The sequence below is a fragment of the Amblyomma americanum genome, chromosome 7 (assembly GCF_052857255.1).
Source record: "Amblyomma americanum isolate KBUSLIRL-KWMA chromosome 7, ASM5285725v1, whole genome shotgun sequence".
NCBI lineage: Eukaryota > Metazoa > Arthropoda > Arachnida > Ixodida > Ixodidae > Amblyomma > Amblyomma americanum.
Window position 1 is genome coordinate 72,153,352 of NC_135503.1, and position 72,089 is coordinate 72,225,440.

At 46.5% G+C, this 72,089-nt stretch overlaps 1 protein-coding gene across 1 annotated transcript; it reads left to right on the top strand.

Annotated features, from left to right (window-relative positions):
* The first annotated feature begins 34,124 nt into the window (after positions 1 to 34,124).
* On the top strand, positions 34,125 to 36,487 carry LOC144097220 (uncharacterized). Its single transcript, XM_077629969.1, has 2 exons — positions 34,125 to 34,687; positions 36,187 to 36,487. The coding sequence occupies exons 1-2, from the start codon at positions 34,224 to 34,226 to the stop codon at positions 36,446 to 36,448; spliced, it is 726 nt and encodes a 241-aa protein (XP_077486095.1). The 5' UTR covers positions 34,125 to 34,223; the 3' UTR covers positions 36,449 to 36,487.
* Positions 36,488 to 72,089: the final 35,602 nt, after the last annotated feature.

Consider the following 72,089-nt stretch of genomic DNA (forward strand, 5'->3'; position numbering starts at 1 on the left):
TGTCTTTGAAAAAAAATTTCAAAATGCCTATTATGAAGCCTTTCCTCTAGTCCGCCGCTCTAGGTACAAAAAGTCTAAGAAACCGTGGGTGACGAAAGAGCTGTACAAAAGAATAAGGCAAAAACACAATCTCTTTGCAGATTTTTTAAAGCACAAGGACATCAATATACTAAACTTGCATAAAGCTGTAAGGAATAAACTCAACACTGATCTAAAAACCGCAAAACAGGAATATTACGCAAAAGCGTTCGCTAATAAACTTGCCCCTAATCAGATATGGAGGTCATACAACAATTTAGTATCAAAACGAACCGAGCCAACTCCAGTAGAGATTGTGGTAGATGGCGTTCCACTCAGAGGTCGTCCCTTATCAGACATGTTTAACGAACACTTCCTGACGGTTGGTGACAATCAGTCTGCGCAAACAACATGCACTGATCCAATGTCATATCTTAAAGGCATACCAAAGCCTTCGATATTTCTTTCCCCAACAACTACAGCCGAAATCTCTTCGTATATAATACGTCTAAAAAATAACTGCTCCGTTGGAGCTGATAACATCAAGGGTGAGGCAGTAAAAGCCGTATCTGATATTATCGCACCTTTGTTGTCCCATATATGCAACCAAATGCTCAAAGAAGGCAGGTTTCCAGATAAATTAAAGATAGCAAGAGTTTGTGTGGTACATAAGACAGGAAGCTATAATGATCCTAATAATTATCGCCCAATATCCGTTTTACCGGTCTTCTCAAAAATTGCTGAACAAGTCATCAATACCCGCCTTACTTCGTACTTCATTAAGATCGGAGCTATTGCGAAAGAACAATATGGCTTTCAGAAAGGGAAATCTACGGAAAAAGCTTTACTTCACATAAAGGATAAAATAATTAACAATATAGAAAACAGAATTTTTACACTTGGACTATTCTTAGACTTTAGAAAAGCCTTCGACTCGGTCTGTCACAAAATTTTACTGCGCAAATTACAATTCTATGGGATACGAGGTTCCGCACTTAATCTTATTCAGAGCTACTTATCATCCAGAGTACAATTCACAATGATTAACGACATACCTTCAAGCCACGGCCTTATACGCACTGGTGTGCCACAGGGCTCAATACTGGGTCCTATTCTATTCCTAGTTCACATAAATGACATTGTTAATATTCTTCCTCCCTCCGAAACAGTTTTATACGCTGACGACACAAATATTTTCTTTCATGACGCGAGTTTACAAGCAACAGAATGTAGAGCTAATCTCTGGCTAGAAAACCTTACACTATGGTTGAGGGCCAACAGGTTAGAACTAAACATCACGAAGACGAAGTATGTAATATTCAGAGCTAAAAATAAAGTCATAGATAATGAGCCAATCATATTATACAATTCGAATATTTTACAACGAGTACAGTCAATAAAATTCCTTGGAGTTATATTTAATGAACACCTGTTGTGGACTGACCATATTAATCAAGTAAGAAAAAAAATTTCGCGATCAGTGGGCCTTCTAAATAAATTTAGACTTCTATTGCCAGTATGGCTCAAAAAGCAACTTTATTTCAGTTTAATTCATTCACATCTTCACTATTGTTTACTGATATGGGGAGACTCAACACAGGCTAATTTAAATGCTTTGTTTTTACTACAGAAAAAGGCCATACGAGCAATTGCTAATCTAGGCTACTTGGATAGCACTAACTCGTGGTGGAACAGCTTGGGGTTACTGACAATTTTTCAATTAAAAACTCTTCGGCTAGCACTTGAAACATATAACAGATTTCATCTTGAAACTAATTTTTGTGCAACACCAGAACTACCGCAAAACCCATATCCCCTTCGACACATGACAATAAGAGCACCAAAATCAAGAACAAATTACGGATTCCAAACGATTAGATATCAGATGACTACCTTTTTGAATGAAAACAGAAATTTTCATGACCTCCTCCATCAATGCAGAACTCAAAAAATATACAAGAGAAAAGTGATTGCACTGTTGACTTCATGACTAACCGGTACATCCTGTGACATATTATAAATTGATAACAGTCAACATGATTGTATATATATATTTTTTTCCTTTTTATAATTCCCTGTAACCCAACAGCACGCATCTTAACAACTTCGAAGATACCTTAACATTGTTGTACAGTTTTTCCTTTGTTTTTCTTTTAACATGCAGGCAAGTGTAATGGCGACCGCTACATTTATTGTATTTGTTTATTTTGTGTGTGTATGTGCCGAGTGCAGTTTGCTTACCCCCCGGGAGGAAGGCCCTCGTCAGGCACCACGCCTTTTGGCCTCCTTCCTGAAGTGTATGAAACACACTTCAAATAAATACTTTTCAAACTTTTCAAACCGTTAGATGACGCTCCACGTCACACCCGCGGTAATACAGGACGTGCTACGTACGCTGCTATGGACGACGGTGGCGCTGGAGAACTCTCTCAAGGTTCTCTTACACAAAATAAACATAAATACCCAGGGGAGCAGCGGATGGGACCGCCGCCGCCGTAGCTCATTTGGTAGAGCACCGAACGCGATATTCGGAGGTCGTGAGTTCGGATCCCACTGGCGGCATGGTTGTTTTTTCTGCTGCTTTATAAGTAATTTTCTTTAAACCGATTGATTGGCACTACAAATTAAAAAAAATCTCCTACGACCTTGGTTTCGGTGACTGTTGGCTTCCTTAATATGTTTGTCAAACGAGCCCCTCATTTCCTTTACCTTGTCTGCTACTAGCTTAACGGGGGCCTCGGTACTGGCAGTCTTGTTGCCATAGGTAGCATAAGAGGGCTCTCGCACAGTTTCTGCCCACGCCGTTAGATGACGTTCTACGTCACACTCGCGGTATTACAGGACGTGCTACGTCTACCACTATGGTCGAGGATGGCGCTGGTGAACACTCTCAAGGTTCGCTTATACCTAGTAAACATAAATACTCACGAAAGCAGCAGATTGGAGAGCCGTCGTCATAGCTCAGCTGGTAAGATCACCGGACGCGATATTCGGAGGTCGTGGGTTCGGATCCCACTGGCGGCATGGTTGTTTTCTCTGCTGCTTTATAAGAAATTTTCTTTAAACCGCTTGATTGGCACTACAAATTAAAAAAAAATCCACTACGCACCTTGGATTCGGTGACTGTTGGCTTCCTTAATATGTTCGTCAAACGAGCCCCTCATTTCCTTTACCTTGTCTGCTACTAGCTTAACGGGGGTCTCGGTTCTGGCAGTCTTGTTGCCATAGGTAGCATAAGAGGGCTCTCGCACAGTTTCCGCCCACGCCGTTAGATGACGTTCTACGTCACACTCGCGGTATTACAGGTCGTGCTACGTCCACTCTATGGTCGAGGGTGGCGCTGGTGAACACTCTCAAGGTTCGCTTATACCTAGTAAACATAAATACCCACGAAAGCAGCAGATTGGACAGCCGTCGTCGTTGCTCAGTTGGTAAGAGCACCGGACGCGATATTCGGAGGTCGTGGGTTCGGATCCCACCGGCGGCATGGTTGTTTTTTCAGCTGCTTTATAAGTAATTTTCTTCAAACCGATTGATTGGCACTACAAATTTAAAAAAATCCCCTACGCACCTTGGTTTCGGTGACTGTTGGCTTCCTTAATATGTTTGTCAAACGAGCCCCTCATTTCTTTTACCTTGTCTGCTACTAGCTTAACGGGGGTCTCGGTTCTGGCAGTCTTGTTGCCATAGGTAGCATAAGAGGGCTCTCGCACAGTTTCCGCCCACGCCGTTAGATGACGTTCTACGTCACACTCGCGGTATTACAGGACGTGCTACGTCCACCGCTATGGTCGAGGGTGGCGCTGGTGATCACTCTCAAGGTTCGCTTATACCTAGTAAACATAAATACCCACGAAAGCAGCAGATTGGACAGCCGTCGTCGTAGCTCAGTTGGTAAGAGCACCGGACGCGATATTTGGAGGTCGTGGGTTCGGATCCCACCGGCGGCATGGTTGTTTTTTCTGCTGCTTTATAAGTAATTTTCTTTAAACCACGAATGGAAAACACTGAAAGACACGTGCCGCCTAAACCACCTAAAGGGTGTCATGATCAATAACGGTGAAGGAACAACATTAAAAAAAACTACCAAAAAACTATGATACCAAAATGCAAAAGCAGGGTGAAGCTTTTCAGTGTTTTCCATTCGTGTTTTTTCAGGGTTTTTATCTAGAGTATCAGTGATTTTAGATGGCACATGTAGTAGGACGTTTTGACATCTTCTGAGTCACATGTTAAAAATTTTTGTATAAAAGTCGCTTATTTTTCCAATAAAGCTCAGTTGAAAGTCAGCGCTGTGTTTCGTTCCCTTTTCTGTCCGTCCGTGTTTCGTGTGCGCTGCAAACACCTACAGGATGAAAAACCAACCAGCCCAAGAAAAGACGATTCTGACCTATATTTCAAGTACATCGGGCTCTGTCTCTTCTCTTTCCCATCCTTCTGTCTTGGTTAGTCTCGCTGCCGTCGCCATCTGCAAATCACGATCTCTTTCGTTCTGCCTCAGGCACAAGTTCCTCCCGGATGACGTCAAGGCGATTCTAGGAGGGTTCGCCCCCTCGTCAAGCCATGGGATACGCCTCATGAAGATACTTCGCTCCGAGTGGCGAAGACAAGCAAGGATCTACAAAAATGACCTGTATGTGTTGCTACGCACCACCACACCAGAACGTCAAGCCGACAGGGATTTCCAGGCATACCTTCGCATCGCCTCACAAACGACAGAGTTCATGTGGCAGCAAGCGTTGCAGTATCTTCGGAACACAGCCCCGTAGAAGCCTCGCACGGTTCGAAGGGACGTCACTACTATTAGAGATGTCCATCTACCTGAGCACGTGAAGAATGTCCTGGCATTGGGCCCCAAGTTCACCGTAGAACCTCGGAAGACGGCACCGGAGTTGCTTGCCATGGTCCATCAGGTCGCGAGGAAGGCACCAGACAGTGAACGGAGCAGATGCGTTTCGGAAGGAGTGGACGTGCTTCTTCGTCGGGATTCGACAAGAAAACATCTACCTGTGCGGCAGGTGACATCCTTCTTATGTGAGAACCAGCTGCGTGTTCTTCCGGAGGATAAAGAAGGAGGCCTTGTTGTGTGCTCCAGGGAAATGTTCGGACTGAAAGCCCTTGACGCCATCAGAGGAGTGTTCCGTGAAGATTCTAAGGTACGCTTACCAAAATTGAAACAAACAGCCAAAACATTGTGTGAGAGGCTGAACCTGACCCGTTTAGGCCGAAGTATTGACAGCTCCGAAATCAACAGCCTTCATTTCATGTTTTCCGCTAAGACGCACAAGCTCGGTTGCCCTTTCCGAGTAATCGTGTCAGAAACAGGTTCATGGCAGAAAGCAATTTCCCAATTCCTGCAAGACAAGCTGAAGACCATCCCTTTTGATGATCCTTTCCAGATTAAGAGCTCGGTAGATGTCATAGGGTTTCTGGAAGGCCAGAATCACAAGAACTTGCAAGCATGTTCTATAGATATTAAGGACTTGTATTACTCTCTTCTGCAGAAGGAGTTACTTTCATACCTTGAAAATAGCATCGACAAATTTGGCTCTGTAGCTTTCCAGAATGCAGTTGGGATGAGTGTCAAGTCGTTTTTAGAAATGCTTACTTTCTACCTTGGATCCACTTACGTAACATGGAATAACGAAATATATTTGCAAAAACAAGGTGTATGCATAGGTTCTTGCTTGGCACCCATCCTCAGTGACATTTTTTTAGGCCATCTTGACAACATTTTGATGTGTCACCTGGCAGAGTTCAACGCCGTAAAAGTGTTTAGATATGTAGATGATTATTTATTTCTTTTTGATGATAGCAATGATTCTTTCCAGGCAGATGTAACGCAAGCATTGTTAGTCTTTCAGAGATTGTTCGAACCACTCGTGTTAACGCATGAGCTGCCGACTAACGACACCATCCGGTTCCTAGATTTAAGTATCACGTGTGCGAGAGATCATATCTGCTGGACATACGATCCACGAGGCAAAAAAAAAGGGTCCTACCGTTCAACTCGGCACATTCTAAACTGGTAAAACGTTCCATTATTAACCTGTGTTTGACAAATGCTTTGCAAAAATCCTGTCCACATACCATAGAGCGCAGTTTTTATCAACAGACTGCAAGGTTGAAAGAAAGTGGTTATCCGGAGCAGATCATCATCTTGGTGGCTGAAAGAATCTATAGGGAAGTGAAGAGTAAAAGCAAAGGAAGTATGAAAGCTTCGGCTGAGAGTCAACAAAAACGAAACCTGGTTGTAGTACCCTATTTGCACAGCATCTCCCACAATTTGAAACGAATAGGCAAAAGAGTGAAGTTGAGAGTATTGTTTTCAGCCCCGGAAAAGCTGTCAAAGCTTTGTAAGCTTACTCAGACGTGTGGTACACCACGTGTGCAGTGCTCCAAAAAACACCGGTCTCCATTTGTACCTTGTACCAAGGGTATGGTGTATCAGATTCCGTTAAGCTGCGGGAAAGTCTATATAGGACAATCGGGCCGATGCCTTAACGACCGACTCCGGGAACACAACAATAATTATGACAATCTGCGCAAGAGAAACATACGAGAAGGAAATCTCGCTGTACACTGCAGCGAATGCAATAAGTGCATACCACGGTTCCAGGACACTACGATTTTAGGTAGAAGCAGCGATCAGACCACGAGGGAGATTATCGAGGCAAAAGCCATCCAACAGAAAGGGGACATGTGCGTCAGCGCTGTGTCCTTAGTACTCTTGGATAAAGAACTTGGATTCTTGCAGGCCGCAGGCGCGCACCTGTAAATTTCAACTCTTTAAATAATGGGTCTTATGCTGTTCTAGTTAATGTGTTTTATACCGTTTCAGCCCTGTTTTTGTCAATGTATTTTCTTTTATCTTCTATTTTTTTGTGACAACGGGAGCTCATATACAGCTTCACCCTGCTTTTGCATTTTGGTATCATAGTTTTTTGGTAGTTTTTTCGAATGTTGTTCCTTCACCGTTATTGATCATGACACCCTTTAGGTGGTTTAGGCGGCACGTGTCTTTCAGTGTTTTCCATTCGTGTTTTTTCAGGGTTTTTATCTAGAGTATCAGTGATTTTAGATGGCACATGTAGTAGGAAGTTTTGACATCTTCTGAGTCACATGTTAAAAATTTTTGTATAAAAGTCGCTTATTTTTCCAATAAAGCTCAGGTGAAAGTCAGCGCTGTGTTTCGTTCCCTTTTCTGTCCGTCCGTGTTTCGTGTGCGCTGCAAACACCTACAGAGTGATGTGTGTGACGGATGCGGTGCAGTGGAAACACAAGAATACCTGCTCCTTCGCTGTGCCGCGTTCGCCGATGCTCGTCGCGATATGCTCGCGGCCTATAGGGCGCAAGGCATACTACCAGACTCCATCAAGACGCTATTGTGGCCGCAGGGTAGTACGCGCACTCGTGAGCGAACTTTGGTGAGCCTCTGAGCATTCCTCGAACACACTGGCTTGACGTCCCGTCTGTTCTCCGTCAGGTAGTTACACGCAGTGACCGAACGCTCCGCGAGTTCTACCTTGAACGATTAATAACTGGACGCCCCACTCCAGTTGTAACCATCACAGTGCTGTGCGCGTGTGTGATTTAATTCCTCTAAAATGAACTAATCCCGCGCACAACCTGGACACATTTCTTATTGTGTAAATAGTTTGTACATATTACTTCTCCCCCTATCCTCTCTTCCTGTCCCCTCAACTCTTTCATTTCATTTCTCCATTCTGCCTGTTATCCTTTATTTCCGCTGCACCAGCTCAGGTGCTTCAGTATCGATGGCAGATGCCGGGGCTAGCAAAAATCTTTTCCTTCCCTTTTACTATTACTTTTAATAAAACCACCACCACCACATAGCGCAGCTCACGGGCACCGTTTGAGTTTCCCCTCCGTCGAAATGTTGCCTCCACGTTCGGGTTCGGAATTCGGGTACCCCGGCGCGAGAGAGGTAGAGAAACCGGAGTGCATCGTAAGACAGCGAGGAGATAATAGTGAAGAGGACAGTAGAATTTCAATGCGCTCGCATTTGGAAAGTAATTATTAGCAATCCTGGCGTCATTCAATGTTTGAAGCCTGGCTCTAACACGCTGAACCGCTCAGAACCAACCAATAAGGTAAATATCGACAACTATTAGGCTTGAACTACTAGGATTAAAAACCATTCAAATAAATGCCTGCGCAAATTGAAAGTTCAGTAATCATAGTAGCATCGACAGTGTAACTAATCGACGATAACTAATCGCTTGAATTGGATGAGCCACAATAATAAAACCTGTGCATCAGCCTTTAAGAAACTAGGTTTTCTACATTTTAAATTAAGATCAGCCCCTTCCCATGTTAAGCTGCTTGCATTCAATACCCTAATCAGACCTCAGCTGGAGTATGCTTGTTTAGTATGGGACCCTTGCGTGAAGAAAAACGTAACCAAACTAGAAATGGTACAGAAAAAAGCCGTCCGTTTCATATTCAATTCATATGGCCGATTAGATTCACCATCGTCTCTGATGAGTGCTAACAACATTTTGAGGTTAGAAAGCTGACGAATGATTCCCAGGCTGCGGTTTCTGTATCTGCTCAACAATCACCAACTTGACATCGATCCACAATTGTTCATTCATCCTCGTGTGAGTCGTCAAACTCGGCACTCCCACCGTCACAACCTGGAACCACTCTTTGCACGTACTAACAGATTTAAAAATTCATTTTTTCCACGCACTGTCACCCAGTGGAATGCTCTTCCAAGAGATGCTTTTTCCGCTGATAATGTAACAGTTTTTGAAGCAAGTGTACGAAAAACCCTGTGCTGATTTACTTTTTTTTGCTTTAATGGTTGCGATTAATTTTCCTCTTTTCTACTTTATATCATGTGTTTGCACTGCACCCTGTTCGTCTTATATTTTGTAATTGCTTCCCAATGGTGGCGCTGAATTGCATTTTTTGTGACCTGTATTGCCCTTCCTGCTTGGTCTTCAATGACTGCAGTATGTTTTAAATAAAAACTAAAATAAGAATTAACTCAGTTCGTCACCAGAAATCGATGACCAGTTCGCAGTCATAATGCTAGCCCGTATTTCTTCGCACCCACTAGAGTGATCACTTGAGAGTTTATTGAAGCAACGAAATGACAAGTGCTTAAACGGGCTCCTATCCAAATCTTCACTTCTGGTACCTCGTGTACCCTGCCCAATATCCCTCCATCTGTAATTCCTTTGGAGATGGGCCCACACCACTTCTTTCTTTATATAATACATAACTGCTCCTCCGTTTGCATCAATAGTATTTTGCGCAGAGCTTATTTCATTGCGCTATATTTGCGACTGACATTAGACCGACTTCAAGCAGAAATAAGGCGTTGAAAGCATACCATGACCTGGTTTGTAATACGTGCAGAAGAAGAGCGCACAAGAAAGCCAATATATGAAGGTTCTGGACGCCCTTTTATACCCCTCGATGAGCGATAGCCACGCCCTTTGCGTCTCGCGCGCTCCTCCCCCACGTGTACACCCGAGAAACTCCAATCCAGTGCAGTCGCAGTCAGCAGAGCTTCGTTTCACTCATTTAGGGAGGGGTAAAGCGTAACTATGGTGGCGTCCCGTGTTAATCATTAATGCAAACTAAAGCTTTTTTGCAGGTTGCGTGGCCAGACAGCAGGGTACCATGTAGCGATCATTCATGTTGTATTTCGCAGCGTCTGCTTCCAAGAATGTTTTGATTCCCCAGTATTATTTCTAAACCTATACCTTGGGCAAATGCCGCAATTCTTAGCAACTCTCCTACTATCTGCACGTGGTAGCGATTGTGGTTCGGCTTGAGCCAGTGGGCAGCTCTGTGCACTTTCCTTTTCTTTCTTCCTGGCAACAACACACAGCCACACAGCAGTTCCATTGCGGCACCGGGAAGGCGTAGTAACTGTTTCCACTTCAAAATACAAACCGCACAGTGGTGAATGGGCGAACGAGGAAGTGGGGTGGGGAAAGGGAGAAGGCCCTTGTATTAAATAAAAAAAAATATTTGTTGAAGAAATGATTTGACGCAGTAACTCTCACTTCTCGGTGGACACATCAATCGCACAGTAAGGAAAGGGACGAAGGTGGTTGTGAAAGAAGAGAGAAAGCAGTGCCGTTGTGGAAGGCTGCAGAATATTTTAACTACGTGCGAATCTTGCAGCCAAAGCTAAACTAAGCTTGTCAGCAGCGTATTTCGGGTAAGCGTCGCTAGTCACTACTGCGCATGCCCGACTAGTTGCACCGAGCTATATAGTATCTAGATCACTAAAACCGCGCCACAGGTGTTCGCCGCTACGCCGCGCCTTTGCTCAAAATCCAATTTTCAATTTAGAATCACTCCCTCCTTTATCCCTTCCCTTACGGCGCGGTTCAGGTGTCCAACGATATATGAGACAGATACTGCGCCATTTTCCTTTCCCTCAAAACCAATTATTATTATCAATTTAGAATTTCGTTTTCTTTTTCAGAAAGACGAAGAGGGAAAGAGTAAACTGAAAATATAAAATTGGGTTTTGAGGAAAGGCGCGCCGTGGCGCAGCGTCGGAACCACTCTGGTTTGGTTAACTAGTGGCGCATGAGCAGTAGTGACTAGCGACGCTTATTCGAGACACGCTGCTGACTAGCTTAGTGTCAACTTTTAAATTCAGGTAGGTAGGTGAAAACTTTATTGATGAGCCTTATGGATGAGTTATTGCCTAGGGTCGGTCTGAAAGTTGAATTTTGGGGAAAGGAAATTGCGCAGAATCTGTCTCACATATCGACTGACACCTGAATCGCACCGTAAGGGAAGAGATAAAGGAGGGAGTGAAAGAAAAATGGAAGAAAGAGGTGCCGTAGTGTAGGTCGGCTTCAGAATAATTTAGACCTTCTGGGGTTCTTTAAAGTGCACTGACATCGGACAGCACATGGACGCCTTAGCGTTCCGTGTCCATCGAAACGCAGCCGCCGCGGTCGGGTTCGATCCCGGGAACTCGGGATCGGTAGCCGAGCTCCGACCCGCCGCGGTGGCTCAGCTCGGCTATTGATACGGTGCACCCGGGTTCGCACCCGGCCGCGGTGGCTGCGTTTCGATGGAGGCGAAAGGCAAAGGCGCCCTTGTGATAATAATAATAATTGGTTTTTTGGTGAAAGGAAATGGCGCAGTATCTGTCTCATATATCGATGGGCACTGAACCGCGTGTTAATGAAAGGAATAAAGGAAGGAGTGAAATAAGAAAAGAAGAGAGGAGTTGCCGTAGTGGAGGGCTCTGGAATAATTTCGACCACCTGGGGATCTTCAACGTGCATTGACATCGAACAGCACACGGGCGCCTTAGCGTCCGTGCACAGCGCCCGAGTGCTGTGCGATATCGGTGCACGTTAAAGGTCCCCGGTTGGTAAAAATTATTCCGGAGCCCTCCAATACGGTACCTCTTTCTTACTTTATTCTTTCACTCCCTCCTTTACCCCTTTTCTTACGGCGGGGTTCAGGTGTCCGCCAACATGTGACAGATACTGCGCCATTTCCTTTCCCCAAAAGCCATTATTCAATATAGCCGAGCGCCCTACCCACTGAGCGCCTGCGGCGGGTGGCTACTGTTCCTGAGTTCTGATCCTGTGTTCTAGGTGTCGAACCCGACTGCGGCGTCGGCGTTTCGATGAAGGCGAAACGCAAAAGGCGCCCGTGTGCTGTGTGATGTCTGAGCGCGCTAAATATCCCCAGTTGGTCGAAATTATTCCAGAGCCCTCCACGTCTGCACCTCTCTCTCTCTTCCTCTCTCTTTCTTCTTGCACTCCTACCTTCTTCTCTTGCCTTAATTATGGCGCGTTTCAAGTCTCCACCGAGATATGATACTTACATCATCACGTGCTTTCCTCAAAATACAATTTTCGTTTCCCTCAACGCGTGATCCAGGCGTCCCCACGAGTGCTAGACAGTTACGTATACTGTTATTGCCCTGCGCAGCCGCAGGCGGAATATGTGTTAGTGGCTATTGATTATTAAAATAAAAAATAACAATGTAAGGATAAGCTGTTTCTAGCCGTGCCATCAGCTGGCGAAACCTGAGGCACCTGAACTGCGCCTAGCGGGAGTGAGTGAGTGAAAAACTTTTATTGAACAATTGCGTAGTTCGGCGGCAGCAGGATCCGCGTCGTCTTCATATCAGGCGATCCCGGATCCCGTCTTCGCAAGGTCGGGCCCTCATTCCAGGGCTCCGCTGAGCCGCGCTGCCTCGTAAGCGTGCTGCACCAGGGTCCTTTGGACCGTGAGCTCGCTGCTGACGACCCGGCTCTCCCATTGCTCCGCACTTGTGTGTTTGTGTTGGTGGAATTTTGTTTCGCTCACACTCCCATGTGATGTGGTACAGCGTCGGTACCGCCCCGCACCACGGGCATGTGGCTCTGTATTGTGTCTGAAACATCTTGTTTAGTATGTGTAAATTTGGAAAAATACCCGTCTGCAGTCTGCGCCACCCGGTAGCCTCTTCCTTTGTTAGTGCCTTGTGTGGCGGAGGATATTTATACCTTAAGCCCCTGTATAGGGCCAGGTGCTCTGCATACCCCCCGTCGCAGGCTCCGGTGCAAAAGTCGTCCGGTAATCCCGCTCGGAAACTCATCGCTCGAGCATGGCCGTCCGCTCTTTCATTTCCCTTAATACCTGCATGTCCGGGTATCCAAACCAGGCTCTCTATGTGTTTTGTGTCTGAGACACGCGCTTTTCTGAGTATGTTCATGGCTGCGGCACCTATCCTTCCCCTAGTGTAGTTCCTACATGCCTCTTTCGAGTCTGTAAGTATGTTTAGAGATTTGTTTCCCTGGGAGCCGCAAGCGACCGCTAGAGCTATGGCAACCTCCTCGGCTTCTGTTGCGTCCGCAGCCTCTGCCGCTGCACAGGTGATCAGTTCTCCCTGGTGGTCGACTACTACAGCCGCGGCCGTGCGCTTCCTATCCATCAGGTACAGCGCCGCGTCCGTGAAGACCGTGTTTTCCAGATTGGCTAAGCCTCGCTCGATATACTCGGCTCTTGCTTTCCGTCTTCCTTCGTGCAGGTTCGGATCCATGTTCCTGGGCAGGGGTGCGACCCGAATGGCTTTTCTAATTCCATCCGGGACGTCCCTGTACCTGTCAAGGCGCTCTTGTGTTTCCACCCCTATTATTTTCAGCAGTTCCCGGCCTGTTGGCGTGCCTCGGAGTCTCGTATACTGTGCCCTGATTTGGGCCTCCCTCAGCTCTTGGAAGGTGTTACTAATCTCTAGCTGGAGTAGTTTCTCGTTCGGTGTGTTCCTAGGTAGATGCAGGGCGGTCTTATATGCCTTCCTTAATATTAAATCTATCTGTTCCATGTCGGCTTTGGTTGGTATCTGGTAGGGCAGTGAATAGGTGACTCGGCTGACTATCAGGCTGCTCACGAGTCTGAGCGTGTCTTCCTTTTTCATGCCGTACCACCTATGCGAGACTGCTGATCATTCTTCCTACCTGCTCTGCTGCTTTACTTATTAGGCTGATGGTGTGGCTGCATCTCCTGCTTCTTTGCAGCCACATACCTAGCACCCTTATCATGTCTTTCTCTGGGATCCTCTGCCCTTCCAGGTAGACTTCCAGCTCCGCATTAGTGGGATGTCTTCCGACTCTCAGCAGCTCCGATTTCTCGGTTGAGCATCTGAGGCCTCTTTTTCTGGTGTACTTCTCCACGCACGCGGCTGCTTCCTGTAGTCCGTCCTCCTTCTCCCCCAGAGAGCCCTGGGCGACCCATACCGTGACATCGTCGGCATACATCGCGTGTTTTATCCCTGGTATCCTCTCGAGTTGCCGCGCAAGCCCGATCATCGCAACGTTGAATAATATCGGTGAGATGACCGATCCCTGGGGAGTGCCCTTGCATGGTGTGCCGAAAGGGTCGCTTCTAAGGTCTCCAAGCCCGACTGTCGCAGTTCTATCGCTTAAGAAGGCCCTGACATAATTATGGACTCTTCTTCCGCAGTTGGTGTTATTGATTCCGTCCATGATGGCGTTTTGGCTGACGTTGCCGAAGGCCCCCTTTATATCGAGGGGCATGACCACGTTTTCCCCTGCTTTTGGCATCGTGGCTGGAACCTCCTCCTTAAGCTCTATTAGGATGTCTTGGGTGGACAGGTTTGCTCTAAAACCGTACATGCTATCCGGGTATAACCTTCCTCCTTCCAGATGTGTTTGAATCCTTTTGGTGATTATCCTGTCGTAGAGCTTACCTAGACATGATGTTAAGGAAATGGGTCTGAGGTTTTCGATCGATAGCTTTTTGCCTGGCTTTGGCATCATAACCACCATTGCGTGCTTCCACTCTGCCGGAACCGTGCCGGATTACCAAAGCTTATTGAGGTACACCACTAGCTGGTCGATGGCGTTGTCGCTGAGAATCCTGATTAATGAGTTGCTGATTTTGTCTGCTCCCGTTGCCGTGTTCTTTGTGGCCGCTCTTACCGCCTCGATTACCTCTTCCTTGGTGATAGGCCTGTCCATGTTTAGATTCTCTTCGCCTTTATACTCTTCCTTGTAGCTTCCTATCTGATCCTTCCCGTAGCATTTCATCCTAACTTCCTCTAGCAGCTGTTCCTCGGTTCCATCATATTGATGTACCAGTCTCTGTAGCGACTTGCTGCCTTCGGTTTTGCTTTAGGTTGGGTCCATGAGGGCTCGGAGAATCTGCCACGTTTTATCCGTGCCTAGCGTGTCATTCACCGAATTACTGAACTGCTGCCAGCCCTGCCTTGCCAGTTGTATTGCATATTGCTCTGCTTTTTCAGTTATCTCAGCGATTTTCCTTTTAAGCTTTCGGTTTAGCTTCTGCCTTTTCCAGCGCTTGGTAAGCACTCGTCTTGCCTCCCATAGCCCGATGAGCCTTTCATCTACTTCCGGTGTTTGCTCTGATCTATCCACAGCTTTCGTGTATCCCTCCTGGATTTGCCGAAGCTTTTGACTCCACTCCTCTACGGATTCGATTTCGCCCTCTATATGCGTCCATTGCACCCTGAAAGTGTCCCAATCCGTGATTCGTGCCATGCCAATCTTCCTTTTGACCCCCTCGGCCACCATGCAGATTCTGACTATATAGTGGTCGCTACCCAGGTTCTCGAGGTTTTCCCATTCTACCTGCTTGTCGCCTCTTACGAAGGTGAGGTCCGGGCTCGTATCTGGGCTCACGCTGTTGCCTTGTCTGGTTGGCTGGCTCTCGTCGGTTAGGAGGTCGCACCCTGTGCTCTCTGCCGCTAAGCAGATGCCACGCCCCTTCTTGTCATCTCTGGGGTAGCCCCATCTTGGGCTTTTGGCGTTGAAATCGCCTGCTATGAGAAGGGTGTTTTGCCCTGCTAGTCTCTTCGCCTCCGCAAAGAGCCTGAGGAAGTCGCCATTTGTTTGCCTCGGTGGACTATATAGGTTAACTATTAGGGTGCTTTTGGCTTTCGCTTTCTTCTTGGGAATTATCTCTGTGATTATGTGGTCTATGTTCGTGTCCTCTATCTGTTTGTGTTCTATGGCCACCACCTTGTTACTAATTAAGGTGGCAATGCGGCTGCCCTCTTGACATGTGTACCCTCTGAGTTTTGGTGTCGTGTTGTTTGTTTCCTGTAGTAAAATAATATCTGGTGTGGTTCCCCTGGAACATACAGTTTTGTGCGTTTTTATCGTGAACACTTTAAAAAATTTCCCCGCCTCAACCGCTAGCTCATTTGCCGTTAAACTGCACACAGAGCATGCGTATTATGGTAACTTTTGTATCGTAGCAAGTTTCACAACGGTGCTTACTTAGTTGAGCCGTGCATGATGCGAAAACGTAATCGTCTACGTAGAGATCGGCAACCAAAACCCGCAGACGACGCTTTTTCCCTGAAGGGTGGCAGTGGCGTATCTGTTTTGGGCAGTAGAAACCGTCACGACAAGGCCGCCGAGGCGAGCATTGCAAACAATATTCTTTAAAAGGTAAAGCCTCGTTAAATCATTTGTTCTGATATTTTTCCGCTCAATTAGTCGAAAATGTTGTAAGCGCTTCAGTAGAAGCAGAGGAGGAGGAGGAGGTTAACTTTATTAAAGAAAAGGTCTTTGGCGCGGGTTGGGGTGACGTTCCCCTCCCCGCGGTGAAACGACAGGAACGGCATACTCAAACGGCCCGCGCTCCTTGCAACGCTCTCCTCGACGGCCTTGTCGTGACGCTCTGCGCTACCGCAAACAGATGGCGCTACTGCCGCCCTTCAGCGAAAAAGCGTCGTTTGCGGGTTTTGGTTGCCGATCTCTACGTAGACGATTATGTTTTCGCATCATGCACGGCTCAACTAAGTATGTAGCGTTGTCAAACTTTCTACGATACAAAAGTTACCATAATACGCAAGCTCTGTGTGCAGCTTCATCGCAAATGAGACAGCGGTTGAGGCGGGGAAACTTTTGAAAATCTTCACGATAAAAACGCACAATACTGTATGTACTGCTGCAAGAGGCCTTGCTTGCGTGCGTAGCCTCTGCAGTTCCATTGCCATAGCTCTAATTGTTGATTTCGCTCAGCCATGTTTGGTTAGCGCTACTCGTGCTGGGGGTGTCAGTGCTGAACCTGCGCTCGTTAAAGAGCCTATCCCTCGCATCGTTGGTTGTTCTCTGCGTGGTTTGACTCTTAACGTAGTTCCTGAAGCTCTGCTCTTGCATAGCTACCTTCTGCTGTGTCTGCTGCATTTCGCTGCGCATTTCACTACGCATCCCCTGCATTTCGTAGCGTATCTCGTTGCGCATCTCCTGTATGAGTTTCATTATTGGGCTGTCCGGCCTTATATCCTGTTGTAATTCTTTCTCAATCTGTGTTGGTGGTGTTGGTGTCCTTATTGGTACAAAACCTGCCCTGATTTCTTGTTTCTCCCTAATTATCTCTCCTAGCTGTATTCTTAGTTGCCTCATCTCTTCGCGGCACTGTTACAATTCGCGCTTAAGACTGGCGTTTTCCTCTGATAGTTTTTGGATTTGTGTGTTTTGTGTTCCGTTTGTGTTAGAGTGCGGAGCATATAGCGATTTGGGAGGGCCGTCCCGCCAGCTCACCTGCGAGTTGCCGCCGTTCTTCTTCTTCTGCTGCTGCTGCTGCTGCTGTTGTTGCTGCTTGGGTTGTCTTTGTTGTTGCTGCTGCTTGCTTCCGTTGTCCAGTGGTGGAAAGGACTCGTCTTGTCCGCTCCCCTGATTTTGATTCCAGGGTCTGCCGCGGCTGCGACTCCGCGACTTGCTTCTGTCCGGGTCTCTGCTTTCATCCCCGAACCATCGCGGTTTCCCTCCTCTGCTGCGGCTTCTGCTGCGCCGACCTTGCTGCTGCTGAGGTCCCCAGCGTAGCTCGCTCGCTGGCTTAAGGCGCTGCTTGCAGTCCTTCGAGCCGGCGGCGTGCTCTCCGCCGCAAAGCATGCACTTGGGTGTACACTGGTGTGCCTCCGCCGGGTTCTGGCATCCGCACTGCCTACAGGTCTTGGTTTGTGGGCTTGGACAGACGTCCATCCAATGTCCTTGCTGACCGCAGTTGTAGCAGACTTGTCTCGTTGGTCTGTATGCGTAGCACCCCATCTCTCCTCCATGGTAGATCACTTGCTTGGGCAGAAAAGTGCCTTCGAAGGTGATGACGGCCATGCTCGAGCTTCCAAGCATCCTGGCCGCCAGGATCTTCACCCCCTGCCTGCGTAGTCTGAGGTTGTCCTTGAGCTCATCCGGTGTAGTTCCTGGGTCCACCCCGTGGATGACTCCCTTCACCGTGTCCTCCGGTGCCGCCACGTGGGCGTTGACTGCGTAGGTTTTATCGCCAAATTTTAGCTGCGTGATATTTCTGATCTTCCTGGCTACTATCTTGTCGCCAGTGCTGATGATTATTATGTTAGAACCATTTCGTAGTCTTACGATGAAGTCTCCTGTCTTGCATTCGTGCCCGGTAGCCTCCGCTGCTGCCTTTGCCACTTGGTGTGTTTGCAAATCCTTGACTGTGAGTCCTCTCGGTCGGAGAACTACTTTTAAGTCGTCCTTCGGGAGCGGCGGCAGTCTCCTCCTCTCGCCTCCTCCTTTCTCTGCTTCTTTCTGCGCAGCTGGTGCTCCCCTTGTAGTTTGCATTCCTTCCGAGAGAGGCTCCGGAGTCGTCTTCCCCGGGGTCCCTTGCATCTCCATTCTTTGTTGTTGCTTTCTCCGAACCTTCGGTCCTACGACTATCCAATCCAGTTCCATATCCTTGTTTTCGGAAACTTGCGTGTTTCTTCCTACTGGGTCGCTGCTGTTATGCGTCGGTCTCGTCGCTCTCACGGAGCCCCCCCGACTCGGCCGCCCGGGGTTCTCGTCGGTCGTGTCTTAGAAGTCTTCGTCCATATTTTCTGGCATTTCTGGTATAAAGCTATTCAAGCCTGTCATTGTGGGCTGTCTGTCGCTAGGGGTGTTCATCTGGGACTTCTCTCCGGTCTTCGCCCCCCTCTCTTTGAGGCCGAGGAGGCCGCGGAGCTCCGTACTCGTGTTAGGCCTAGCTAGGCTTACTCTCGCGCCGACCACGTGGAAAGTTCAAGGACCGATAAAAATCGAAATGTAGGACCCACCAGCTCATATCTTGGGTCCTCGTGGTCCTCTTCGTTATCGGCGTCAATTCCACTCCAAAAGAACGTAGTCCAAAGGGTTTAGGCGGGTCAAAATACCCGAAAAACACGGAGCTCATATGCCACGCGTCCGCACCTGTCGGTGTTCGCCGACCCAAAGAACACATGACAAATTTTGTGAACCCAGCACAACGCACAGCATTGCACTGGAACCTAAATTTAGATTTCGCTTATCTCATACCCTAGCGATGAGGCTGGATACTTATACCTACAGGGCCTAATGTAAGATGTGAAGACCCGTAGCAGTGAAGCGGTTATGACGAAAGGACATGGTTTTGATCGCCTGCTAAAAAACAAGCAATTTGTCACCAAGCGTGCTATGTTAAGAAACCCAGCAGCGCTGCGATGTTAGTACCGTGCAGTTAAGCGGTATATTAGTCAGGCACTGCAAAATATGGGAAAACATAGTTTTTGACTCTTGCTCAGGGCCCCTCTTCACACCTTGTTCCTTGTGCACAAAGTGCATGTATCAGCAAATACTCTTAATCATGGTGTATAGTACAGGTTGATCCGCACTGTTTTGTAACATCGTTCATCGCCATCTCTAGCACCAGGCTGTAAGAAGCAATTGCTCTTTGAGCAACAACAATAAAAAGAAAATCAAGCACGAGGGTCAGATATCTGTGCTTGCGTACAGCACTTCGAGTAGCCCGAGCAAGGGTGATACAAAAAAGGAAAAGCTGGCTTCTACGAACTGAGGCATGAGTCACAACGTGTACAAAAGCAGAATCTCGTTGTGAGACACTACACCTCCATCTTTGGGTCCCGTGCCAGTATTGCCCGTCTTTGCATCATAAACTCCTGCCGCGCGTATATATCCCCTTCAAATATTTCTTTATACAATCTAGAGACTTTCCATAGATTTCTGTCTATAATGTGTACAGACTCTGTACACAAACCCTAGAGAACAGTCTATAGGCCACACAAATCCTATAGAGAATCTATACACAATCTATAGATTTATGGCCATGCAATTTTAGCAGACTTTTATATATAGACAGTCTATAGACTACGAATATACAAAAGGAAATATCTTTAGGAAGGAAATAGAGTCTATAATATGTCTATACACTGTCTATAAACCAATTTTGTATGGTTTCATATTCCGTGGCTTCCTTTCCTGAGCGTCTGAAAAGTCTCTGCGCGTCCAGCTCGAGGGCGCCTTGGCCACCCCCGCCTGCTTCGCTACAGGAAACAGGAAACACCTCGACAGCGTCTAGTCTTCAGAGCGGCCTGAGCTGGATCATCTCCGCTCCCGCGAGCGCCGCTGGGTCGAAGTGCGGCAGGTCGGCGATCTGGACAGATCCTGCGCCGTCCATGAGGCTCACTCTCTCGCCCAGTCACACGGGTACGGGCAAGAGGCCGATGGCCGGCTCCTGAGCCGAGCCGCCCAGCATCAGACCTTCTTTCTGGCCCTGCTGTGTGCCGCCGTAGTTTTCGGGGCCATAGAAGAGGTTTGCCGGAAACGCTGCAACTGTGGAGTTGTTGCCGCTGTAGCTCTTCGCCAACGCTGCCAGTTTAGTCTGCAAAATAAAATAAGCAAAAGAAAAACTCTTCGGACGCAAAGAAAAATGTATGAATACTTTGAATAATGCTTTCTAAACGATTTACAGTGGTCGCCTGCCTAGTAGGTATGCTCTCATCCACTTACCAAGGCATCATCCTGCACTAGTTCGTCGCAAGACACACAAATCACGAAACATTTCAGCGACGTTCACTCCTGAAATCTGAGCTGCGATTTGCAGCTCCGACACTTTGGGAGTGTTGCGATCCGCGTATCAATACAAGTCTGACTTAGAGCAGTAGCTTGTAGCGCAAATTTGAATTCAGACATCCGGCTGCGTTTTTATGGAGGAAAAACGCTAAGGCTCCTGTGTGCTGTGCGATGTCAGTGCACGTTAAAGCTCCCCAGTTGGTCAAAATTATTGCGGAGACAAGATGCTCCTTTAGGAACCGATAACAAGGAAAAAGACAGCCAAAATGAAATTTAAATGCGCGTCCGGAGGCAAGGTACGCATTCGTAAACATAAAGCATCCGAAATAATAGTGCGCAGGAAAAAGACTTGGATACGATTAATGGTTCATTGATGTTTTCTCGATCATGATCATGTGTCCCAAGGACAATTGCAGAAAATATACAGTTAATGCTTTAAATCTTTAGTTTTCTTGTGGGAATTTTTTTCTGCATTGCATGCAAATTGTAGGCGTATTCGATCAAAAGAAGATGGCATTGCTTGTAGTCTTCATTCTTTCACAGTTAAGTTTGATGTTTTAACTTTTCCTAAAACATGGGTTACAGAAGACGACACTAAGCCCCACTTAGAGTGCTACCGATCTGAACATCACTGTCGTAAGCAAAAGAAGAGGGGAGCATTGGCTGCATACGGTAAGCGGTTCGTTGATTTCTCATCTAGGAACGCACATATTTAATATCTGTGCTTGAATATTGAGAAAATAGGAGTGATCACTCTCTGCCGTCCATCGAGAAGAGACAGAAAGGTCGCTTGCTAGAATTTCTAGACTTATCATTGGCATCCCGAACTTATCTAACACATCCACCGTTATAATACAGGATATCAATATTGACTTAAAGTCCGATGATCATTCCACCGAACATTTTGACACACTTTTGTCGACATACGGCTTCTCAATCTACATAAGGCGCAGCCAACTAGACTCACACAGCAGAATGCCAAATTTTTGGATGCTTGCATCACAAACGCGAATCCACATGAAATTAACACCCTTGTATTTTCGTATGATCTATGCGATCCTCTGCCAGATTTCTTGCTTTTTTATATTTGCAAAGCAACCCAAGCATAGCAATAAAAGAGAAGGTCGGCCAGCTAAAGAACCTTGAAACACAAAATTTTTTTTTTTTGCCAGCTCGAGCCGATTTACTGAGATATATAAAGAAGCCGACGCCAACACGCCTTATGAAATACTGTTTTCACTACGTGCCTCATATAATACTATTCTTAAAGTCCTCTTTGTAAAAGGAAACAGAGGAAATCATGCATTATTTCTCAGTTTTATCAGCGTATAAAAAAAAACGTCATGCCATGACTATTCGTTCACGAGACCATACAACATTTGTAGCAATTTGTTAGCACCGAAATGCTTTAAAAATCGAGTAAAGGAAAGCAAATCAGCATTACTATTAGAGGCTTTTTGAAAGCGTGTGCAATAACGGCGAAAAGGGGGGGGGGCTGTAAACTCGCTGGCTTCGAGAAAGGAAACCAGCGATAACATTACGCGCACGTAGTTGGTGAAACTCTCAGTAGTGAAAGGTTATCCGATGCAATGAACACACGCTTCGGGAATTCAAGTTCCTATATGAAAATAAATGTAAACATGGACGACTTTATATCAGTGGCCAAAATACTGAGACATTAACTGAAATTGCAAACACGGCCTGGATGCACAGGTAATGTAACCAGGTGGCTTTCAAGTGACAAAGCAAAAGATAACGAAACTAAATGAACAAGTTCAAGTCAACGCTAATAGGCAAGAAATCGCACATACTTCGGATAGTTTAGCTCGCAATTTTTACCCCGAAGTGGTGCCGCAGCGTGCAAAAAGCGACCCGCAAAAGCAGGCACGGGATCATGTTATGCGTCCGCATTCCTTAAAACATTCAGGAGACGCTACCATTCTCTGTAACCGTAGTGAAATCTCATTTCAGGTGTTCGCTCTTGCCCAAATACAACAAAAAATTTGCAAGAGTACATCGCCTTTTAGCCATAGCTGCAGTAACTGCATTTAAAACAGATCTGCCGACAAATCTCAGCTACATTTCAGAAATCGGTGCAGGCACAAAAGTTAGCCGCCTCGGATTCCATTCCTAAGCGGGAATGATTCGAATTTCTTACCTCAATTTGGCTGGGACTATTGCATAACCACGTCTGTCGCGACTTAACACTTAGCGCAAAACTGTGGCAAAAACGTGAACAACCATGAGGCTCAAAACACGACATGGGACAACTAAGAAAAAACGAAAAAAAAAGATTAAATATGCGCTGTCTTTTAAAGTTCTCACTGCTTGCTTATGGAGCACAGCACCGATCTTGCATGGGTGTGCAAACAGTGCAGGGAATAGAGTCTTGTCAGTGTTCTTTGGTATGCATACAAAATCACTCATAGCAACGTTATCAAGTCTTGAAAACTCTAACATGACAAATTTCCTGTATCAATTGAAAAACGCGCACTTATTTCTTTGGTTCATTTTAGAACCTTCCGGGCAGTGGAAAGCCTTTGCGAAAGCCGCAGGGTTGCGCACGATTTTGTTGCAGTCAGCTGCGAAGGGGTTCTTGACGCCTTTTTGGGTGCACGTCATGTGGCAGATGGTCATAAAAAATACCTTCTCTTCGGCGAGCTCAGCGCTTATCTGTGTTGTGTTCACGGCTTCACTAGCTGCGTCTAGGAAAGCAGCGTAGGCTATCTAACAAAACCAGTTGTTGGGCGAGTTGGTGCTGACGATGATCCATAACAGCGCGACAGACGGGACAAAGAAGAGACACAACACACAGCGCTGACTCACAACTGTCACAAGTTGTGAGTCAGCGCTGTGTGTTGTGTCTCCTCTTCTTTGTCCCGTCTGTCGCGCTGTTATGGATCATAGTTGTGAGCCAGCGCTGTGTGTTGTGTCTCCTCTTCTTTGTCCCGTCTGTCGCGCTGTTATGGATCATCGTAGGCTATCGCAGCGCGGGTAAACACGCTCTCGCCGGCGTTCAAGTCGCTCCTGTTGAAGCACACGTTTTTGGCGTTGAAGACAGCCTGCGACCTTGAGCTGAGGATCGAGTTGACTACCAATCCGCTGGGATGCCACTGCAGACCCTGGCTGTCGAGCGCCTTGACCAGTTCTAAGGCGAGGGAGAAGCCGAAACCGCCGTAGAACATGCCCAGAGTGCCTTCGCTATAGAATAGTGGGCGGTCCACTCCGGCGATGGCGACACCCACGGCGTTGTGCACGTAGTCGTACTCGAAATACGGCAGCGCATAGTTTTCCGGAATCTCCAGCACTGCCTCGTACTCTGGCGTTCTGCTAATCTTTCGTGCGCTCTCGCGCGTGTTGATAATGTATGCGCCAAAGGACTCCTCCTTTTCTGGAAACGCTCGAAATAACTCCTCGAGGTTTGTCTTGTTGAGGAATTCAGCCGGAGGCCACAGACGCAAGCTGGCGGAGTGAAGTTGTTCTGCGGCCACTGCTTTGCTCTCCGTGTCCAACCAGGTCGAATCGTTAACCAAACGCACAGCCGCCGACATGAGGTGGTCGAAACCGGCGTCAACGAGGTTCTTATCGCTCTGCGTAATCCGCGACGCAAAGCGCAGTGCCAGGAGGAGCACCCTGTAGGGCACTTCGATGTGGATTCCGCAGAAGGCTGGTCGAAAGCCCCTGGCTGTCCTGGAGTCACCGTAACGTGCCACCAGCAGGCCACTGCCAGACACGGGCGCGTATTGTTGGGCAAATTGCCACCCCAGGAAATGCAAGATGTGGTCGTTGGTGTACTTGGCGAACAGGTTACCCACTGCTTGGAGGAAATGCACATTGGTAGTAACAACAGCGTCCTGTCCGGTTAGCTCGGGTTTCAAGGCAGTAACGTTCTGCAGCTGCTGCAGCCATCGGGAGGAATTTATGCCAGTCGTGAACACTTCGAACTCTCCTATGGGGAACACGGAGGAGTCCTTTTTCGATGCCTCTAGCGCCTTGTTGAGCGTCTCTAAAATGTCTGATTCCATGTAGGCAATCCGGAGCGCGTGTTCCTTGCTGGCTATTGTGGTGTCGCCGAAGAGGGCTGTGTAGAAGTCCATCCAGTACTTGAAGTAGGCTTCCGGCCCGTTCTTTATCACAGCGCGGTGCTGGCGGAGGCAGTGTGGAAGCAGAGGAGCCGGCCTTAACGTGATCCTCCATCGGCCTCCGAACGCGCCTGTCCCCACAAAGAACACTCGGATCTCGAACCAAAAGGCGGCCTCCCAATGGTAAGCCAGATTGACGAGCACACGAAGCGCGTCCACGTCTCGCTTCGGTGCTTTCGGCCAGAGCAGGCTGCGATTGTCGAGAAATTGCCGGAAATTCTTCAAGTTTGATCCGTATGTTGAGGAGTCACTCATGCAGGACTCTAGCATAGCCAGTGCCTTCTTGGCTACGGGGAACACCGAAGATCCTTCCAGCAGCGTCGTGCTCATCCTCTGCAGCCACGAGAACACCATATCTAACATAGCGGACAAGTCGAAATCTCGGATTTCTTCCCTTTCTTTCGCCGGCGACCAGTTGAAGCAGACATGTTTGCTGAAGTCACTGCAGGGGTCGAACATTGTGCTTCGCGTCTTTTCGAGACGGCCTGCATGTGAAAGGCAATCGTCTGACACGCACCAGTTGTCCCTTGCTTTCGGTGGGGTCACTCTGAGTAGGAAGAAGAGGGCGAGGAGGACAAACGTCATGGTCACTATGAGCAAGAGGATCATGACAACCTCATTCTTCAGGAGCAAGGCTGCGCCGCTGCCGAGGGTCTCGCGAGGACTTCTCACCTGAAGGCGATTAGAAGCAACGTATTACTCAGGCGGGAATTGCAGGGTTATTGCATGAAAAGATGAAAGTATCTTTAGGCACCTTTCAACCGATTCGAACGTCCTGCTCGTGTTGAAAACCATTTCTTATTATTATTATTCAAATAACTCCATAAGCGGTTCCCAGCAGCAGGACATGCAATCTTGTGCTGGACCAAACTTTATTTGCATTTTTCTGCATCAGTTATCAATGATATTGCGATTTCTGCTGTGTTATACGTGATAAGAGATAACATCCACGTGTGACATTTTAGGTAGCACTTTCTGTCGTAAAGAGGCATATATGATACATTGCCTTTAAACGTTTTACTGCCGATAATAATTTTATGTTTGTATTTGATTTTTTCTTACCACAGTCAGAAACAAAGCTTACTTTAGATTTGTCCCCTTCTTGAAGCAACGCTAATATTTTCAGCTTATAACATTAGGTGCCCTACTCAGAAATGAAATAAAGCTGGCGTTAACGTGAGTTAGCGACGTGGTATTCTACTTCACGGCCGTTGCGTCATGACGCTGTAGGTAAAAGCGGACACAAAACTTGTCTACTCGACACCCGCTATGCTCAGACCATCTAGAAAAGACGTCGTCATGAAACGTTCAAATCGTCCACTCACCATGTCTGCCAAATCGAAATTTTTCAGGCCACGTATAGATCTTCCCTGGTTTATCCATGGAACCCCGGGTCCTAGAAGCCGGCTGCTCGGCAGGCGCGATATTCGTGTCAAAGCTGGCGGCCTTCTGTTCCCGTGAAGATACGGCTCCGCCCTTGTGGTGTGTCGCACTAGCTTCGGCCGCACCGCCTTTGGTAGACGGCTCGGCTGCAGCGCCAGGAGGCTGCGCGGTGGAAGCTGCGGTGGCGTTCACGTCATCCTGCTTTGCCACTTCATCCGAGGGAGCCCCAGCAACGCTGGAGGCCACTACGACTGCTTTGTGGCGCAATTTCTTCACAGCAGAGCCTTTCTCTCGAGCTTGTTGCGACGGTATATTCTCCTCGACGCACCCCGGTGACGGTTCTTTAGAGCCCCAAGAGTTCCCTGACTTTTCGGCCATTGAAGCAAGACCGTCTGAGGATGGCTGCGTTTTTTGCGGCATGATGGTTTCGCTCTTAAGGCGGCTAGAGGAGCTGCCGGCCAAGGTGTGTCGGCGGAGGTTGTCGGCAGAGCCCATTGACAAACTGGGAGGTCTCCTCAGAGACGATGCAGTTCTGACGCCCTCCTGGGCGCTCTGCGAAGGCTGGCATACCTCCTTGGGGTCCACGGTGACCGGTGCACTGGGCCCGCGTCTCTTCCGAGAGGATTGCTTGGACATATCTCCCTCTACCTTTGAAACGCGTCCGCCACTGCCTGCAGCGTCTTTTTGCTCGGAAGCCATCACTTGGAGAGGTCGGAGTATCTTCCAGCCTGAGCCTACAAGTAAACAAAAGGATACGGAACTGTGTTGACAAGTCACGTACCACTGGTGTGCACCTAGCCAATAAGGGCGCACGTCGATTAGCATTTGCAAAAATCGACTTATCAAGGCCACCCATTGTTTACCTCGGCATCGCAAACACGGAACACCCGGAAAAGGTGCTAGTTCTACGTTTGTCACTGGTTTTTCGTTTCTACATTTTCTGGACCTGTGACAGTGAGCACAGTTTTATTAGTTGGCTGTCAGCAATGGAGCACCTGCGATGAAATAGTTACATACGAAGTCTGTGGCAGTCGCCGCGTGCTTGCCATTCCTGAATGCATAGATGGTTACCTCCGCAGTTAAGGTGAGGCGAGAATACTGCGTAGGTAGAAATTATTTTATTTTTCTGTATGGGCAGCTTCAGGGTACCTGAATCATTCTAGATGTTTTGACTAGATGTTTGCTCCTAAAGAATGCACCGTTCTCAGAAGGGCTCCTTACCATGAAGAGATGCCCAGCGCACAATTTGAAATTTTGCCGGACGACCGAGTAATATATATTTTACCATATTCTAGACGCACCTGTATATTATTTGAGGCGCTTGCAGGCAAATTGTCACTTTTCTGACCCTCTAATATACGGCAACAATGGATATCAAGCTTTTGAAAAGCAAGGTCCCGTAGCCAGGCTCATACCCCCAGGCCTGTCGTACCTATTGTTCCTTTCGTACGGACCGTGTTCGGCCTCTCCATAAAGGGCACATAGAGGGCATTCGTTGACATAGCGGTGACCCACCTCGGCCCTATTGCTGGAGATATCACATTCTCAGATGCCGTCAACGTATTGGGCAGAGCACGTACGAGGAAAACGTTTACAGTCGAGGCCACTCATAACGAACATTGCGTTCACGGGGATATCGTTCGTTGCTTCCTAAGTTCGTAGCAAGTGCACATCTAATATTACTGTCATAAATACTGACTCGCAGAAAAGCTGCGTTTATGTTTTTTGATAAATTACTTTTGCACGATTGCTGCTTCAAATCGGACCCTATATAACTTAGCTTTACAAGCTATTACATGGTATTAACTCCAATGTATACGCTCTTCCTGAAAGCAGTGGTTACTCAGACGGTGGCGAGCCGATTTGGCTGGCGACGCATGCCACGTGACCGGCAAGGCCAGCTAGGCATGCCGCATGACTGACATGAGAACTCACTGAATTGCCATGGATGGTTAATCACCAAACCGAGCGCATTAGTTTCACTTTAAACGCTGTACCTGTCGCACGCCCACCACTCATCTTCCACTTCAGGCGCTATGCCCGACAGGTACACACGGACGCTCCGATTGTCCGTTGGCGGGCATCGACTGTTTAATGCAGCCTTTTATTGTATTTGTTTTTTGTGCGCACGATCTTTCCGGGATGCCGTCACGATGGCTCGGGAACGCGATTCGGTTTTACACTTGCAGGAAGCATTGACGTCGGGGGCGAACTGACGGTGCCTCCTAGTTCACTGTGTCCGGGTTTTTCCGACCACCTTTGTTCCTCGTATCTGAGGTGCAGTGCCAATTTCGTAATGATTATTTTGACGGTAGAATCACCCTTATTTGAGATGACCCAGCCGTAATAAAGGAACGAAGAGCGTGCTGCCAAGTTCACTTTTTGATTTCAACAATATCCCTGTCAAGAAAAACAAGAGAATCGTGCAGAAAACACGAAATAATGTTATTTGGTACCCGCCGCGATGGCTCAGTGGTTAGGGCGCTCGGCTACTGATCCGGAGTTCCTGGGTTCGAACATATGGCCACGACGGCTGCGTTTTTATGGAGGCAAAACGCTAAGGCGCCTGCCAGCTGTGCGATGTCAGTGCACGTTAAAGATCCCCAGGTGGTCGAGATTATTCCGAAGCCCTCCACTACGATACCTCTTTCTTCCTTTCTTCTTTCACTCCCTACTTAGTCATTTCCCTTACGGCGCGGTTCAGGTGTCCAACGATATACGATACATATAATGCGCCATTTCCTTTCCCCATAAGCCAATTAAATTAAAAAATTGTTTTTTGTTTTATCGTAACGACAGATTTTTCTGTATTGTTGCAGTAATTTTCGGTAGTACTGCAGTATTTGGCCGTGGTTATGTGGCAATTGCAATATACAGAACAATACTACAATGAAGTGTGGCTACTTAAATAATTATTCATTACTGCGAGTTCACAGCCAAAAATACTAAAAAAATTGTTGTTCTTGATAGGAATATATGAGCTCTATTTGTAAGCGAAAGTTTAAATGCGCCCCAGGAGCGAGAACAAGAGCGCGAAATTCTATTGAAACAAAGAAATCGCGGCTAGCTGTAGCCCTCTAGCTTTCAGAGGAAGCTGCGCATTCGCTGCACAGTAGTGTGCATAGCGCCTGAGAGCGATAACGTAAAGTGCAGACTAATGAATGTGATGAATGACAGCGCCAGTTTAATTTGCCAACTGGAGCCATGTAGCCGCTCTAAAATCACCTCTAATTAGGCCTGATTTTGTTCAACACACCCGCTACTTCGCCTACTCACCCTTTAGTTTTTGGGCTTTGTGCGATTTGCGGGAAACTTCCGCAGCAGTTGAATGACTACAGGTGTCTCGTTGCAACAGTCAGGCACACGAAAGCGGACACAGGGTATAGCACTGCAAAGACAGGTGATAAACATTACTAGTTCAGCCCTGCATATCTATGATTAGAGGGAACCTTCTTACGCTTTCATGACCGATCAATGTTATCTTCGTTTTTTTAGGTTTCACTGAGTAAACTAACAATGTTATCTCCGTTTATTTAGGTTTCACTGAGTAAACTAAAAGTTATATATTGAAAGGTAAATGTACTGCTGTGCTCATAGTCAGGCTTCTGCTGCTAATGATGATGAAATGCACTGTCTTCAGAAAATGCACATCGTTCTCGAACTCAGAATATTCTGTTTATAACTTACTTGCCTCTTAAAATAAAAAATACGGCAAAACACTTACATAAGTTGACCTCAAATCAAAGCCGTACCTCCGCTTTCTGGAAGCATAGCAGCAAGTCAAATTCTAGCTATATGATTGCGTTATGCCCTTTTCTACCAGTGGTAATATATTACCAATATTGCTGCTTTACATGCATTTCTACTAAATGAATCGTATATTTTTTATGAGATATGCACATTTAAATTAAACTGTCCAGATATACAGAGGAGTAAGACTTGTAGAACTGCGATCCAGTTAGTCCTATGTGGTTGTATGCAGAATAGTTCCAGAAACGTCCAACATAGATCCTCAGACATGAATTTAGGCCTTTCTTTTGTGTAACCGAAAAATAAACTTACGCATATGGTATGAGTTGTAAGAAACTATTAGGAAATCTCTCGCGTTTATCGTCTGCTCATTGTACCTCTTCTTTCCCAATTACTGTCCATTATTTTATGCACATACTAGAGAATTCAACCACCGCGGCGGCTCAGTGGCTTTGGCGATAGGCTGCTGATCCCAAACTCGCGGGACCCTAATTTCGACAACGATGGCGACATTTTTATACAGACGAAAAACAAAACAAAAAACACCCGTGCTCTGTGCTATGTGAGTGTACGTTAAGGAAACCCAGCTGGTTTAATCTGGAGACCTCTGCTATATGGCATCCCTCATTTATAGCTCGTGTGTCGCTTCTGTACGTTATACATAACACACCAATACCTAAAGTTGTGATTATTCATAAATGTACTAGTCAAAATAAGCGCTGTGTTTGTCTGGTCTGCGTCTCGCCTCATTCGTTTGCAGTGCTTTATTACCATGAACTAGATGCCCGCACTTCTGTCGTTGTAAAATGAATATTATGGTCCTTAAAGCGGATTGACAGACTGCAACACAAGTTGTCCGGTAAAGCTGACCTTTGGCCACATCGAGGTGTTACAATTCCAGAAATTTTGGGTCGGCTCACGGTCGAAGTAAGAGCTATAGGTGTGCCCCGACCCTTCAGCTAGGTCTGCATGGATGGCCACTCCAACACACCAAGGGGCAGTAGCCTGCTATAGGTAACGTTAATTAAACCGGAAGGCACAAATTTGACAGCCTCACCCCGGCCAACACAAACGGGAAAAAAATTTCATTGTCTGGTTAGCAGAAACGGGAGTTCTTGGAGGCATGTATCACCGGCATCGACGCTGAGCGCCTCCTAGAAACTACCCTGATGCTGTCATTACTGTCGCGACGCAACATAGCTGAACGCTACGGTTAGGGTTACGGAGTAGTACGTAGACTGCCCTACTAATGAAACGTATGAACTGGCTGGACGCTCCATGCAATATAAACGTTTCGCTCACAATTCCGGCATCAAGGACATTCCTTGCAACACACACGAAGGGCCTGCCTGTTCACTCCTAACCAGGCCACAACGCTTCGCAGTGCTAGGAGAAGGGACACAGAGCTTACCCAATATGTCGCCCGGAAGCAGGAATGCTGGCTGGTGCTGGTGATGATTGCTACGAGGAGGAGCGCGTGCCTTTTTTTGTATTGTTTCTCTCAGAAAATGTAAAAAAAGACGACATAAAGAAAGAGAGAGGTAGCCCGGACCAGCCACACTTTGCAAGGCTTAACGCCAGTGCAATACACATGAAAAAGAGCTAAATGCACCAACAAAAAACTATTTAAAGGAACAAAAGCGGTAAAAACAAAGCAAAATTTAGAAACAAGGGGAAACAAAAGGAACATCACAGTCAAGGTCACAGACGCAGGCCAACAGACAAAGCACAGAGGGCAGGACGACGAAAAAAACATGAGAAAACCAAAGCCACATTATAGTGCTCGCCAACGAAGTGGTATGCCTGTGTCGAGTTTAGATCGATTCTTGAAAAACAAAATGCGCGGTGAACAATGCAAACTGAGAGCTTAACTCCAGTCTAAGCAACCGGAATGACGCTAAAATTTTTGCAGACCAATTAGGTTACTATGCAAGTATTCAATAAGGCGGTAGCAAGGCTGGTCAACAAATGCAACCTACACCGCACATGTAAGTGAAGACGAAGAGAAAAAATGCTAGATTGAGGATCCAATCTCCCAATCTGAATTCCTTTCTTCTTTTTTGTCTTCACTTCAAAAATGGTTTTCAGCATCTCTGAGTCGCCGCCTGTGTGTTGGCCAATCCCCCGCAGTGTGTACGCCTGTCATTGACACATCTTTCAGGACCATAACAACAATATGAAAGGGGCATTCCTTTGTTTCTTGTCATTGCAATGCTACTAGCCTCTTAATTAAGTACAGCATGGCTACTCTTACCCGAGGCTATGGCCGGAGAACCAATAGGGAGAGGACATGTAGGAATACTGAAAGAAAAAATTGCATATAATGTGAAAGGCTAGTTATATAATAAAGGTCGGTCGTACTTGATAAGGATAAAATAAGAGAAAAAAAAATATTATAGATGTCGGTATTACGTCGCTTAGAGTTTTAATGTGCCCCAGTCATAGCGCGATAACATTCATTCATTCATTCATTCATTCATTCATTCATTGCCACTCTTCCGTTTCAGAAAGTCCCTCTTAGAGAGGAGTTAGATTGCGTATCAGAGTGACACAGGGGGACAGGGGCTCCTGTATGCTCTGAGAAAAGGGAGAGATGTTGATTGGATAAGGAGTGTGTCTGTTGTGTGGATCGGGGGTAGCTGGAGGTGAAGCGGTGTCTGTACCTCTGACAATCGCCGCAGATCACCTGTGCCTATTTCTGGAACGAATGTCAACACCCAAAACACTGCTGTCGACTATGAGCGAAGATAAGCGACGGCTTCATGGCAGAAAGACAGCTTGCACAAACAAGGAACGGAGCTAGGAGACACAAACCCAGGATTGAGTCGGCATGACTACGAAAAAAGAAGTTGGCCGCGCCGCACACCGAGCCGCAAGATTGAAGAAACAGAACGAGTCAAAACATGGAGGAAGGAAAGGCTAGAATAGGCTAGAATAGGCGGATGAGATTAGGAAGATAAGGAGGTAGGGAGGCCACAGCTGGAAAACGACAGGGTTAATTGGAGAGACATGGGAGAAGCTTTAGCCCTGCAGTGGGCATAGTCAGGCTGATGATGATGATACGAACTGAATGCAAAAGGTGTGCCTGAAGTCGCGTGTATTCACAAGGACTACTGAGTCTCTTTGGCACATCGCGCAGCGGCGTCGTCTGCGTCACCTTCCTGTCAGCTGCAGGCGGTTCGGTGCAAACTGAGATCGTCTGCCCGACTGGTTCTTCGCGGCTCAAGCGGCGCATTCGCAAGCACGCTGAGACAAGGAGCCATCTAGCGAGGAGGAGCCCTCACTTCCGGCTTCAAAAACTGTGATGTAATGGCCTCTTCTAAATTCTTTCCTTCCTCCATGAGCCACAACAACGAAGAAAATTTGTCCGTAGCATCGAAAAAAGGAAAAGAAAAACCGGAAGAGAACTGAAGAGGAGAAAAGCGCATCGAAAGGTTTTTTTTTTTTGTCGGGGTCTTTCAACGATGCAGCAGAGCCAAAATATGTATCGCGGGTGAATTAGACGTACCCGTCATCATTTTCATGGACTTAAACCTCGACGTCAAGCAAGCGCTTTAGTTACAAGAGTTCATGTCTGAGCTTCTCGTCTGGATAGTCGAAAGCTGCATCTGCTGCATATTCGTACAAATAGATGTATACGTAGCTCGAATTAATGAATTATATGTTGTACACCAGCTATTGCATGCCACTACTCGCCGTCCGGGGTGATAGCGAAGAAGACAACCACAGCGAAACGAGGGAATCACGGTTTGTGTTTTTTGGCAACACTCGGTGGTCATCCATGACAAGAAAGCACGACGCAGCACGCATGCTTTCCTGCAGTTGCGTAGTCTAGGTACAGCACGAATCACATACAAACTTTCTGAGCTTTGAACGCTATGCTGCATAACTGCATGCGCGCAAGCTGGGCAGAACTGCTGCGCGTTGACGCATCCGTCGGCGCTTTCTCGCAGCACAGCACGCTGCAACGCCGATATCTTCCCTAACCACACTATTGCAGCAGTATCTGCTCGTTTTGTTGGAGTATGTACAGCATCATGTTTCATCATCGTCATCATGAGCAGCCTGCCAGTCGAATGGCCAGGTAAGCATGCTGTTGTTGTTAGCCTTACAAAATATGGCACACACCCACACTGGGGGATCGCCTAAGAACTGGGAGGCTGTGGTTGCCATTCACCTGTACATAATAAAGGCAAAAGAAAAGCAAGCGGTTGAGCAGCACCGGTGGTTCTACCTCAATTAAGGCATGGACTGAAAATAAATAAGAGTTGGGAAGAAAAGGGAGAGCAAAAAAAAATCAAAGGAATAATTTATTGTGAAAATGTAATAATGCATAGGAAAGGAAATAATATAACACTCAGCAAGGCAGTCGACGAGATGACAGCAAGAACGTTTTAACAGCGGTAAAAACAGATCTGTGGCTGAACTCAAGTGTCCGGTCATCATTAAATGAGGAAAGAAAAGAAAGAGCCGAGAATCAACAAGCCGGCAAGAAGAAGACAAAGAAAAAAGGAACGCCACCAATTTCGCAGCGCACGGGCTTGAGGCTCCAGGGCAGAGAATCTGCTGGGACCGTAGTACTTGAGGGAGGCGCCAAGATCAAACATGCATGCCTCGCTTGTGTGAATGCATGCGCTCTACGCGCAGCCAGTCCGCTGCCGCCATGCTGGCCACTATGTTAAGCCACGTTCCGCCGCCCGTGGAGATCCTGCAGTCGGACCTGCCCTGGTACCAGCGCTTCTGCTCCTGGCGCCGGCAGCGGGAGAGCGGCTCGCTGCTCAACGAGGCGCTCGCCAAGCCCGGCGGCGGTGGCACGCTGGACCGCATCAAGACCATCAAGTACATCGAGCGATACCCTTGCGTGGTGGGCGACGAGAGGAACCTCAAGGTCTGCCTCGAGAACCTCAAGAACACGCTGGGTGCCGGCAGCGCCGAGGTGGTGGTGGCGTCGGCCGATGCACTGGCTTCTGTGCTGCGCAAGCACGGCTCTAAGTTGACCTCGGCCATGGTGGAGAGCGTGCTAAAGACTTCGTTCGATCACCTTCTCTCGGCGCGAATCAGAGTTCGAAGCCGGTCAGTCTGATCGCTTTTTGTTGTGCATTCTCAGACGGCTCCTTGGCCAGTGTCAGTGATGTCGCCTGTCGTATCTGAAAACTCTCTTGCTTAGACATAAAAATCCCATTTTCGGGTACGTTCCGCTGCAGAAGTTTGGAAAATTGCTGCATTTTTGCGTTCAGTATTTTAAAGTATTTCTCACACTTTCCTGCTCTTCGTCGATCCGGACTGCAGGAATTTGCCAAATACCAGTCCTTGTGCGTGTTCTCGTTTCCTTTAGCGCGCTTCCCCCGTACTTCTACCCCGTCTACTTGGGAGAGAAGTTGTCACCCACCACCACCTAAGGTTACGCGTTATCGTGTCAAGTTAGAAAAGCTAAAAAACCAGCCACAAGCCTTTTTTCAAACATATTGTTGTTAAAGGCTTTCGTAACGGCAGAAAAGAAAACAAGCATGTAAATCATTACAACATGAGCACGTATCTCGCGAGTGTCTTCTGCAACAAAGGTAGTGACAGCTCAACATGACTGCCATTTTTACTTCGCGACGGGTAGGTTATTTGTACATGTCGACATCATAATTTCGGAAACGAAAGCGGATATAAATTTGAGGTTATAACGTCATATAGGTCACCCAGTAGCTTAGTCTTAATCTCAGTGCCTTGAGGCCCGAAGCCACGACCATGAGATTAAGTGTACCATGCTCTACCCACTCATCGATACCTTAAGCCAAAATTATCTTTACCCTCAAAATTTCTCTAATTTTGTTGCTATTTTTTTAATTCCCTGACACCTCGTCAAGATTTTCTCTCCCCTTTAGGCCGAATTTCGGAGGGATAAATTCATTAAAAAGGGAAAATTCTCTGATTGTAGCAGCATCGCTGGCGAGTGTGCCAGGCATAGGCGTTGTGGTCATGGAGTCAGCGAGTAATAATCTTTTTACTGAGGTGGACAAAGCTTTAATGGCAAATGAGGCGAATCGCACTAGTGCCTAGTGGTCTGCATCTAGCCACTCTCGTGCGTACTGCATTTACAGTCTTAGTCAAAAGTCTTCAGACCTTATCGTGTGCTTTTCAATCATGTTGGAGGGAGCTTATGACACCCCTGTAGCTGTACAAGATGAGGAGTGTCTTCCCTTTGACCTTCGAAGACCGTGATGTTTAGGGGCACATAAGGACTCCACTGAAAATCATATCATGTAGCGCGAATACTTTTAACAAAGGCAGTACAGAATGACGTAACTCCTAGAAAATGACACCGCTATGCAAAATGGCAAGGCATAATATTTCCGTCATTCAGATACTTCTTTACCCGTATTGCTCCAACCGCGTCTGTTTAGGACGGTTCTGCAAAGACTACCGGTTGCCAGAACAAGGTATTCTAAGAGACAAAGCGTTAGGCGCAAATGCGCCTTCGCTATAGAAGCGCATTTAGCCTGAACCCAGACTTGTTCTTCTTGGACCGATGAGGACGAGAACGGTGCTTTAATGTTTTTTCATCACTCTGTACGCGAATCCAGGTTCGTCGACGTCATCGTGCTTCTCCTCAAGCAGCATCCGGGACAAGCTTCGAGCAACCTCCTGTACCTGGCTCAACGGTGCGACGAGCTGCAGACAGTGTGCGCCATGGAAGCCCTGTGTCGCGTCATCCAGACTCGCTACCTCAGGTTTCTGCCGCTCAAATCCATCTTCCACTACTTCTCCATCCATGCCGACAGCAGCAACCCCAGCGTGCGCTCTTACGCGAAGAAGGGTGTAGCGTTGATGGACTTTTACTTCTGAACGAAACTGCTGTAGTGTTGTAATAAATGAATCATTGCACAGGCGAGCTCTCTTAAGATTCGACACTATTGAGACGCGTGCATTTCATGATACGTACGTGGTGATGCGCGATGGGCTTGAATGCGCAGCGCGGGTGGCACAAAATCTACGCGTGTTCTTGGACTACGTAAATTTGGCTGCAAACGTGGCATGGCTGGTTTAATACCACATTTGCTCGTCTGTCTGCCATTTCCCCCAATTACCAGTACCCAGAACCGTCGAGTTATTGAATTAATTAACCACGACTCATTAATGTTTGATGTAAGCGCTACGTCTATTAGGCCTCTCTTTACGCCGCAGGAAAAGGTTGACTTACATAAAAGCATTTGAACAGTCGCAGTTCCGACTGGTATTAGCAAGCTGTAGGCCATGTGTGGAAAAACTTGAACGCCACGTATTTCTTGAGCGATGTGAACTTCTGCAAAGTGAGAGGGAGAATAAACTTTATTGAAAAATTGGTCTTGAGAGTTGCTTGACGATCCGATAGATCGGGTTCCACTTTTAGAAATCCAGTGGCCCGTGCTTTTTCACAAACCTGGTCGATGTGCTTAAGCTGATTTTCCAAGGATAAGCTAGTAAGTAAGGAATAAAAAGACAGGGCTACGAGAGGAAGAAGAAAAGAAAGGAGGGAGCGATAGTAAAAAAGGATAGGGGTAGGGCAGTAAATTATAATATGTACAATTACCGGAATAATATTTTTCTTTTTCTCTCAACTGGTAAATATTTTCTCCCTTCAAGTTTAACACACCAATACAATGTCGAAACCTTAAGCGCAATGTGTGGCTCGTCTGCACATTTATCAGTGAAAGAAAGTATTTTGTTTGCAGCTGACGCGCATTGAGCCATTAAGCCTGTCATTTGAGAGTATAGTTTAAAGGGAGCAGAAGTCTCTGGCGGCAACATTTTTAGTAGTGGTAACTTATTTCTTTCATCGCCCCCTTTGGGCACTTACATTATAGACTTCGTATAGGCTCTACTGCATACCTACAGATATTCCTTTTTTCTATAGTCTATAGACTATCTGTAGACAGAAGTCTAATAAAACTGTATGACCATAAATATATACATTGTCTATAGACTCTCTATAGGATTTGTATTGCTTATAGACTGTTCTCTACGGTTTGGCTATGAACGTGTCTTTGAAACAGAGAACGCCGACACGACTGAGATGAGCGCTACTAAACACTGGTTATATTTTTCGCTCCAGGGTACATATTTAAAGCCCTGTCACATCGCATCAAGCGCACAACCAGGGGCGTCAACATTTTATCATATCAAAAGTTAAGATACATATCTTGAACATCACGTAACCGCAAGTCATAAAGAATGAAAAGGAACACCAGTAGTCAACGCAATGAATCAGAGAAAAAAGGAACGGAATAAAAACAAAACCTGCTCAGTTCTTTCTTAAACGCGTCTCAAGAAATGCCCACTCCACGGAATATAACGTTAATGAAGCATCGCTTACGCACTGATCTCGTTCTTTACTTATGTGGAAGGCCTCCAGCAAGACTTTGGAGACTCTACTTGCGCTTCTGCCTAGGAACTTAGCTTCGTTCAACCGTAGCCCGCATTTGCACTCTAAAACATGCGAAACTAAGTTCGCAAGCTTGTCTTTCACCCTCAAGTTTTTTGCGTGTTTCCTTAAACGATCGTTAAGGCAACGCCTCATCTGCCCGATATAGCACCTTCCGCTGGAAAGGGGGATCTTATACACCACTCCCAAAGCACATCCGACGTAGGCTACTTCATGTTGAGCATTGCGACCGCGCTCATGTTCGCCGCAGATGCGCGGGCACAGCTTATTTGGCGCCGAGAACACAAATGGCATCTTGTGCCTGCTGCCCAGTTTTTTGAGGTTATGCGACACCTTATGTACATAAGGCATCACCTCAGGCATCATCTTCGCGCGTACCATTACAGCCATTTTTTGTCGGGGACCAAACTACTTTAGGATGGTTTCAGCAATAGCCATTAGGATTGAGCAAGGGAAGCCTGCAGCCAAAAGGCGGTTTACCTTATTACTATAACTATCTGTTGAAGTTACTGGCAAAATTTCCTTTCAGTCTTCAGCTGGTATGTCCCTTGCCAATTTTTTAAATCTTTTAGAATTTTATCTCAGGGTTACTTTTACCTCTTCTAACAAGAAGCCTTTTCTGCGGCGTAATGGTGTTTGTATAGGTTAATATGTGGCGCCTATTTTGTGTCACATTTTTTTAGCATGCATTGATCGCCTTTTGGATCATAATTTTTTGGTGGCCCTGTTTTAAAGGTTTTTAGATACGTAGAAGATTTTTTAATCCTTTTAAAAGCCACTAATGACTGCCCTTTCGCAGACTCTGTCCAACAAGTCCTAAGAACATTTGAAAAGAATAGTAAAGGCCTGTTTTTTACCCATGAAATTCCGAACAATGAAATGCATTTCTTGGATCTGAGGCTGAGCTTGTGCAAAGTATACATACCTGCTGGGCTTATTTCCCGCGTGCTATCAAAGAGCTTTTGTCCTTTCACTCATCCCATTCTAAGACAGCGAAAAGTTGCTTCGCTCTGTCTGGAACCTGCGCTTCATAGGTCGTGGCCACACCAAATGCATGCTAGCTTTAATGATCAGGTAAACCGCCTTTTGGCTGCAGATCAGAAGTGTTGTAGTTTCCTTTTACGTGTGGTGCTTCTCAGACTTCAAAATGTGCGCATGAATTTTTTTTATTCAAATATTAGCCGTATGGAAGTTGCATGAAAGTTATGGCTTTGTTGAAAAATTAAGTATGTCGGGCTCAATATACAGAGACTGCGTGTCTTGCTATGAGTGAGGCCGTAGTGAAGGCATTTGTAATCATACAGGCTACCTAGGATTCTTTAACTCACACTGACTTACCACAAACGTCTGTTTTGCCGAAACGTCTGTTTTGACAAAAACCTTTGGTCGGCGTCTGCCTTTTTTTCTGTTGAAATGAGCTACTTACTACCCGACCAGACGAGATTTCGTCAGACCTTAGATTTCATTCAGTTACGTCGGCCGTACGGCCAATCAGTTATAACTCAAATCCGCCAGTACGTTTTCATGGTCGTCCGGTTATATTCGTTCAAGGATCATTTGGCTTTAAACCTCGCCTGCAAAGCAAAGAATTTGATTCCCAGATCGCTCCGCTTGCTGCGACCCGTCGACTCCGCATTTGGAAGAAGCATCACAGCAGGAGCAGAACGGCAACTTCTACAAGCCAGGATTTTGTACCTTCAAAATCAACTCTTCCTTGCTCGTCGCAGCCTTGAGTACATATGCCCGAATGAGTTCGCGAGCATTCATCTGCATGTCAGCTACAAAGCCAGCCTACAGTCCCGCCAACGAGAGGCGGCCCACAGAAACAAGCTCATCAGACTGATGCCTCGCCACAAGGAAGTCAACCCTGCCAATTTTCCCTGGCGGCACCCGTTCGACCGTATACAGTCTTTCTACCTACAAGCCAACTCAATCCGAGAAAGCCGTGCTTGAACTTGGACTAAACTTCAACGCGGGACCTGCACTGGAGAAAAGAAAAATAATATGTGCTGCCGAACGTGCAATTGGCTAAGTGGACCACAGTCGCCGTGATGAGGCACGAACACGGGCAGTGAGCATTCTTGCTAAACTTCCAAGCCGACAGCCCATTCACATGCTGGCTGAGGAACGAAGTGCTGTAAACAGCCTGCGGAGGAACCAGGATATTGTTATCCTCCCCGCCGACAAGGGTAATGCCACTGTCATGTTGAACAGAACAGACTACGACAAAAAGATGCAGGATCTTCTGCTTGACAGGAGCACTTACGTCGCTCTCAAAAAAGACGCTACATCTAAGTTAGAACGAGAGCTGCAGAAACTACTTGTCGACGTGTTCCACTTCGTACCACCTCACCATATGTCACTGTACTTCAGGCTCCTCTGCCACAATGGGTCCGCGCCTGCGTTGTATGGCTTGCCAAAGATCCACAAGGAGGGCGTCCCTATGCGACCGATAGTAGACTTCACCCGTTTCCCCTTGTACGAGCTCTCGGGCTACCTTCACCGCTCTTCGCGCAGCTAGTCGGGAAAGGATCCACGTTTACACGGAACTCGTAAGAGTTCATCGAAAAGGTGCGTGACATTTCCGCGGATGACGATGACTTAATGGTGTCCTTCGACGTCAAGTCTCTGTTCACAAACGTCCCTGTGGATCTAGCGGTGGATGTATGCAGCGCTGCCCTTAACTCAGACGAGAAGCTCGGCGAAAGAACACCTTTCGAGGCACCGGACCTGTAGAGGCTCTTGAAAATTTGCCTAGAAAACACGTATTTCGTCTTCCGAGGCACCTTCTACAAACAGTTGCACGGAACAGCAATGGCCGCGGCCATTTCGGTCATGGCTGCTAACCTGACCTGGGAAGCTATAGAAAACCAAGCTCTGGCGTCTTTCCAACCTCGGCCTAAGATCTTCCTGCGATATGTTGATGATTGCTTTTGCATCATAAAAAAGATGCACTCCCCGCCTTCACAGAGGACATCAACAGCATCGCTGAGGCCATTTCGTTTACTGTTGAGGAGGAGGTTGCCAACCGTCTCCCTTTTTTGGACGTGTCAGTAGAGAGAGATGGCAGCCGCCTTTTGTTTCGTCTTCAGCAAGCCCACCCACACGTGCAGATACCTGCACTTTAACTCTGTGAACCCGGCATGCCACAAACGTGCAGTTGCGGCTTCGCTAATTCAACGATCCCTAAAAATCTGCTCAAGACCTGAAGATAGTGCCTCGGAGTTGATCCAAATGCGTCGTGAGTTGATGAACTGCGGCTACCCTAGGTATTTTTTCGACTCCGTTGAACGTCGCTCGGTGCGGTCAGCGGAACCGGTCGGCAGCCATTGCAAAGCACGTGTCGCTATACCTTATGTACCGGGCATAAGTGAAGCACTGGGACGTGTCCTGCGCACATACGACGTGCACGTTTCCCACGTGCCCGCCCGCAAGTTACGGCACGAGCTCGTGAATGTCAAGGACAAACTAAAGAAAGAAAAATTTTCGGGTGTTGTGTAAAGAAACCCCTGCGCCAAGTGCGACTATGTTTACATCGGCGAGAGCGGGAATTTTGAAAGGCGTCTGAAAGAACACATGTCGGACGTGAATAACAAGAAAGTCACTTCCAACGCACTTGCGGAGCACGCCGTATCGGCAGGTCATGATATCTGCTGGGAAACGACTTCTATAATCGCCAAAGAAAAGAACTGGGTTTACGCCAGTATCTCGAGTCCTTGGTGATTCAGACCACCGAAAAAAGACTTAATCGTAACATCGGCAATCTCCCGCCAACCTATGCAAGATGTCTGGGACGAGTATTGAAGACTATTTAAGCGTCGCGGTTCTACATTAAAAATTTAGTGAACAAGGCTTCCGTATGGAAGCCGAAACGTCTGTTTTGACAAAAACATTTGGTTGGTGTCTGCCTTTTTCCAGTTGAAATGAGTTACTTACTACCCGACCAGACGAGATTTCGTCAGACCTTAGATTTCATTCAGTTACGTCGGCCGTACGGCCAATCAGTTATAACTCAAATCCGCCAGTACGTTTCCATGGTCGTCCGGTTATATTCGTTCAAGGATCATTTGGCTTTCAACCTCGCCTGCAAAACAAAGAACTTGATTCCCAGATCGCTCCGCTTGCTGCGACTCGTCGACTCCGCATTTGGAAGAAGCATCACAGCGAGAGCAGAACGACAACTTCTACAAGCCAGGATTTTAGACTGCAAAGACACAACCAGGTACCTTCAAAAAGAGTGAAGAGCCTTCCGTATATAAGCCGAAACGTCTGTTTTGACAAAAAACTTTTGGTCGGCGTCTGCCTTCTTTTCTGTTTAAATGAGTTACTTACTATCCGACCAGACGAGATTTCGTCAGACCTCAGATTTCATTGACTTACCACAGCACAAATATGTTTTGCACGTCATGTCCATATAGTAGCAGCCGCCGTGGCCTGTGTTCAATGGCGCTTCTTCGGGGGTTGATTCATTTTTACACACAAGCACTGAAATACATCTAATCTACTGGTCACAGTGTTAACACCTATTGTTCATACCCACAGCTGTACAGCAGAGTAAAAAAAAACAGCACCAGAATGGTTAACGTCTTTCTGTAAACGCCGCAATTGACTATCGTGCGCATCAAACAAAGTGCTGAATTAGGTGACGCCGGTGCGCCTTCCGTTTTCACAGCCTAACCTTTTCAGGTTAGAGCGTTTAAGCCAGAAACATAGAACACACAGTCATGGTGGGCGTGACTTTCCTCTTGTAGTATATTGGCTATTATGAAATGTTCTCTTCATAACCACTTTAGATGAGAATATTTGAAGAGCGCAGAAAGGAAGAAGGCTGCTTGCACATAATACTTTTTCTTTGGAATGTACAAAAAATACTGGCCATTTATAGTGCTATCAATACTTTGCCAGTCTCAGGACGCCAATGGGCGTTACAAAAACATCCCAACGTTCTTTTTCAGTTTGCTTTTACGGATTCGTCATCTGCTGGTTTGGCCGTTTTGCTATGTATCCCAGAAGTGAATTGTGCAGTGGGTCACGGTGTCATTTCAGCAGAAGTATGGTTAGGAATAAGGTGTTGAAAATTATTTAACGAGCGTAATCGCCACGTACAAATTCGAGCACACTTAACTGGTCTTTTCTTAGGGCGGTGTGCAGTGTAAAAGAGGGATATTTTAAAAGGAAAGCAATTAGTTTGCAGAGCGTACATGCGCTCGAGCTAAGATTTCATTTCATTTCCTCAGCAGCAAGCGCCTCGAACGCTCTCGACAATCGCGCTTTCCTCTGCGCAGCAGGCACTGGATTGAAGGAACGGTTAAGTAACCGTAAAACAATTTTAACGGAGAAACAAGGATACAGCTTAGTTGAAAATTTTGGCGAGAGTCGTCATTGGTTGCAAATCTCACGCGAAAGCACCGGCTGCTTAGTGCAGACGCTTTCTACATTCTCACCTCAAGACAGCTATCAAAGCGCTAGGTCGAAGGTGCGTGCTAGTTGGTGATGCATGACCAAGAATTGGTGCCAAACACAGAAAAAAACAACACACAGAAAAAGCTGACATAGCAGTGGTCATGTGTCAACTCGTCTGTGTGTGCTCGTGCTTCGATTCTTCGTCTTCCTGGAACGAAGCGCGTCTGAGGAGGCAGTTCAAGATTCATCCCCTTCGGTGAGAAGGCCGTGGTCTCATTGTGTGCGTGTGCGTGCGTGCGTGTTAAGCAGAACACATACCCAGCGCCCCTAGGGCACCTACCGCAGCATAAAAAGAGGCCGCTTCCAGGCTCCCTCCAGGGCCAAAGGTGCACCCTAGACAGGGCACTGCTATCGTGCTGAGCAAATCTGTGAATATTGTCCAAAACTTGAAAACGTGTTGTATCCTTATGCCGTAACGACAGATTTTTATGTTGTATATTGGAGTTTTTTGGCAACACAGTAGCATTTTCTGGTAGCTCTGCTGTTTCGACGATGAAAAACACAGTGCTACAAAAACTTCTGTTGTTCCTACAAAAACTCTTTCTTAAAGAAAATTCATAGCCTAAAATAATACAAAAATATGTTTTGGAGACTGATAATTTTCTGTTATATTTTTGGTGGCGAATGCGTAACTGAAGAAGTAAACAAGAGAATGTACATTGCGATCTGCATGTTTCATTACTGCATGACCAAGCATGAAACGCTTCAAAGCTGACGAATGACTACAAGCAAGTATATTTGGGGACATTAGAAAGGTTTAGCATAGAGGACTCAGCTTTCGTCGGCTGTGATCCATTTTTGCGAAGACAGAACTTCGCCTGCTCCACTGGCGGATAGCGCCCACACCTGGCCCTCGGAGTCATCTGCGCATAGGGCGTGGGCCCTTTGCTGAAACGGGTCAACGGACTGCCCTAGGCTAAAACACAACTGTGTCGAAGTGAGCCGCATTATACATATTCTGCGGCGTTGTTAATATAAGGCGAGATGATAATAAGCTCATGAAATGGGAGCAACACAGAGCGACGAACAAAACTTAAAAATTGGGACAGAACAATTTTTAAGTTTTGTTCGTCGCTCTGTGTTGCTCCCATTCCATGGGCTTATTATCATCTCGCCTTATATTAACAACGCCGCAGAATATGTATAATGCGGCTCACTTCGACACAGTTGTGTTTTAGCCTAGGGCAGTTCGTTAACCCGTTTCAGCAAAGGGACCACGCCCTATGCGCGAAATTGTTCTGTCCCACCCCGCCGCGGTGGCTCAGTGGTTAGGGCGCTCGACTACTGATCCGGAGTTCCCGGGTTTGAACCCGACCGTGGCGGCTGTGTTTTTATAGAGGAAAAACGCTAAGGCGCCCGTGTGCTGTGCGATGTCAGAGCTCGTTAAAGATCCCCAGGTGGTCGAAATTATTCCGGAGCCCTCCACTACGGCACCTCTTCATCCTTTCTTCTTTCACTCCCTCCTTTCTCTCTTCCCTTACGGCGCGGTTCAGGTGTCAAACGATATATGAGACAGATACTGCGCCATTTCCTTTCCCCCCAAAACCATTAATATTATTATTCTGTCCCACCGACTAAAGCGGATGTTCTGAAGTGTTAGCAGCGAAGCGAGAAGCGACACGCGTCAAATCCACGCACGAAAGACACACCGCCGTGGGATCTGGCTTTAGCACGTGCCAGCGCCTGCGGTAGGGAATTTCCATCCTTAAATTCTTGTGTTTTTCGCGAGCGAACAGCGCTCAAAGCGAAAAGTTTCGCCGGTTACGTTCATCGAACACGACAGCAAAAAATATAACTGGGTTATATCGGCTACGTCTGTCGGCTGTACACGAAGGACCATTGGATATTGTCACGTAGTGGTGACGGCAGTCGAAGCAGCGATGAAGACGGACGAAAGGGTCTTCTAAAAGAACTGTTCATTGGGCTGACTTGCACCCAAAATGGACTGAATCACTCGGCGGCGGCGAAGCGACAAGCGTGCTCGGTGGTCGTCGAACAGAATGCCGGCCACTGTCGGCCGTGCTCAATTTAAAGCTGATAGCGAACTTTCGAGATAACGAGCGCAAAGTTATTAGATCATTCCGGAACAACGTAGAATCAGCTCTGCCTGGCTTCGATCAATCGAGATAAATCTAGTCACGTCTTGCGTCGCAAACAAAGCGACAAAGTCAAGTGGCGGCAGATTTGAAAAATGAACACACTGCAAATATTCGCGGCATTATTCCCACCTCAAAGAAGGATCGACCTGATGCATTAAAACAAATAATGCGACTAGTAAGAAAAAACAACGGATCTTGCGAAAATAGAGCATGGAAATGCAGCGGCCTTTAGCGCGCATAATACGGCTGCAGACGAACTACATGGACAACTTCTGGTCGTACGCGGCGTCGCTGGGATGCAGCCATTGCGCCAGGGATGACTTCATAATCCAGTTCACCCAGCCGACGAAGAACCTTGTACGGGCCGAAATAGCGGCGCAAAAGCTTTTCACTCGATCCATGGCGGCGAATGGGCGTCCACACCCACACTTGGTCTCCTGGCTTGTATTCCGCGTTGCGTCTTCGTAGGTTGTAGCGTCTGGCGTCGGACCGCTGCTGATCTTTGATCCGTAATCGGCAAGCCTTCGAACTCTTTCTGCGCGTTGAAGGTAGGCGGAAACGTCGACGTTCTCTTCTTCTGTAACGTTGGGCAGCATGGAGTCTAGCGTGGTCGTGGCCTCCCTGCCATGGACGAGCCTAAAAGACGTCATTTGGGTGGTCTCCTGCACTGCGGTGTTGTAGGCGAAGACGACGTAAGGCAGGATGACATCCCAGGTTTGGTGTTCGGCATCGACATACATAGCGGGCACATCGGCGATGGTTTTGTTCAGGCGCTCGGTCAGTCCGTTGGTCTGCGGATGGTATGCAGTTGTCCTCCGGTGGCGGGTTTGGCTGTAGCGCAGGATGGCTTGCGTTAATTCCGCCGTGAATGCTGTTCCTCTGTCCGTGATGAGCACATCGGGGGCGCCGTGTCGAAGAAGAATGCACTCCACGAAAAATTTGGCCACTTCTGCTGCTGTTCCGTTCGGTAGGGCTTTCGCCTCGGCGTAGCGGGTCAGGTAGTCGGTCGCTATGATGATCCACTTATTTCCAGATGTTGACATTGGAAAAGGGCCAAGCAAGGCCATGCCAATCTGCTGAAAGGGCCGCGAGGGAGGCTCAATGGGGCTCAGAAACCCTGCTGGTCTTGTGGGAGGAGTCTTTCGTCGCTGACAATCTCGGCAGGTTTTCACATATTGTGCGACATCGGCAGACAGTCGGGGCCAGTAATACTTGTCTTGAATGCGGCGGAGGGTGCGAGTAAACCCGAGATGTCCAGCTGTCGGCTCGTCGTGTGAAGCCTGTAGAACTTCTTCGCGGGGACAAGTAGGCACAACAAGGAGGTAGGCTGCTTTGTTCGCTGTGAAGTTCTTCTTCACAAGGGCCTCATTCTGCACACAGAAGGAAGACAGTCCTCGCTTGAATGAAGCGGGGGGCGAAGAAACCTTGCCTTCCAGGTACTCGATGAGGCCTTTTAGGTCGGGGTCCGAGCGTTACTGCTGAGCAAAAGAGCTGGGGCTCATGGGTCCCAGGAAGGCGTCCTCATCGTCGTACGGCGGCGGTGCATCTACAGGGGCTCGTGAGAGGCAATCGGCGTCAGAAGCGCGTGGTGGTCGCTGACCACCTTGAACGGCCGTCCGTAGAGGTAGGGGCGGAATTTTGACGTAGCCAAGATGATGGCAAGGCACTCCTCAGTTGTCCAATAGTTAGCCTCGGCCTTGGAAAGGGAACGGCTAGCGTATACGATGACTTTCTCCAGCCTGTCGCTTTTTTGAACGAGGACGGCGCCTAGTCCCACGCTGCTTGCGTCGGTATTAACTTCAGTATCGGCGTTTTCATCAAAATGCGCAAGGATCGGTTGGGACTGTAATCGACGCTGAAGTTCCTTGAAGGCTTCTGCTTGCGGCGCTTCCCATTTAAACGGCACGTCTGCCTTCGTCAGTTTGGTAAGGTGAATCTTCTGCGGAGGGGTCAGAGAGGGCGAAGCAGTCTCGTACGTGAGATATTTCGTCGAAGAAAGGAATCGTCGTTTCTCTGTTAATGTGCCGGTATTCTTCGCTGAAGTTAGTCAGCAGTACTTCGGCCTGGCCATTGCGCAATTGTGCGATGCCTCTTGCGATGCTGATTCCTCGGTCTAGGAGCAACTGCATGTTGCCCTCGATGATGGCTTCAGCGTTAATGGCTTTCGTGGCGCCTACGGTCAGGATAACGCTTGATCGGGGTGGGACGCTCACTTCTTCCTCCAGGACACTCAGGGCAACGTGATTTTCCCGAGTTTTCATCGAAGCGATGGCTTCGTCCGTCGAAAGCGTGATGAGCTTGGATCGCAGGTCGATGATCGCCTGATGCTCATTAAGGAAATCCATACCCAAGATCACTTCGCGGGAGCATTGCGGTAGCACAACAAAGGTCGCAGGATAGGTATGTCCTTTGACAGTCACTCGTGCTGTGCATCGTCCTGATGGCGTAATGAGGTGGCCCCCTGCGGTGCGAATTTGTGGGCCGTCCCAAGCCGTTGTGACTTTTCTCAGCTGTGCAGCGAATGTTCCATTCATCACCGAGTAATCGGCTCCTGTGTCGACTAGAGCGGTAACTTTCCGGCCGTCGACAGTCACTTCTAAGTCAGAGGTCCTGGCTCTTGCATTGCACGTCGCTCTTGGCGTCGGGTCACGGCTTCGTCGCGTATGCGAGTCGCGGGTGGGGCGTGAGGTCAAAGCTCTTCTGGGTGGCGGAGTCGTTTTCAAGGCAGCCTGCGTCATGGCCGGGGTTCTCATTATGTGCGGCGTCGGTTCAGCGAGTGCCGGTTCTTCATGCGGCGTCGCGGGTGCAGAGTCTTCATGGGGCGTGGTCGGTGGAGGATCTTCGGCGTTTCGCTTTTGAGCAACCTCACCTCAAGAGGTTGCTGCCTTCAGTTTCCCCTACGGGGGCTGGGAGATCTTCCTCGTACCGCGGCTGCGTAGCTGCGGCGTGGCGACGCAAAGCGAGAGGTTGACGGCGATGGTGAGCGCGAAAAGCGGTTCGGCGTGTACTCGTCTCGACGCAGGTACTCGTCGATTTCCTGCGGACGTTGCCCGAAGCGTCGTCGTGGGGCGTTAATGGCAAATCCTCGAAGACCGATACGTCGGCACGGGCAGTGACGAAGAATATGGCCGGTCTCACCGCAATGGAAGCACAATGGCCGGTTGTCAGAAGTCCTCCAGGCATCGCATTTCCTGGGGCTTGAGCGTCGGTCATAGGCTGGGCGGGAGGGGGCTGGGAGGCTGCGTTGTGGAACAAGTGGCTCATGGCTCATCTTGGGGAGGACGTGGGGGTTGTCGTTGGGGCTGGGCAGTCCTTACTGCAGCGGCATAGGCCATGGCCTGAGGTTCTGTGGCCGTCGGGGTGCCAAGTACCTGTTGCACTTCTTCCAGTACGACGTCCATCAGAGTCGCTGCTTGTGGCTGTGGGGAGAATGGCAGTAATCGGCGTAGCTCCTCTCGGACGATTTCGCGGATAACTTCCCGCAAGCTGTCGCTGGTGGTGGCCGGCGTGTGCGAACGGATTGCAAAGGCAGAGGAAGGACGATTGTACTGCCGAGCTCGGACGTCGAGGATCTTCTCAATCGTGCAGGCTTCTTGCATGAATTCCTCGACTGTTTTTGGCGGCTGGCGGACGAGGCTTGCAAAGAGTTGTTCTTTTACGCCGGGCATTAAAAACTGAACTTTCTTTTCCACGGTCATCCCGGGGTCGGCGCGGCGAAATAGGCGCTTCATCTCCTCGACGTAACCGCGGACGGGCTCATTCGGAAGCTGGATCCTGGACTCGAGGAGTCGTTCGGCTCTTTCCTCACGACACTGGTGAATACCTTCAATAGTTCTCTCTTGATTAGCTCCCATGTCGTAAGGGACGACTCGTAATTTTCGTACCACGTGCGTGCGGAGCCGCCATCCAATGAGAAGAACACGTGTCTAATTTTTGCCGCATCATCCCACTTGTTGAATGACGCCACGCGCTCAAATTGATCCAACCATTCTTCAGGGTCTTCGCCTAGGGATCCATTGAAAGTTGGTGGCACCCGCGGCTGCTGCAGTATGATCGGTGTCGACATCTTCGGCGAGGTTGCCGTGTTCATAGCAGCGCTCGATATGGTTAAAGAGTTGTGTAGACTCCCTATCCAGGGGCTGGTTTAAACACTAACTCGAGAAGCGTGTAACTTTGAAAGAGAAGCAGGTGAATCTTCGCGTATAGACAGAGATGGTGATACCCATTGAGAGCGCCGCGCATGCTCTAAAAAAAGCTACTTTGTAGTCAGGTCATTCGTAGAGGTATTCGCTTATTCGGAATTTCGTCAGGGAGCGAAGTACTATATATATTTAAAATATGTAATCGATTTTAGAACCAAACGTGGCAAATAGAGGTAGCATGACGAAAGCAAATAAAGGCAAAGAAGAAATAATTTCACGAGGATTCCATACCGACACAGACAGAAAGTCGAGCCGACATATAATTACCACAGAGTAACAAAAAACTGAAATTCCAATCATAAAACGTAGCAGAAACCCCTCACAAAAAGGCCAACAGAAAATACGTCCACATAATTTGAACAGCAGCTTTTTTCTTTGTGACTTCGATTTTTTCAGGAAAGAATGCAGGAACACGTGGAAAGCGATTTTTATGCATAAGGGGTAAGAATAAACATATATTTAACGGGGTGAATAGATAAATACTTCAGTTGGAATATCAAGGTGATTCAAAGACATGAAGATGCATTGAATTTGATCAAACACATGAACGAGAAAGCGATGTACTGTACGTGCGAATTTAAAATGAAAAATGTAAACATTTCCGGTCTGCAGAATAAAAGACAACGTTGACTAATTCAGGAATCTGCCAAATATGTAGGCTTATGTACTAAAAAAAATGAATCAAGAACGTGAACAGACTATTTGCAGGAATGTAGGACATGTAGACAGAACCAATATAACAATGGCATAGTGAGATAATACAAGCAGGAAATGCACTCTCTCTCTCTATCGCAAAGGGAAGCCTATCGCGTTGACGCGCTCGCTTAGCTTTTGCCTCCATTAAAAAAAAAGAAACGCTAATGCGCCCGTGAGCTGTGCGAGGTCAGTGCACGTTAAACGTCCCCAGGAGGTCGAAATTATTTCTTAGCCCGCCACTGCGGCACCTCTTTCTTCCTTTCTTCTTTCACTCCGTCCTTTATCCCTTCCCTTACGGAACGGTTCACGTGTCCAACGATATATGAGACAGATACTGCGAGCCATTGCCTTGCCCCCCCGCACCGCCCCCCCTCCCCAAAAAAAACAGTTATTATCATAAGCGGAGGGAGCAATAATTATTATCGCATAAAGAGGCATTACCAAGTGTCTTCGCTTATGTGAGACTCCCGTTTTGTGAAATAATGATTATTGCTATCGTCTCTTAAGTGAGACTCGGCCTTTCAGAAATAATAAGACGCGAATAAAATGAGACACCTGTATAGCCAATTGCAAAGTGAACCGAACTTGAGATCTGCGAGCACTTGCAATTGACGGCGCAGTTTGTTCAAAGAAACCATACGGGCAGAACAACGTTTAGCTTTGAGTATATGCGCTCTCATTAGTGCGAAAACAGTGGATAATAAAGTGAAGTGGCACGAAGGTAAATGTTTTTGATATCAAACAATAATCGGATTCACAAAGCGGCATTAAACGGCGTTAGCCTCTTCCTGGGATATTGTTAAAAACTACTGATCTCTGCAGAACGTCATTGGTGCTGTCATTTAATATTGCGAGGTACAGCGTTATCAACACAGTAGTCAACCTGTAATTAAAGTCTCCGTTGCATTGTATGTTCTCAAGTGCGATAGCCAGGTTGTCGCTAGTTAGCGAAACTTACGTGACCAGCCTTGGTTGCGGGAGTGAAGTACTCTTTCTGATGCTGTAACGATTATTTTGGGTTATTCTAAATAGCAGAAACAATGCCGAGAAACTTGTAACAGGGCAGTAAAGAGTTCCAAGGCATCCGTCAGAATGTGTACAAAAAAAAAATCTGAGCAGCCGCGGCTCAACACACTACAGACAGGAATAGCGTCACCATGAGAACAGCTTTGTGTGCTTCCAGAAGCGTTAACAACAGTTTTTTTTTTCACGTATTGCAGTACGGACTAAAGTATTCATTAATGTGAGTGCTTTATTTAGTGGTTTCTTTTTATGGCTATTTTGCTTATAAAAGCTCAATAGGAATAAAGTGACCTGTTGTCTTACTGCTGTGCAGCTATGATTAGGCTTGGCGCTCGCAAAGGACGTGACAGGATGCGCACATTTGCTGTGCGCGCCCAAACGGTGCGCACATTTGCGAATCGGCCAATGTGCGCATCCCACAGTAGCTTTACTGCCATTAATGAAACAGGGCGCGCCTGCTTCTTTGAGCTTTCCTTTCTTGCTTACCGCGAACTTACTGAAGGCTTTTTGCGGCGTCGCTTTTTATGGAGGCCTTGAAAAGGTCTTCAATACTGTTGCGGTTAGCGTGGGTTGTTAAAGAGTACCGCTTCAGGGATATCCTCTAGCCAGATTTTTTTTAAAATACGCTCTGTAGAAGCTGTGTTATTTCTCGTCAAAATTTGAGCGTCTTCGCGCCTTTCCTTCTCCTCTCGTCACTTCTTGCACGCTTAATGATCGGCGACCCTCCGCCGGCCCCAAAGCTGACGCCCGTAGAAATTCCCTGGGAAGCAGAGGTTCCTGAACAGCAGGAGTGACACGGCTCACCAGCCGCGTCCATAGTAGCTGCCTGACGTCTGAGAGAATCTACCCCATAGCCACCTCCCAACTGGCACACGCGGGATCGTGTGAGCATGAGAAAAAAAGGCAGGGTTTTAACGTCGTTCAATCGAGTAGGACGTGCTAAAGCACCTGAAGCAACACCGCCTCAAAGGCAACCGCATGCAATATCGCATCGTCGGCCGCTATTGGACGGAGTGCTTTTGCACTAAAACTCGCCGCAAAAGACTCGCCTTCTTTCGCGCGCGATTCGCTGCTTGCAGAAGTCTGTTGTTTGACACAGGTGTTCACGACAACACAGTGCAGTGATTGAGCGAGTTGGCGCGCTCGCCTGTGATGGTGTTTCAAAGCCCCTTTAATGATTTCTTCGAAACTTTAAGGGTCCAGCGGGAGAGCATGTGCCTTTTATGGTGATACTTGCGTTCGGTGCAGTTGAGCTATTGTATGCTGTTCCCGCTCATCGCTGTCAGCGCGATCATTGCCTTAGATGCCTACAAATGCAGCGGCCCGGCATTCTTCGCAGAACAAGAATATTTTGCCCGAAGTCAGGCAGTAGTTCAGCAGCTTGAGGCGAAAGGAAACAGTTGAAAAAAAGCCCAGAGCACTGAAAGATAGAAGGGAAATAAGTATAACGAGGAGTTCACCGGCTCAGTACATGTGGTTACTGAGGTTTGGGGTTAAAATGCTGGAATTTTTTGGTGCAGGCAAACTTCAGTTTATCTCCTGTGCCTGTTTGAACGCTAAAACGATAAAAAGTTAAAGTAAGCATAGTTTGAGCACTGTGCTCATGTCCAGATTTTCCAAGGGCTGCCCACATGCTGAGGATCGATAGATGGATTGGCAATGATGTTCAGTGACTGGTTGCTTCACCTCTTCTACGCGCTACATAATTTCTGCGCAAGATTCTACGCACGATTCAAATGTGAATCGACGTACTAATAATGTAGGCATTCAAGATATCTGTTCAAAGCACTACCAAAGTCCAACAGGCCCCCCAACACGTGTTTTTTCTCATTGCCTACCGCAAAATGAGCGCAGTTTGTCCTCCCCGTTGTCAAAATAAGTACAGACGTGCAAGCGATTCGGCGTGGACTAATCACCTTATAAAAGAAGTAAATATCTTTTTCTTAAACGTGCGCAGCTTGGAATCGAGGTCTTGACGAGAAAGATTTTAAAGGGAAACTGCACCGCTTATAGGGAGTTTCGCGATATTCAAGGATTTAAATATATCTGGGCTGTAGCTAAAGCGTTTAAAATAGTGACGTAATCAACGATTGAATTTCGCACTTCTCCTCAGAGCAGCAGAGGAGTGTGGGGAAGTTGAGTTTGACGTCACGGAAGGTATGATTTCGAATTACCGCTGCCGTCAGCCACTCCCTGCCGTGCATATTTGGCGGCTGCCAAACAGCGCTCTGCGGTATTTGTCTTCGGCAGCGCTGCTTTTTTTCCTTCAAAGCAGGCGTTTATGCGTTGGAGATGCACCGATACCTTCGATGACGTCACCATGCGCCACCTCACTTCGCATTGCGCCCTGCGAAGTTTGAAGGGCGTCGCGATTTTGATCGCCGATTACGTAACCATTTCAAATACTAGCCATAAAAGACTTCGCATGCTTTAGCTGCCAGTCTTAGAAACGTCACCCTTTTTAGCTCGTTGATTCCTAAAATCTACGCAGTTTAATTTTAAGCCGCTGCTTGCGTAGTCTACCCATTGAGCATGTAGGCTTCAGAAAATAGAATGGATTTCTACTAGCATTCTTTTAAAATACAGAATGTAATATGTTTGCGTAATTCGACTGCACTATTACTCCGATAGGCTTCAGTGCGCTAGACAACTTGCAGATATTCTTAACAAAATCTTGAAAACGGTAGCAGTGTTGTCTTGTAATGGCTTCTAAATGGAATTCCCGCCTTTTTTATATAGGAATTGAGCAAATATTGTTTTTATGGAAGAGCGACTCCCAATATTCAAGCTCACCTAAGCAGGGTGCTCAGGTTTCATATCGAGCTGCTGTTAGATCTCTGTAGTATTCGGTGTAGTGCTTTCGATGTGCTTTCTTGGACTACAATTAAGGCTTCCCACAAGTTCGCTGCAGTCTCCTGTTTTACGGCGATCTTTTGTTCGCCTTTCCAGGTACTTTTTCTCTCCCCTCTCTATCTTCGCAAGTGTCACAAGCTTATTTAGCCTTAATGTAATTGCCTGTACAGGCACGTAATGGGTCCTGGTCCGTCTAACACGTGACTTGTAATTTTGTCTTCTTTTAGTGTCCTCGAGACATACGACTATCATTTCGAAAGCCTAGGTACCTTTAGCTGTAACTTAGTCTGGTTACTAACAAACATTGGAGCTTTCCTTTGTTCAGTAACCTCTTCGCCAGCTTCTTTGCTTTGGGTTCTGATCACTCTTGGCATTGGCATATGGACGTTGCAATCCTTCTTCCAGTCCCGAAATGCCATTTTTCTGGATTCCCTTCGTTGCGCCGTATTTTTCCTTTAATGTTTTTTGCCTCAGATAGACGCCTGCCGTCAGCGCATTGGCAGCGCTTCTGTTTTGTGACGTTCTGGGGCGGCCCCAACGGTGCCTGACATGTACCCGAAAGAAACGCTAGGCCGGGGAAAAAACCTAACGGAGCCTGAAGGAAATAGACATCGCTCGGAAAGGGGAGGCGTTAAAAGAAAATAAAAGATTACTTCATGAAGGAGAAGCCAGCAAGCCATGTTTGTGCGGAAAAATTAGCTTCATGGAACGGCAGCCGAGGTCAACGGCTCCGTTGATTGACAGATGACTTGAGGAAGGTTGGCAATTGCTGCGATGGAAGGAAAAGGAAGCCGAGGAAAATGCGCATACCCCTGTTACCAAGAATGCCGCTTCCGGCAGCTCAATATCCCAGGAGATGGCGCCTAAACTGCAGCACTCTCTATTAAATGCCGCCAGCAAATAAGAAGCCGTGGCTCGCCTGATTAGGTAACTATACAACGAAGAGGAGACACACACATGTGTAGGGCAATAAGTCGGACGCAGGCTAGTAAAGGAAAGAACTGTACCATGTGCATTCAGTGCTTTGCTGATTCTCATTTTCGCCGTGCATTCCCGCTTGCTGCAATGGGCTGATATCTATAGGCTTACAGTCCCTGCAGCGCTCTACCACGCCTGTTTGCCCGGAAGATTGCACTAAGAGGGGAAGACGGTGCAGAAAGCGGCAGTTGGTAGATTCTGGTCTTTTCAATTTATTAATACGAAAGCGTTGCTAGTCGCTTTAGGAGAAAAAGGCAGCAGCTTGTTGATTGCGTGTGCGTACTCGCATATAGTACAGAAAATACCAGCGATGACAAGAAAGATGGGGTGACGTCATCAGGCGGCCGTATGTAGCACACAACAAGCCGGGCACCGCCACTTCAGACAACCCTACACATGTCATTCGCCTATATATACTCGCCACTAGCCGAGAATCGTACCGAACTGTGACGCAACCGTTTGTCGTACACCGTTCCGGGTGCTGAAATACACTCGTGTGTGTGTGTGGTATCACACATCGCTCCACCGGAAACGGTGCCGACTGTGGAGCGCACTTCCTGGGGCGCGCCATTGCGTCTTTGGATTTCATGGCGGCCGGTTGCGCGTGTGCCCGAGCAATGAACAGTGGACGACCAACGCTTTCACATTCGCACTTGCAAGCCCTCTCAGTGACTCTGCCGAATATTTTCAACAGTTTCATTAATAGTGTGACGACCGGGGCGATCGAATTCAGCAGAAAAAATTAGCCTGGGAGAGAAACCAACATTTTTATTGAGCGAACAATAGCACAAAAGCAGAAAGAAACTTGGTGTCGGCTCTAGCAGCTATTGTGCTCGACTGTTGAATCGTGTAGAATGGCTGTCGGCGAAAGCCGACTATTTTTCGGTGACGACGGATTTTCAGTTGGCGTGCCTATTTCAGCTTCGATAAACGCGAATACCGTAAAAAAAAAAATTCGGCTGTGCTTCAGCTCGGCTGAACCTGGATAGTTAAAGCGAAATTTCGATTATGCTTAGTTAGACACCGCTATGCTTGATTAGACACGGTTTCTGTTGGTTAGACTTTATTGCATATCACGGTTTTCATCATGGACGTCTCAGTGCATAAATCGAATACACGTTCCTAAAACGTCTGTGCATTCTAGACGAATGTCATCTGCGGGACCATCGCCGTACATTGCATTTTCGGGTTTCAGTGTGTGCCGCATGATTGCGCTACCCCTGCATGCCATGCACGAATGAAATTAATAATAATAATAATAATAATAATAATAATAATAATAATAATAATAATAATAATAATAATAATAATAATAATAATAATAATAATAATTGGTTTTTGGGGAAAGGAAATGGCGCAGTATCTGTCTCATATATCGGCGGACACCTGAACCGCGCCGTAAGGGAAGGGATAAAGGAGGGGTGAAAGAAGAAAGGAAGAAAGAGGTGCCGTTGTGGAGGTCTCCGGAATAATTTCGACCACCTGGGGATCTTTATCGTGCACTGACATCGCACAGCACACGGGTGCCTTAGCGTTTTTCTTCCATAAAAACGTAGCCGCCGCGGTCGGGTTCGAACCCGGGAGCTCCGGATCAGTAGCCGAGCGCCATAACCACTGTGCCACCGCGGCAGTTCCAATGAAATTCACCACAAACGTATTTCCCTAGTAGATGAATTTTAATTTACTTCCTCAAACTTAAACCATTCATGTACGCTGCAGTGCATATTTCGAAGGTACGTTTCTTATAAACGTGTGCCACGTGCAGAGAGTAGGAGAGTTAAAAGAAGTATCAGAGGAAAGATTGAAAAAAAGGACGCGCGTACCAACAGCTGCGTCATGCTGCAGGGTGGGCGCGTGCCTATCCAGTGTGCTTAACGCACTCTACGTTAAAGACGCCAAGCCACTTCAGCTCGGCTAGATCACGTGGTCAGGCAGCAGCCACTTAGTGGCTGTAGAGACATAGCGTATAGCGACGGCCAAGACTCGACTCGATGGCGCGGTGAAATCACGTGATGCGTTGTTATGGCAGCGGCACAGCAAGGACGTTGAAGGTGAAGCTGCAGCCCAGAGCGAAATTCGCGCCGCTTGGTTTGGTTTGGTTTAAGGGGGTTTAACGTCCCAAAACAACTCAGACTATGAGGGACGCCGTAGTGATGGGCACGGGAAATTTCATCCACCTGGCGCTCTTAACGTACTTTGATATCGTGGAGTACACGGGCGTGTAGAATTTCGTCTCCATCGAAATTCGACCTCTGTAGCACCGATATAACCCTCGTTATTCCGGTCAGCATCCGAGCCTCCATAACCACCGGTGGCGCAGCTACTACAGTAAAGCTTTTGCTTTAAATGTTGTGAGGAAGTTCTGTTTAATCGTATTTTTAAGTATTTATCAAAATGATTTTGGAATAATGAGTCGTGAAAGTTGAAATTCACGTTCCAGCGAAGAAGGTAATCCTGTTTTCGAAAGCGAAAATCTGATCTGGCTATTCACAAGGACCGGCTACAAATCTATGTTTGTAGCCGCCGCGGTGGCTCAGTAGTTATGCCGCTTACCTAGAGATCCGGAGTACCCGGGTTCGAACTCGACCGCGGCGGCATTGTTTCGATGGAGGAAAATTAGTTTTTGGGTGAAAGCAAACGTCTCAGTATCTGAGATTTCGGCGGACACATGAACCACGCCGTAGGAGAAGGGTTAAAGGAGCGACTAAGATCAGAAAAGTGCCGTAGCTGAGGATTTCGGATTACTTTCCACCACCTGGGGATCTTTAACGTGCAATGATATCGCAAAGCACACGGTTCGAACCCGGCCGCGGCGGCCGCGTTTCGATGGATGCGAAACGTAAGGGCGCCCGTGTGCTGTGCGGTGTCAGTGCACGTTGTCAATGCACGTTGTCAGTGCACGGTGTCAGTGCACTACCGGTCACCGCGTGGACTTATGACTGCATCCTCAAGACAATCGCTGCGAACACTGCGGCCTCACGGTTGCAGTCCCCGAAGGCGGCAATATGACGTCTCACGAGTGCAATCTCTCCTGCATCATCTGCGGTGGCGCCCATATTGCGGGCTCCCCAGAATTCAAAGCCAAATTGCGACGGCTGCAACAACCGGGCAACACGACCGGTCATAGAAAACAACTTCGGAGTGTTGTGTCCCCGGGTCCTGGCACCGCTACGAAAGTGCCCCTGCCTAGCAACAAGATAGTGCAAGACACAATCGGACAAGCGCCACCAGCGGGCGCCTTGCTCGGGCGTGCCCCAAGCATCCTGGATAATCAAATCAGAAGGCGTCACGTGATCCAGGCGCCCCCGCATTTCAATACGGAGATTTTGCGTTTGGATCGTTTACATATCAAACATGACCACCATACGATGGAACGGGTCCGAGTGCCCGAACTGTGGAGACGCGCAATCTATGTTAGAACCCTTCCGACTAAGATGAACAAGGAGGACCATAGTGGCCGGCGCCAGGCGCGGGCAGATGCCCTGCACCGCCGCTATGGCTCAAAGAAACATGTCTTCTGCATCGGCATTGCCAGGCCCCTACCACTCCAGAGGGGAATGGTACGCGGCTGCAGTCGTTGTTGTTGTTGTTGTTGACCTCACACAATGGCACATACCCACAAGGGGGATTGGCCATAACCAGGCGGTGACTATTTAAATGACCAGTTGCATGTGGCAAGCATGGGATGACCTACCAAAATTTGGATCGCACAGTTTCCGTAGCCGAGGTGGTTGCAGGAGGTTATAGGGGTCATACAAACTAAAATTTAGGCAAAGAAGGGGTAGGGATTACTATAAGTGGTTGTAAAAACCGAAATACAGAAGCTGATAATGAGATGGGCAGGACGAAAGCTCATGATGGTAGACGTTTTGATTCTAGGAGGGAAATTTTGAACGGCAGAGCAAACATTCCCCTTGGTATGGCCAAGCATAGAAGCGCCAAGAGACAGAACAACCGCAGAAGACAGGCGCAAACTGAGATTCTGTATTGGAACTTCTAATAGTCGCCTCCTAATCGATGAGTAGCGACGGCAAAAAAGAAGAAAGTGCTCTATTGTTTCCGGCTCCGCACAATACGGACACAATAGGGAGATCGCCAGACCAGGCCTGTAGAGGTAAAAATTTAGTTAAATGAAGCTACCCTCAGTTGATATGATTCAACGCATTTCTTCAAAACGTTATGGTCACGGATTTCTTCGATAGTTTAGTGTTTATTGTAGGGCATACTCATGTCTACGCAAAGGTGCCGTAAGGTACATAAAGATAATTCTAAACCCGAAAATATGCTTATTAGTGATAACATTAACGCCGTTACTGCTTTTGATCAAAATATCTGCGAAAAGGGTTTGAACTCAGTAATGCAATTGTCTTTCATCTCCCTTCTAAGCTAGGCTGCACCATCGAGCAGCATTTAATTTATCTACTTCAGAAAAATATTAGAGGGCGTGCTCAGAAAAAATAGTTTATTCCGCCTTCACACAATCAGGTATTTTTGCCTATTGTAGTGCGAAATTCATCATCCAGCGCTGGAGAGCAATAGCAGTACTATTCATAAGCTTGCATAGGAAGTCCCAGTTTAACAGGCGTACTTCTTCAAACAGCATTTACAGAGGTCGTCAATCACAGCTGATTTATTCTTGTACTCAATGAATTTAAATCTACGATAATTTATCCCGCACAAAGGCCACAAATGATTTGTTTCGATCCGCAAACTAATCGAAAGGTCAGCATTTTTCTTTTAATTAATTTGAAAAGCTTAAGGATACAGTTTTATGTTTTTTCCAGTAACATTGTCGTTGATGCGGATTTAACAGTATTTTACAGAAGATTAAGAGTAAATTTTGTAACATAGCTATAAACTACTGGAGTTCTCGCCATAGCGCAATGTCAACATTCTGCAAATCTAATTTCTTTCCTCTCTCTGATTTCTCCTTTCTTTTTTGGGGGACAGAAATGTAAATATTTGGTCCTGAACTCAAGGAGACGACGTTAACTTTTCTGTAGATATGATGAAAAGTAGTCCAAATGCAAAAAAGTTTCCCATGGATTGTAAATGAAAGAGCGTATGTGTTGTCTTTAACTCGATTCAGAGGAAGAGGAATGGTACCAGGCGTTTCAACATATTGCCGCAAGCACACCTGGAAATGCACTCAGTTGTCATCAGATGAGTAATGATTCCCGGGCTTACATCGTCATATATTTCAGGTGTTTGTTTTGTCCTCGAGAATATTTACAATCGCCATGACTCTGTGATTTCTATAAATTAGGCTTCTTTATAGACTACACAAGCCGCCGTTGCCGTTAATCAGTTTGCGCTCTTTCACAGGCTATTGCACAAAACTCACAAAGAAACGTATATACTCCCAGGAATCAAGACCATGAATTCGTTTAGAAAGGACTCTTAGTTGCTGTGTCATATATGTATCTTCTCTTTATTTAGCACATGGAATTTTGCGAAAATAAATTTATTTGAATGCGTACGGTGCAGTTTGGCGAAGTGCATCTAAGAAATCGTACCTCTGAGCCAGCGTTAATGATTAAATACATGCGAAAGCTCAGCTTCCGTTTACACTTTCGTTTGCAAAACTGCTTATCACGAATGAAATATTACGAGACAGAAAAGGTGACAGGGGTAAAACGCTACATGTTGTTACTTAGTTTCTCATAAGTTTCAATTAATTATATCAACATAATATTTTTAGTCGCATGAGGCGACACATGTTCATTACAATAAATGTTGAGCTTGGAAAGTTTGGTGATTTCTAAGGAAAGAAAAAATGCCGTAGAGAGCCTCAGTTAAAAATTACTCGAAAACGTGCGAATTTCTTCAGGCCATATTTTGCAAAAATTTCAAGCTCTATTAACCTGGAACCATAGATCAGCGGTGGTATATACTTTCTTCAGCAGGTTATTGGTCTTATTTCATGTTAAGTTTTGGATTTATTGCGGCTAGAGAAATTAAGAAACAATTTTTTTTAGCACCGGGCTGCACGCTGGTCAAAACTCGACGTTGTGATGTTAGAGAGTAAAGTAATTGAATTAAGTTACTGGTTGTTCTAAATATCTATCCGTGTTTCTCTGCTCTCTAGAATGGTCTCAATATACCAAAAGTAAACAATGTATATTTGTATATATTACTTCTCCCCCTATCCTCTCTTCCTGTCCTCTCACCTCTTTCATTTCGTTTCTCTATTCTGCCTACTATCCTTTATTTCCGCTGCCCCAGCTCAGGTGCTTCAGTATCGATGGGAGATGCCGGGGCTAGCAATAATCTTTTCCTTTCTTTTTACTATAATTTTAATTAAAAAAAACCACCATGCCGACTACAATGTTAAAACACGAAGAAAGCTCTGGAGAGGTATACGCAAACGGGCGCCAAGACGCGTTTTTGTGTTCGTAAAGGCGCCAAGCAGAGAACAGTAGAAAATAGAGTTATTATGAAAAGCAAATTTTGTGTACCAAAGCCTTGCGAACCTTACCGCTCAATCTGTGCGGTAGGCTTGAAAAGCTGTATGACACTTTGTAGTAATGGAGCATGCTCTGTTTGGTGTAGCCTAAACAATCACAATTAAAACCGCTTTGATGCGCTAGAAATTGAGCGAAATTAGCAGCTTGTTCAATACCGCTTAGGGTAACATCAAAAACTGTGGCACTAAACCGGAAAAAGTTTGACAAACGCAGAAATTTTTAAGACGTCCCGTGGGCGAGCTACGCCCAGAGCCCCCCGGTAGAACTGCATACAATGTAGTGGGTTTTAGGAACCGAATGCAAATTGGAGGCGTGTACCCGAACCGTAGTCAGAAGTGGAGTTCACCTGTCCACAAATCCGTCCAGTTATTCATAAGTTACTTCGGGTATTCGTAATTATTAAACGCTAGTGGTTAATAAGGTCACTCGCAGTAGCCGACTTGCGTGCATCATTACTGCTATTCATTTTCCGAAAAACAGGTAGTCCTTCAATCACGAAAAATGGCTGCCCTTTTTATTACCTTCGGTCGCGGTCTTTCAGATTCACGGACTTCGCTACAATTACTGGCGGTGATTCTGGCAGAATTACTGGAAGTGATTCTGGACGTGACGTAGACGCCAGTAAGCAATCGTTACTACCTTTCATATATTTAAATCTATATTCAAATGGGTTCTGGACGATATAAATGACACAGCTATAACCCTACCTATCAAATCGACACCGTCACCGTTTTCATTTTAGCGGTAGCGCTCACGGCAGACAAACCTCAGATGAAAGCTGTGTCCTCAGTCGGAGATCTAATTTCATCTTTTGTATAGAGGCTATCCTGGGCAAACGCGAAAATTAAGTAAGATATTTGGGAAAACCATTAACTAATGCTCCAACAGGGACTAAGCTAATAATGTACCAATCTCTATTTAGACTTGTACATCAGGGGTGTAGCCAGGGAAGGGGGGGGGGGATATTTCGGTGTCTGAATACCCCTCGAAATCTTCTGAGCGCTGCATCCCCTCCCCTCCCCGCTGCCTCTCTTCTTTCGCCCCTTTTTTCGTCCGTGCTGATACACACTGCACCGCTATATTTAAATGTAAAAACGAAAATAAGGTGAATCTCGATTTGTTGACAAAAATGATTACAGTTCGAGAAACCAGAGGGCGCCATTAAGCTGAATTTATCACTGCGTCTTCGTTTGCATGCGCTAAACTAGAAGCGCGGTTGAAACTGTGTGAATTTTCGCAAAACGCTTTGCATTTCGCGTACCTAAGCGGTCGGACGTAGGCAGCTGGCAACAACGCCTCCAGGTGAGGATATAAACTATCTGAAGATAGTATTATGCCATCGCTGCATTGGCTCCATTATTTTTCATTAAATATTCAGAGATGCTCCGGCACATTTTCCTTCTCCGATCATTTTATAAATCAATGATGTACGTTGTTGGGGCTCTAAAATAGGAAGCGGAGTTATTGCAGAAGGGTCACTCTTGTTCGCCATTGCACGACGTATGGCCCTCCTTTTTATTGTAGGCGCTGTTATCCAAATTAAACAAAACTTTTCCCGCCAGCCTTCTTTTTCATCTTTTCCACTGTCCTCAAATAATTATAAACTCTCGCGGGATTAAAAAGTGCTGTATTTTAAAGCACCTCTGCGGCTGGGCACAGGTTCACATGCATAAGGTAGACAATTTGCCAAATGCCATTGATTCGCAGTTTCTGATTTCGTTGCTGAGCAGAAGCTTTTGTGTTGTTCTATATTAAGTGAAACAAATGTAAACAGCCGCAACTTTTTCATACGAGTGTTTTCTTTTGTGAGCAAATAAATGTTCTTTAAGAATCAAGCCCTGAGAGTTCTGTGCGCTGTTGTATGTTTATGTAGATATTACAATAAATCAAACAACTAACTCTTCGGCTTTATTAAAGCAGAAAAATGACTAAGGCATTGTTTCGGCGCATACTATTTTTCTTTATATTTTTTTACCGGTGTCGTATAACATGCCCTCAAAAATATTTCCGGCTAGAAAACTGCCGTACATATTTACTTTCACCGCCTGAGACCTCCCTAAATTACGACACACAACATTATCTTAGGCAAACAAAAGACAAAAAATCAGGGAGTTGCTTTACCGTCGGAATGCCCGCGTTTTTCAGTGTATTGCACTTAGTCTCATTTGCAACTAGCCTCTAACTTCATAGGTCGTCATATATATCCTCTAAATCCCTCAATCGCTTCGTTATTTCATCTTATCGTGGTTCATATAGTCTACCTTCTTCTCAGTCTATTACTAAAGAATAACATAGAAACCGAATCTCAAGCTGTTATCCGCATCGCGCGATAGCGGCGCCACCGAATGCTGTTTACGTCACCTTAGTCCATAAAAATGAAATTTGGCATGCTCACTTTTGACGCAAAGAATCTTAGTCTCGGCATAAAGGGAGGGTTCAGAGCAGCGAATTGCCTCATTGCTGTTACGGCTCCTTTGTTTTGGGGCTCCTTCTTATAATTCAAATGCTACAGGTTTAGTCGTTGATAACACTGCGGGAAACAATTGATATCAGATGTTCTTTCATATCCTCTTTCGCCTCCTTCTAGTGACTTCTTTCAAGAGTCTTTAGAAGGATTAAGGATGGGGGCTTTTTCATTGATTTATGAAAAACAGTACTATATGAAAAGATGCTAGATTTGAGCAATGTTTCTTGATTTTACATGTTTTCTATGACAATGAAACACCCGCAAAATTCAAATTCATGTGTTTATTGTCGCGAAAAAAAATTGTCAACATAGCCTTATTTGAGACAACTGCGTTTCTGAGATTTTTTCTAGGATGCAGTAACTTGCTCACAATGGCGGAAATAGGTTCGGTTTGGTTTATGGGGGTTTACCGTCCCAAAGCAACTCAGGCTATGAGAGACGCGTAGTGAAGGGCCCCGAAAATTTAGACCACCTGGGATTCTTTAATGTGCACTGACATCGCACAGTACACGGGCCTCTATAATTTCGCCTCCATCGAAATTCGACCGCCGCAGCCGGGATCGAATCCGCGTCTTTCGGGCCTGCAGCCGAGCGCCATAACTACTCAGCCACCGTGACGGCTAAAATGGCGGAAATAAGACTCAGAAATTATTTATTAATTTAAATTTAATTAGGAAGCACATATCGATCATGGCTTGCAAATCTCGATTCTTACGTGATTGTAAAATTTCAAAATAGCGCTGTGCGCGAAAACGGCCTCTTCCATAATGTCGTTCAGAATTTTCCCTCAAAATATAAGCAATTTTAAGAAATGAAACTTTCTATTGGCCTGCTGAACGATGCGTTATTATTCTTCAAAATAATCGAGAAAATAAACAAAACATCCAAAATATTTAGGCAGCTGGAGCATTCTTACAATCATAATTATATGTTTCCAGGAAAAATGATTGATGACTGGAAGTATTGTGCACTGTTCTCTTTTGTCCAGTTTCTTCAGAGTTGTTTTCCTTCAAAATTATTGACTTACTGATATAATATTCAGTTCGTTGTGTTGCACGCTATCGTACTAGTGTTGTGGTTGTTTATTTATTCCTTTATGCTCCACTCCTGCTACAGGACAACTAGCGGGTGATTTAAAAGCAAATATTTTAATGAAACAATCCCTCCCGAACTTAACTCTGTCTTATTTAAAGGTGGTCCACAAACGCCTGTCTTCTCTTATTTGTCCCGTGCACATATGTAATACAGAAGCGCCATCTTGAGAGGCGGGTTCAACTAACATGCCGACTTTCACTAGAGGCAAGGATGGATGTCGCCACCTCCTTAGGTGTTTCGAAGGGCCCTTTGGATCACCTGGAATTCCTGTCGTAGATTTCTTTTTAAATAATTTATTGGGGATTTGGACGTGGCGGTACCCAAGTACGCAAATTGCATTTTTTCCTCCAAAAATTGCCTCTGTGCAATACATTATTGGCCCTCTGCAGATATAGAATGCGGAAGAGCTTATGAAGACCACACGTCAAGGTCTACAACCTTATGACATGCATCCGCTTTCCAACTATTATTTTGCAGAAATATGATTTCGTGCACTATTTCGGCCAGAGGAATTGCAATTTAAGTTTTGTTTCCGTCCGCCAGCATCAAAAGCGCGTCGTCTTCATACACTGCATTGGAAGCAAACAACAATGATTTAACATTTGGTGGCTACAACCTGTCGACAATCTTACTGCATGGAATTCCCAGTGTTCTTCACAAGCAAACCCCAGTTCCCTAAATATTCATACAATGCACTTTCAGCGAACTGCTACATGAGTAACAGCGCTCTCAATCATAGAGGAGGTTCAACGCTTGGACCTTCCTGTGACTGTACAGAGCAGGCGCCTCCCTGATGCCGAGACAATACTTGCGTAATTCCTGCTTCCTTTATTTTGCGCCTTTTTGTCCACATGTTAATTCTTGTGCTTTCGTAGAGTTAACAACACAGCTTTGGAGGGACGTTTAACACGGAGAAGCTTAACGAAAGAAAATGCGAGAGCAACGAAATACTAATATAACATAAGACAGGAATGCGTGACTCGTGCTACATTGCCGCAGTATCTTTCACGATACAAGGCAGAGCTCTCCTGTTCCATTGAAGTTCCTCCTCCTTGCACGACACTCTCCTGAGTTGTGTGAAATAATGTGGGCGGTTTACCAAGACTGGAGAGGGCACTTCAGGGCTCAAAGTCAGTGGTGTCGCGGGCGGTCTCAGACCCCCCCTCCCCCCCCCCCCCCCCCCGTACTGACAAGGAATCAGAGACCCCCGTGCTAGAATATGGGGACTGCGTTAATCTGAAGCAGGCAACTAACTTTTGCTCTTGTTTTCAGTGGTGGCTGGAATACTTTTTCTCCAGCATTTCAAAAATTTCACTGTAATATTTAGCGGAAATGATCAGCATGTTTTCTTTATTAACCCAAGAAGGACACAAGATACGAATTCAGTAGCTCTACACAAAGGCTGGAAGAAAAAAAGAAACTGCCCTCACACCAAGAATCAGTCCCAAGCTGGCCAACCTAAGGCTACCGAACAACAACGATCACACTGGCATAGCGTGAGGATCGTTTGAAACAAATACTTTTAAAAATTATTTCACTCCATTGCATAAAAAGATGTGCAAAACAGGTTGCCAGTCACTTTTTCTGTTTCTCTCGTTATCTCCCTCCATCGAATTGGGGTCCCTTCAATGGAGCGAGACTCAGCACTGGGTCGCTTCCATCAATCAAGTATTAGTGTGCCTCGATGCAGCACTCCGATCCAAAGGAAACGGAGTACTCCTGCAGTTACATGGCCAGAACGAGGCTTGCTATAAAATCTCAGTATCACCTCTTTGTCGATGGTGGCAATCACTTGTCAGCCAGACTAGTGTTTCTGCTGGCATGGAGAAGAATACGGTTCTAAAGGATGAAGCCCACAATCGCGCTTCCAGTACGTAGGTGCCAGGAGCTGGAATGACAATCGGCGCATGCGTCAAACCAAGACGCGTCGGACTCTCGCTTGACGCGCGGCGCGAAGAAGCTCACGTGTGTTACGGCAGGCAGCACAGACGCGCACTACACGGGGTTGCGCACCAACATAGCTGAAGCAAGCAGATTGGAATCACACATCACCGACGATGTGGCAGGAGTGGACTAGGCTCTCTTTGAGGGCTGTCAGGACCGACGATCCTCTGACCTAAATAGGTGCAGGAGCTCTTCTCCGGCATGGTAATCTTCCACTGTGTTTAGCATGTTCATGGCAATGAACCTGACATCGGCTTAATACTGCATCGCTGAGGGGAATCTTTCTGGAGACCAAAGAAATTGTTTTTGCCTTCAATTTGTTTATGCCTGCAATAACCACGTGTTTGGCGCTGCATTTCGCCCACCGTGATTTTTTATGTTACTTTCAACGAACGCAGTTCAACTCAACCAGTGTAACGCATGAATGAGAGAGAACGAAGAAACCAAATGTGGCGTTTCAAAATACCCGGCGCTAAAGGGAGTGGTAAACTGTCGAAGTACACTTTGGAGAAGATTTAAAATCGAAGATTTGCGTTTCGAAGGCTATTGTACAGCAAACAAATTACAAAGAAGAGAACGGCAAATCTCTGCGTCTATGGCGATACAGATTATGAGGGCACCGAGATATGCTGCTTGAGCAGAAAACAGGGTAGAAGTTTGCCATTCAATGTCGCTGGAGTTTTAAGTGACGTTTCCTCTTTGTCAAGTTTTTCAATCTCAAAATTTTATTAAGCGCGTGCTAATTTAATAATCAGTATAGAATTATAACCGCCCGCACATGGTAAAATAAAGAACACTGAGCTTGTCTTTTTCCGCACATTGTTTTCTCGTAGCTACAGATCGCTCCGTGAGCTCTATTTCTGAGAGGTGGATGGAAGGCATGTGATGAATGAAATTCCCTCTTAGACAGGTATTTTCGTTCAATTTTAATTGATTTTTATCAGCCGCCCGTCTCAATGACTGATTGCAGTCATAACGAGGGAATGGGACATAAAGGAGAGAGCCATTAAAGATCATAATGGAATTCGATTCCAGAGAAATAATCATCTCACCTAGCGCTAACAAGAAGGCGATGGAAGTCCGGCGTTGTCTAGAAGAATCATTACTGGCTGGCCGGCAGTCACAACATTAGTTACGTCACCAGAGAGGAGGCATCAGTTTGGCTTCAGCGTCTTGACATCACCAGATCGGCAGTGATGTCACAAGACCGAAAATTACGTCCCTATGCCAGGTTCGTATCTGCCAGCCGTGGGAGGCAGTGCACGGGAAGTGCTCGAGGAGAGCAACCTGGGCCTCTCAATGTCTGCCAGTCTTTTTTGGCAAAGGCGTATGCAGCCTCGATTTCTCTCACATTGGCAAACCATAACGAAACTGTTTTCATTTTTGCTGCACTGGCACCTAACACGGCTCTTGCGAGCAGATGAAGCCAAAAATCGTTCCTAAAATGGGCCGATTGATCTTGAACAGAACGGTCAGTCTGCTTCTGTGGTTGTTTTTTTCCCTCGCGGAGCGGAATTTTTGGTTGTTCCCAATCGACGTTCTACTATACTTTTTTCAGGGCACTTATTCAGTAAACGCAGGAAAAATAAAAAAGATAATCTAGGCCTTGGTTCTCCTTTCGCTTCTGTTGTATGAAAAGGTCACAATGTGACAGACTTGGCCAAGTGAAACGGGTTCAGCTGTTTTTACTCCAAGCTCTGCTTTGACAAAAGAGTCCGGCACACGATTAGGGTTCCTCAGAAGGCGGGCTCTTCCATTTTTGTACAGCACGGCCCGTTTCCTTTCCTTCCGCAATCGTCGCCTTTCATTTCTGAAGCAGCAGCGGACGCTTTGGAGCGGCGCCACCAGAAAGAAGCTGAGCGCACGACGAGAGGAGAAGGCATGGCGGCGCATCTTGAAGCGCCGCTTCATTTCTTTAACTTTCTCTGTGAGCACGAGTTTTTTTTAAACTGCTCACACTTCTCTTCCGACTCTTCGCCGTTACGGTCACAGGCGAAGAGGCATTTTCTCCGCATGAAGCAAAGTTTCTTTTTTTTTATGTAAGAGTTCCCAACAGCTTTTAAGTCGTTGTTTGGTTTATTTTCAGGTCCCAGAAGAGCCGAAGCGTATCTTGAAGTAAAATCGGTAGTTTTTCTGCTGCTTCCTGTTTCTGTTGGTGGATAAAGCTTCTTCACTCTGCCATCACCTCATTTCTCCTTTTTTGCCGCGTTCCACTGCGAATTAAGTTTTGTAGCATTTTCTGCGGAAGTCTTGCCAACTGGCTTCCAAGCCAGTTCGCTTGATTGCGTCCTAAGGCCACCGGCCTGCCTCAAAAATGTGAGTGGTGTTGTCAGCCAAAGAAGTTTGAAGCGACTTCCCAAGCAGCACAGGTAATCGGCCCAATATTTCAAATGGATGGTTTCACTCTGGCCATTTGTAGGTGCGGCCTTTGCCGTTAAGTTTCCAATATTGGTCCGATTTCCTGCACTGCTTGGGTTTCAGCAAATCAAGCTGGATATATTTGGCTTTAATGCCGGTTTGCAGCAAAATCTCTTAATTGTAAACGCTTCTGAAAGAAAATAACTGCGTGTTAAAACAGATTTTTATTGTGTTTATAAATATAAATTTTTCAGGAACCTAAGTACATCCGTTTCATTTTTTTCAAGCTACCTAGAACACACAGCCCAATAACTAAGGATGCATAATTTAAGGCACGAGCAGCAAGTGTTGTTCACGTCCGCCTTAAAGGTTGCGCCAAAAAAGAATCGGTATGCTGGCGCAAAGAGCTCACCTTGTGCACTCCTTATTGGAAGACATACGCTTTTTTTACCTGGCTTTTTAACTGCATAAGGTGAAGCTTTTCTGAATTATAGGAATTTTCACTTTATGCCTGCAGTTATAAGTGCCCTTTCTAGCACCCAGAATTTTCAGTGAAAGGGTTATCCTTTCGAGAATCTGTACTATAGCAGATTGGAGAATATTGCTTCCTTCAAGTGAACCCGCACTGCCAGCTTCAAAATGCGTCGGCCTTCTTATCCGTGCTTATAGATGGCTATTCTTGGAAATTAAGATTTTTGCGTTCCACATAATCATGAGGAAAGCGCAATGAATGTAAGCCGGCGTTATTTTTGTAAATTGAAGATTAGAAAAAAAAGATAAGCGGCCTTTCATTTTTGTGCTTCAAGTTTCAATTTTCAGTCGCCAAGAAGAATGGCTTCTTCCGCAAGATTAGTTGCGCAGTATACTGCCTATATGGAAGTATACGTAGGCAGTACAATGGAATGTTGGGCGAGTTGAGAAAGAGAAAAGCGACTGTTACTTATGGCCATTTAGTTCCCAATCTGTACATGACATGGTTGATCGCTTGCGTCTTTACAGTGAGCAGCCTTCGAGAGGCAATGTGAAGACTCAAAGAAGTGTTATTTACGAAGTTTAGCTATTGAGCCAGAACCCCTGAGTGTCGACAAAAGACGAAGCTCTGCATAGCTGATCGAAGAATACACGATCATAAATGCTTTTTCTTGCATCAGCGGGTAGAAACAAAGCTGTCTTCATTTGTGTGCCAAAACCTGTTAGAAAACAACGAGCTACTTTCTGCTAGCTGTTACTGGAGTAGGAGCATCAGCGCAGTAAAGGAAAGGCGCCGCAACTCTCAAATAAATGTTGGCGTTGAGGAAACGAAAAGCGCAGTAGACATCCTGGCGCCAGGACGCCTGGTAGAAAAGCCCGACAGAAGAGCCCACCGAAGAAAAGAAGCATAGATACGCATACGACACGGTTGTAGGTTGCTGTTGCGACGCGCAACAAGTGTCTCTCGTGCGCGTCCCCAGCAAGCGTCTCAGGATACCTGATACGGGCCGCCCGCTGCGGACACGGCGGCATCTTGCGGGAGTGTCGAAGAGAGTGGGGTGTGGGGCGGCCTCCCGGTGCGCCGAGAGCCGTGTTTAACGCACCTTTCCTTTTTCTATCGCTGTTCAAATTCGTTGTCTTTTCTACTCCTTTACTATTTCCACCTCCCCGTTTTTCTCTGTGTTTTTCTGTTTTATTCAGCCACTGCCCCTGAGAGAGCTGCTACGCAGTCCATTATACGGTTCCTTGCCCTCACTCTGAAGTTTGCTTTGAGGGCGGAGTTTATACATCCTCGCTCGCTCTGTGTCCTTATATTGACAAAACTGTTTCATTGTAAGCCTGCCCTGACGAAGGGAATAGCATTCCCGAAACTGTTGGCACAATAAACCTTTAAAACGAAAAGTCACGTTTGTCGTAATATCGTAATACTGTACTTAAACTTGTAAACTGGCGCATTGGAATCCCTACAGAATATATATATATATATATATATATATATATATATATATATATATATATATATATATATATATATATATATATATATATATATATATATATATATATATAATGTTCTTGTCAACAAAGTGCAACATTTGCTTATAAAGTAACTTTGTAGTTAAATATGTTAGTTTTCCGTCGGCAATTACTGCACGATAAGCTTCTAAAAAAACTATAGAATTGTGCGTGGTCTCACATGTGGAAAGTTCATGTGGCCTTTGTACCCGCTTTTGGACGATAAAGGCGGAAGTGAAAGAAGAAAGGAAGAAAGAGGTGCCGTAGTGGAGGGCTCCGGAATAATTTTGACCACCAGGGTATCTTTAACATGTACCGACGTCGCACAAACCACGGCGCCTTAGCGTATCGCCTCCATCAAAACGCGGCCGCCAGTAACAGAGTTCTCGAACAACTGAGCGAATTCAGTGTTTGAAAAAAAAATTTCACGAAAG

Coding starts and splice junctions, on each gene's coding strand:
- LOC144097220 (XM_077629969.1), top strand. CDS start 34,224: ATGCCTCGCTTGTGTGAATGCATGCGCTCTACGCGCAGCCAGTCCGCT. Junction 34,688..36,186: donor CGAATCAGAGTTCGAAGCCG/GTCAGTCTGATC, acceptor ACGCGAATCCAG/GTTCGTCGACGTCATCGTGC.